The sequence below is a fragment of the Tachyglossus aculeatus genome, chromosome 13 (assembly GCF_015852505.1).
Source record: "Tachyglossus aculeatus isolate mTacAcu1 chromosome 13, mTacAcu1.pri, whole genome shotgun sequence".
Classification (NCBI taxonomy): domain Eukaryota; kingdom Metazoa; phylum Chordata; class Mammalia; order Monotremata; family Tachyglossidae; genus Tachyglossus; species Tachyglossus aculeatus.
Genome location: NC_052078.1, coordinates 19,595,254 through 19,667,342, shown reverse-complemented (window position 1 = coordinate 19,667,342; position 72,089 = coordinate 19,595,254). Strand labels below are relative to the sequence as shown.

At 44.2% G+C, this 72,089-nt stretch overlaps 2 protein-coding genes across 3 annotated transcripts; one reads left to right on the top strand and one right to left on the bottom strand.

Moving 5' to 3' along the window:
- Window positions 1–21,436: 21,436 nt before the first annotated feature.
- On the bottom strand, window positions 21,437–57,606 carry ENKUR (enkurin, TRPC channel interacting protein). Of its 2 annotated transcripts, none has more exons than XM_038755831.1 (5): window positions 57,295–57,606; window positions 55,637–55,782; window positions 51,857–52,080; window positions 49,390–49,536; window positions 21,437–21,715 (listed from the first exon to the last, which is right to left on the bottom strand). In XM_038755831.1, the coding sequence occupies exons 1-5, from the start codon at window positions 57,369–57,371 to the stop codon at window positions 21,680–21,682; spliced, it is 630 nt and encodes a 209-aa protein (XP_038611759.1). In that variant the 5' UTR covers window positions 57,372–57,606; the 3' UTR covers window positions 21,437–21,679. The 2 variants fall into 2 exon arrangements, with proteins under 2 accessions (XP_038611759.1, XP_038611758.1); XM_038755830.1 differs by lacking the exon at window positions 21,437–21,715 and adding an exon at window positions 42,345–42,727.
- A 29-nt stretch (window positions 57,607–57,635) lies between these two features.
- Window positions 57,636–71,219, top strand: THNSL1 (threonine synthase like 1). Its single transcript, XM_038755829.1, has 4 exons — window positions 57,636–57,712; window positions 59,979–60,089; window positions 63,341–63,418; window positions 68,470–71,219. Exon 4 carries the CDS (start codon window positions 68,517–68,519, stop codon window positions 70,749–70,751), a length of 2,235 nt encoding a protein of 744 aa, XP_038611757.1. The 5' UTR covers window positions 57,636–57,712; window positions 59,979–60,089; window positions 63,341–63,418; window positions 68,470–68,516; the 3' UTR covers window positions 70,752–71,219.
- Window positions 71,220–72,089: the final 870 nt, after the last annotated feature.

Below are 72,089 nucleotides of genomic sequence, written 5' to 3'. Positions count from 1 at the left end.
TTTAAATTAGTCTATGCCCTGAGGAGGACTGAGGGAATTTATTTGAGCAAAGGGTACAGTCAACACTAGGCCTAACCTGTAAAGGAAAATTCACCTCACATGGGGCAGTTTTCAGACCACAGGCCACAAAGATGGTGCTCATCACACCATAGGCACTGGGCAGGGATTTCCAAAGAGCCCGGGCTTTGGAGGCAGAGGCCATGGGTTCAAATCCCAGCTCTGCCAATTGTCAGCTGTGTGACTTTGGGCAAGTCACTCAACTTCTCTGTGCCTCAGTTTCCTCACCTGTAAAATGGGGATGAAGACTGTGAGCCCCACGTGGGACAACCTGATTACCTTGTATCTCCCCCAGCGCTTAGAACAGTGCTTGGCACATAGTAAGCGCTTAACAAATACCACCATTATTATTATTATTATTATTAAGCATCTGAAAGAGTATAATACAAGAGTTCGTAGACACATCCCCTGCCCATGCTTGTGGCAGGGTTACACTTAAACCAGCCCAGAAAGATGGTGGGAGGAGGCAGGGTTAGATGGGTGGGCCAGGCCTGAGCCGATTCCAGTTTCCTCGGGGGCCCAGCTCACTTGAGAGGAGGGACAGGAGGTGTTGGGAAGACAGGGAGACCGGAAAGGAGGTTGGGGCCTGGCCCTGGGACCCAAATACACCTTGCCACCGCACTCGCCCAAGACAGAGCCGCTGAGTTGGACTCTGACAAGTCAGGGTTTGATTTACTTTCCTGAACAATCATCAGTTCTTGCCAACCACTGCTACAGACGGAACGGACAACGCAGCAGTAGCAGCAACATGCCCTAATGGATAGAGCGTGGGCTTGGGATTCAGATGGACCTGAGTTCTAATACCAGCTCCGTCGCTTTCATTCACTCAATCGTATTTATTGAGTGCTCACTGTGGGCAGAGCACTGTACTAAGCGCTTGTCTGTACTTGTCTGCTGGGTGCTCTGGGGCAAATCATTTCACTTCTTTGTGTGCCTCAGTTATTATATATTATATTATATTGATAGCATTTATTAAGCGCTTACTATATGCAAAGCACTGTTCTAAGCGCTGGGGAGGTTACAAGGTGATCAGATTGCCCCACGGGGGGCTCACAGTCTTAATCCCCATTTTACAGAGGAGGTAACTGAGGCCCAGAGAAGTGAAGTGACTTGCCCAAAGTCCCACAGCTGACAAGTGGCAGAGCCGGGATTTGAACCCATGACCACTGACTCTAAAGCCCGGGCTCTTTCCACTGAGCCACGCTGCTTCTGTATTATCTTTATAAGTTATCTCATCTTTAAAATGGGGATTAAGACTGGGAACCCCATGTGGGTCATGGACTGGTCCGAACTGGTTATCGTCTATCTACCCCAGAGCTTAGGGGGCCAGTGCCTGGCACAAGGCAAGCGCTTAACAAATGGCATTTTTTAAAAAAATGAAAAAAATACTGTTTTACTTTTTAGCGTCATTGATAAGGAGAAAAAAAGGACTGAAAAAAATAGGCTTAGCATAATGAGATGGAAATCAAGCCTTCAAATCACGACTACTTGTTTTATCTAACACACCTAAATTTGGGCCATGTAGAAACGAATCCCGACTGCCAAGTCACTCTACCATGAAAAGCAGAATAACTGCAATATTTCACTATTTCTCGACACACTCAGCCCCTTCTGAAAGAACTCTGATTCACTGTACCTACCAGTGTAATGGTGGAGATGGATTTCATGTGACAAGAAGCCACGTGGTCCACTAGAAAGAGCACAGGCCTGGGAGTGAGAGGATCTGGGTTCTAATTCCGGCTCTGCCAATTGCTTGCTGTGTGACCTTGGGCAAGTCACTTCACTTCCCTGTGACTCAGTTCTCTTGTTCTCCCTTCTATTTAGACTGTGAGCCCCATGCGGAATAGGGACTGTGTCCAACCTAACTGACTTGTATTTAGCCCAGCACTTAGAAAAGTGTTTGCCACATAGTAAGCCGTCAACAAATACTATTAAAAGATATTCACTTCCTCCCCTGAAGAGAGGGCCAACGACCAGAAACTCAAGGCTCAAAGATGAGCACCACCGGGAAGGTTGGTGGAGTTCCTGAACTGCAGAAAGCTAGGGTCATGTTTGCTCATTTCAAATTACAAATTTGAAATTTGTAATTACAAATTTGAAATTTGAAATTGTATCTCAAAGGACATACAAGTATTTCCTTTGCTTGGAGCAGGGAAAGTTTTGTGGTACACTTAGGGCAGGCCAGTGGGAATGTCAGGGGGCCGGATATGCTACTAGCTCAAGATAAATTGAGCTTTTCCCTATTTTGGTGAAAGAAAGGAAGGCGATTGAAAAAAAATAACAACTCCGGGGAAAATCAGCATTAGGCTCTTGGTAACATACAATAGCTTTTCGAGAACTTTATCACCACAGCAACTTCACGGGCATCTATTTTGCGTGAACTCGTGATGTACTGGCACTCTGCCCCAGGTGTTCTCAGGGAGGCTGCTCCCTATAAATCTGAGAGGAAAGAATGCGGCAACCCCAACCACAGTTGCAGAAATATGAGTCCGTACGGGTGTGGCTTGTTTAATGCATCTTTTTAAATTAGTCTGTGCCCTGAGGAGGATTGAGGGAATTTATTTGAGCAAAGGGTACAGTCAACGCTAGGCCTAACCTGTAAAGGAAAATTCACCTCACATGGGGCAGTTTTCAGACCACAGGCTACAAAGATGCTGCTCATCACACCATAGGCACTGGGCAGGGATTTCCAAAGAGCACGGGCTTTGGAGGCAGAGGCCATGGGTTCAAATCCCAGCTTTGCCAATTGTCGGCTGTGTGACTTTGGGCAAGCCACTCAACTTCTCTGTGCCTCAGTTTCCTCATCTGTAAAATGGGGATTAAGACTGTGAGCCCCCTGTGGGACAAACTGATCACCGTGTAACCTCCCCAGTGCTCAGAACAGTGCTTTGCTTATAGTATGCACTTAATAAACACCATCATTATTATTTACTATTCTTACTTCTGAGAATGTTTTTATTAACTCTCCCCCTTTTAGACTGTGAGCCCACTGTTGGGTAGGGACTGTCTCTATATGTTGCCAACTTGTACTTCCCAAGCGTTTAGTACAGTGCTCTGCACACAGTAAGCGCTCAATAAATACGATTGATTGATTGATTGATTAACTCGATTGTATTATAACTCTGCCAACTGTACTAAGTACACTGTACGAAGCACTTGGGAGAGCTCAATATAACACTACATTCTCTGTCCACAATGAGCTTACAGTCTTCGAGGGGGAGACAGGCATTAATATAAATGCATAAATTACAGATATGTCTACAGATGCTTGAAGGGCTGGGAGAAGGGATGAATAAAGGGAGCAAGTCAGGGCGACGCAGAAGAGAGAGGGAGAAGAGGAAAGGAGGGCTTAGTCAGGGAAGGCCTCTTGGAGGAGATGTACCTTCAATAAGACTTTGAGGGGTGGGGAACAGGGAGACCCTCGTGGCCCGGGGTTCCTATAAAGCTGGAAGTTCCAGGGTCCACGGCAGGGTGGACTGATAGGCAGGTCTGTCTTTCCTCCTCCTGCCTCTCACAGTGGGAGTGAAATTGCTTTCCCAGCCTCTGCAGCACTGAAAAGATTGTGGCCCCACATAACCATTGCCTAGAGTGATGAAGAGCCCTAGAAGTGTCCTCACCAGAGCCCTAGAAATGTCCTCACCAAGGAGGCTTAGTTTACTTACTTTAATGCTGTTTACTTGGATCAATTTCCTCTTTAAAATTTTCTAGTTATCTGAAATTTACTCTTACTGTTCTACTTGTCTTTCTCTAGTTATAGTGAGTCCCTTGTAGGAGAGGGACTGTGCCTTAATTTTTTCACCCTGTATTTACCCCCACGCTTAGTACAGTGCTTGACACAAAGAAAAAAACACCCAATGGACACAGTAATAATATTGTGAACAACCCCGTCTCCACCAATTTGACTCTTATCCCCACATGGTCAGGGGTGGTGAAACTGAAAGAACTGAAAGAATGCCTGCTGGAATTCTGCCACCGGTGATGAAAGTTTCGGCCCAAGGAACCACCTGAGGCAACTTGTGTGGCAGAGAGGCTCACTGGGAATCCTGAAAATAGTTGGCCATCCTGAGCAGTGAAGGCCACAGTGGTTAATGGGGCACTTACCCTGGCAGGTTGCCTTAGGGTCTATAGTGTTATTGTGTAAGAGTAGCACTATGCTACGGTCACTTGGGTGGCAAATGGAGTTTGTACATAAAATGATTGCTTGTGCTTCACAGTGAGTGTGGCACCCCCGACCACCTACTCATTTGTTGTATCAACTGACCCTAAGGGTGCGTAACTGGCAGGGACAAGACAGTGTGAGTAGCACGGTGCAAACCACAAGCACTAAAATTCATTCCTTTGCACAGGATCTTGGTCTTGAAATTGCCTCGGCTGGACCGGAGCTCATCCGTCGTTTGTGACTGGAAACTATGAACAGCCACTAAGGCTGCAATTGCACTCTCTTCTCCCCTCAACAGCAATTATCTTCACAAAAGCCGATCCTGTAACCATGCTGCAGGGTAACGGATTTAGTAAAGGGCCCCATCTAAATAGGGAAACTCTGGGCTGAGTGCCCGAGTCCTGTAGATTCCTGGGGACTGCTAGAAGATAGTGACCCTCTGACCACCCCTGGAATGTCCTGCCCTGGTCCATACAGAGGGGCATTGTCCCTTCTACATCACCATGGGGTGACCAGGCACTCAGAAAGAATTACAGAGCTTTTTTGGCAGGAAAAGAAAAGGAATTTCATTCCTGAAACACATTTGGTTGTCAACATTAGTTGAAATAATCTTTGAAAAAAAAAGAAGTTTTCCATTCTGTAATCATTTTATGAAATTTAACAAAATTAAAGCTCTTAAGACCTACAAGACTTTACTTGGGAAATACCATGATTACTGGGAAGAAACATTCTTTAACTTACCCGATGATGAAATCTACCTTCATGGAGACAAATCTTTCTGAAGGCGTCCTACAAGGTCGGAGCAGAATTTGAAACCACCTTAAAGTACACCGAGAACCATACTGTCATTGGATCCAAAGTCTTTTGTAATAGCCTTAGCCAACCGCTTAGTCCTAAAATAAAAAGTAGTAGAAAAAAATAAAAATTAATAGAAAAAAATTAAATAGGCTCTCGAATATCAGTGTGCTGCACGAAGTACAACTGTCCATTATGATAATAAAAATCATTTTAACTGTCTAATGAATGTTTCAGATTACGATAAACTATAAGGTTTTACATGCTCCATTATTTGGGGGAACCAGGGTAGGCTTATATAAATGCATGCGGGCAGTGTGTTTACATGGTGGGCACTGTGTTGGTCAGAGGGATAAAACATTTCACTGCCATGCACAAGTGTTGTATGCTGCAGTCAGCCTAAGAGTGTATAAATTCAGGCAGGTACACTGCGCTGGGACATGTCCAGGTTGTATTGATTTTTGTTTCTAGATTAATCTCTCAAAGAAGTTTACTGAATAAGCTAAGTTACTACTTTTCTCATTTTACAGTTGAGAAACGAGTTATGCAGAGTCTGACTTGGATAATGGCCTAGTTTTCAGTTCACTCATTCAAACTAGATCACTTGTGGAGGCAGTCCTGGGATTTATGTCACAACTGGTTCCTGAAATGTCCTATGTTAGAACCAATTTTCTCATAAGAACAATATTATAAATGAGCATTGATTCCATAACTGAAGCTGTTCCCCCACTTCCCCACAGGCCCATGTGCAACTCCCACCAATCCCCTTTCCACTCCTCCCTGGAACTAACGACATGAAGGAGGCTCCTGTTATAAAGTCAGAACTGAGGTGTCGTAAAGTTGAAACAGGGTTAACTTTCATTCATTCATTCAATAATATTTATTGAGCACTTACTGTGTGCAGAGCACTATACTAAACGCTTGGGAAGTACAAGTTGGCCACATATAGAGATGGTCCCTACCCAACAATGGGCTCACAGTCTAGAAGGCGGAGACAGACAACAAAGCAAAACATGTGGACAGTTGTCAAGTCATCAGAATAAATAGAATTAAAGCTAGATGCACATCATTAACAAAATAAATAGAATAGTAAATATGTACAAGTAAAATAAATATGGTAATAAATCTGTACAAACATATATACAGGTGATGTGGGGAGGGGAAGGAGGTAGGGCAGGGGGGATGGGGAGGAGGAGAGGATAAAGGGGGCTCAGTCTGGGAAGGCCTCCTGGAGGAGGTGAGCTCTCAGTAGGGCTTTGAAGGGAGGATGTAGATATGCCTACAGATCCCAGCTTGTACTTCCCAAGCGCTTAGTACAGTGCTCTGCACACAGTAAGCGCTCAATAAATATAATTTAATGAATGAATGAATTATATGATCAAAATAGTTATCTTTGAGCTTTTAAATATATCAGAACATATTGATAACTCTGTAGAACAGTCTTCTTGTGACTAACCAAAGACACAAAACAGACAGAAAAAACATAAGTAGTTTAAATCAGAAAAATAAATGGCTATACTCATTTAATTCTTGCTATCTGTTTTCTCTCTAAGTTTCCCAAAACATGGTACAAAGGAAGTAGATGTTTCAAGACTTCTTTTTAGGGGCTAAGGTCTAAAAGGCCTACCTGGGCAAAAAGTGGGACTTTGTTTAAATAAAAATTACAAGAATTTATTTTATAAAAGTAATTTTTATTACTTAATTTCAACAAATTTAACTACCATAACATTTTTAATGTTTTGATTTTTGGAGGATTTGTCATTTAACTGTCACAAGTATGTGGACACACTCTACTACACTATTTTTGTTCATCGATAAAGTAACATACAAGTTTATTTCCCTGCCAAAGGGCTAAAACCCACAATAAAGAGACAGGGTAACTAAGTAAATTAATCAAAATGCTAGAAAGCACACTTACCTGCCCATGCTAGTACTATGAGTTATAAGCACACACTCCAAATCTCCAGAGTAATGTTGTGCAGAGGTGAATAAATTTAAACTATATTCTGGCAATTCATCTGTAATCTACAAATGAAATGAACTTGGTTTGAACTATTTGTAATTGGTTTATTTCCAAACCTCAGCAAGGCTATGACATTTCACACAGACTTTGACAAAAGACGCTATTCTTTAACTTGAAAATATTTCATTCATTCGTTCATTCGCTCAACAGTCTTTTGCTGTCTGTGTGCAGAGCATGGCTCTCCTAGGCATATTACCTAGACATCTTGCAAAGCAGAAAATAAGACACTGTTGTTGTCTTCAATCTGATGAAAATTTGGCTAATAATGTCAGTGTTTATCAATTCATTGATATTACTGGTCTCAAGATAACTCCTGGTGAGATTACTCAAAAAAGGTATCATTTACATGACTAAATTTCTTCAACTTCAATCTTAAAAATATTGATCCAGCTGTTTTAGACACGTTGCTGACTAGTTGTAAAAATTAATTCAGTTATACTTACTGAGTGCTTACTGTGTGCACAGCACTGTACTAAGCGCTTGAAAAGTACAATAAAGTAATAAAGAGAAACAAGCCCTGCCCACAGAGGGCTCACAGTCTGGGTGGGGATGGAGACAGACAGTCAATACAAATAAAATAGGCAAATAAATAAATAGAATTATAGCTATATACATTAGTGCTATGGGGTGGGGAGCGAGGCAAAGAGCAAGTAAAAATGACAAATGAAAATTTTGAACTACGCAAATGAATGCCCAAACTGTAAAGCAAGATGCTGAGAGTTACCATAACCAAAGTCTCAATCCAGACCTTTTTGAATTCCCTGTCTTTGTACAATTTGGTTTTGGGGGTTGGAGAGTTTACTACGTGCAGCAGAGCACTATACTAAGCAATGTACCAAATAAAGTCTGCCACAGATTAAAAATAATAAAGTAGCATACAGAAGTTCAATTCCAAAGGGCGAGGAAGCTGCAGAGGTGTGCTTCTTTGCTTATGCTTGCGATTAAAGCCCTGAGTTAGGAAGGGAAGAGGAGGGAGGGTTAACAGATGGAGGGAGACAGAGGAAGGTGGACGGGAGAAGCGCTAGAGCTAATTTTATTATTCACAGGCTATCTTAAGCCAAGAAAGAATTTTAGATCTCTTCTCCCCAAAAAGCTACATCTAGCAACCCTTCATGTTTTAAGACGGTACGACTGACTTGAGAATTCATCCCTGTGAAAGTCTTGGTCCATGCTAGATGTTTGGAGAGATTAGGACATCTTTTTTAGTGCCTTGCCCAATAAAGAGCTATCTACCTAGAGAGAACTTTAGGGCCAAGGGTGAAGGGAGGGAAGGGGCATCCTATCGATAGCAGGGAGGTGCTTGATTCATGCTGGGTTTACATTGAGCCAATAGCCTGCGTTACAAAAATGGCTGCCAAGCATAGTGCATGCTGATATTGTTGCTATTCTTCTTATAAAACAATCTAAAATACAGCATTTCTCTATGTTTTATTCCATATTGAATATTTGCTGTAATTTGGTAAGGAATAAATCTTTCCCCCCTTTAAAATGTACACCGTTCCATCCAGGATTCTTAAGATGATCAGACTAGGGATGTGTAATGGAAGAAGAGGAAAATAGACCATGAAATTCATTCATTCATTCAATAGTATTTATTGAGCACTTACTGTGTGCAGAGCACTGTACTAAATAAAGTGGCAACATTGGCAACATAAAGAGACGGTCCCTACCCAACGACGGGCTTACAGTCTAGAAGGGGGAGACAGACCACAAAACAAAACAAGTAAACAGGTGTCAATACCATCAGAATATATAGAATTATAGCTATATACATATCATTAATAAAATAAATGGAGTAATAAATATGTACAAATAATAATACTAATGGCACTTATTAAGCACAAAGCACTGTTCTAAGCGCTGGGGAGGTTACAAGGTGATCAGGTTGTCCCACGGGGGGGCTCACAGTTTTAATCCCCATTTGACAGATGAGGTCACTGAGGCACAGAGAAGTGAAGTGATTTGCCCAAAGTCACACAGCTGACAGTTGGCACAGCTGGGATTTGAACTCATGGCCTCTGACTCCAAAGCCCGGGCTCTTTCCACTGAGCCACGCTGCAAGTGCTGTGGGGAGGGGAAAAGAGGGAGGGAGGGAGATGGGGAAGGGAGGAGGAGGAGGAGAGGAAAAAGTGGGGCTCAGTCTGGGAAGGCTTCCTGGAGAAGGTGAGCACTCAGTAGGGCTTTGAAGGGAGGAAGAGAGCTAGTTTGGCCAAAAAGAGAGAGGCCTTTGAGAAGCAGAATGGCCCCAGTGGAAAGAGCACGGGTTTGGGAGTCAGAAGATGTGGGTTCTAATCCTGGCTCTGCCAGTTGCTTGCTGTGTGATCTTGGGCAAGTCACAATTTCTCTGTGCCTCAGTTTCTTCCACTGTATAATGAGGATTCAAGACCTGTTCTCCCTCCCTCTTAGGCTCTAAGCTCCACGTGGGACAGGAACTGTGTCCAGCCTGATGAACTCATATTTGCCCCAGTACTCAGAACAGTGCTTGAGTGCTTAACAAGCACCCTAAAAAATAAAAAAAACAGGACCGGCATCCTGTCCAACTCACCTAATGTTTTGTTTTGTTGTCTGTCTCCCCCTTCTAATAATAATGGCATTTATTAAACGCTTACTATGTGCAAGGCACTGTTCTAAGCGCTGGGGAGGTTACAAGGTGGGTCAGGTTGTCCCACGTGGGGCTCACAGTCTTAATCCCCATTTTACAGATGAGGTAACTGAGGCCCAGAGAAGTTAAGTGACTTGCCCAAAGTCACACAGCTGACAAGTGGTGGAGCCTGGATTTGCACCCATGACCTCTGACTCCAAAGCCCAGGCTCTTTCCACTGAGCCACGCTGCTTCTAGACTGTGAGCCCGTTGTTGCGTAGGGACCGTCTCTATATGTTGCCGACTTGTACTTCCCAAGCGCTTAGTACAGTGCTCTGCACACAGTAAGCGCTCAATAAATACGATTGAATGAATGAACCTCCTGGAAAGATGCCTTGCCCCACCCTGGCCGTTATCCTTTGGGTTTGACCTTACAGCGATCTGTTAAAAGTTTTACTTTCTAGGACGAGGCTCTACCACATCACACGTTCCCAACACGTGACCACGCCTGGTTGGAAAGCCAAACCCTGACATGGAAACCACAGCATTAAATCAAATATTTTCTTTCTCCTCCTCCCTCAGCCCCCTCCCTTGCTCCCAACAACTTCACTTCAGAGGGAGGCTGTTTCCCTTCTCGACACGCCACGTCAAAAACTAAACACCTACTGTAATGGCAGATGGGTACAAAGAAGCAGCGAGGTCTGGTGGACGGAGCACAGAACCGGGAGCCAGGAGACCTGGGTTCTAATCCCAGCTCTGGCAGTTGTGTGACCTGGGGCAAGTCATTTAAATGTTCTGCACCTCAATTTCCTCATCATAAAATGGGGATAAAATACCTGCTCTCCCTCCACCCTGAGACTGTGAGTCCTGCTTAGGACAGGGACTGTGTCTGATCCGATTATCTTCTATCTACCCAAATACCACATTATTATTCTATACAATTGCAGCCCTTTGAACGAGAAAGAGCACGGGCTTTGGAGTCAGAAGTCAGGGGTTTAAATCCTGGCTCCACCAATTGTCAGCTGTGTGACTTTGGGCAAGTCACTTAACTTCTCTGTGCCTCAGTTACCTCATCTGGAAAATGGGGACTAAGACTGTGAGCCCCCTCAGGGCAACCTGATAATAATAATAATAATAATAATAATAGCATTTATTAAGCACTTACTATGCACAAAGCACTGTTCTAAGCGCTGGGGAGTTTACAAGGTGATCGGGTTATCCCACGTGGGGCTCACAGTCTTCATCCACATTTTACAGATGAGGGAACTGAGGCACAGAGAAGTTAAGTGACCTGCCCAAAGTCACACAGCTGACAAGTGGCGGAGGCGGGATTTGAACCAATGACCTCTGACTCCAAAGCCCGGGCTCTTTCCACTGAGCCACGCTGCTTCCCCTAATCTTCCCCTAACCTGATCACCTTCTAACCTCCCCAGCACTTAGAACAGTGCTTTGCACATAGTAAGTGCTTAATAAATGTCATTATTAGTATTAAAGAGCCTTTCTCATGAGTGTTCATGAGGAATAAAGTAGCCTAAAGTTAACAGTTACAAAACCCTTTGTTTAAACTTCATGTTTCTTCCATTCAACAGTTTAGGATTTAAGATTGGAATTTCATGTTTTTCTTTTCAAAATATTTTTTATAAATGCTTAATGTTTTTCTTTCTCTGGCATTACCTTGCTGCGTATCACTAGTTTATCCCATTGCATTTGATACCTTCTCCTTCACTAACATTACTTTCTTACTATGTCCCAAACACTGTGCTAAACTCTAGGGGCAAAACAAAATAATCTGAGACTGAGGAGGACATGGTAAACTCCAAATACAATAAGGTAATGTCTTAAAGGAAAACTATAAGAGGAAATCCATTCCCTTCTAGACTTTGAGCTCGCTGTGGGCAGGGAATGTGTACTCTCCCAAGCCCTTAATATAGTCTTCTGCACACAGTAAGCACTCAATAAATAAGACTGATTGATTGACATGTGAAAAGAGCAGTATTTGAAAACAAGTTAAAACATACAACTGTTTTAGTCAGAACAAAAAAATCCATCAGCCATTCAACATCTCCAGATTTCTCCAAGTCTACATGCTCATTAATATATGCTAAATATTATTCCCCTGAGTTATACTTGGATCTATTTTGAAATGAAGAATTCTTTAATATATAGCTAGTCCTGAGTCTTTTCATTATTATGCTTTTCATAAATAATTACCTCTTTCACTCTTTTAATTTCAGTTGCATGACAGTTACTTCAATAAAAATAATCATTCTGGGGTGGAATAGTCTCCATAGCATAGTATTCTAAAGGCTTTATGGTCTTTGGGCATAGAGCTGCATACCTCCAAGATACGTGCCATATAATGAATAGCTCAAAGAGGAATGCAGTAAATGAATGACAAATGCAATATGTAACATTCTAACAAGACTCAAAAAATTTGTAACCACCTTCCCATTTCTTCCCAATTACCAAACACCCTTCTCTGACATGAAAAAAAAAATCTTTTCAGTATAAGGGGTTAATTGATAGGTACAATTATCAGAAAGAAAATCGTCTCTTCTTGTTGCCCCAATTAGCATTCCGTGCTCATTGCCAAATCAATCAATCAATCGTATTTATTGAGTGCTTACTGTGTGCAGAGCACTGTACTAAGCGCTTGGGAAGTACAAGGTGGCAGCATATAGAGACAGTCCCTACCCAACAAGGGGCTCACAGTCTAGAAAATGAGGAAGCAGCAGTGCAACTGCAATCTATGTCCAGTCAATTCAATTTTAGATTAATATCTCCCCATTCCTTCTCCGGTTATTGAACATTTTAAACTATCCAAAGTTGTAATTCCTCCAACAGATAGTACAGGGCTCCGCACACAGTAAGTTCTCAATAAATACGATTGAATGAGTGAACCGCAGGAATATCTGCTGTTATTTCTGCAGGATGTGGAACTGCCCCGCTAACTGCCCTTCCCCCTGCTCCCCCCGCCACCTCGGCCAACAATTCTGATCAGTTTGTGGTGGACCCCAGGCTCCTATGACCATTAAAAAAATCACTCTAGTCGTTTCTTTTAGACTGTGAGCCCACTGTTGGGTTGGGACTGTCTCTATATGTTGCCAACTTGTATTTCCCAAGCGCTTCGTACAGTGCTCTGCACACAGTAAGCGCTCAATAAATACGATTGATTTGGGGATGTGGCCGGGGGACGGGGGCGATTCCCACTGTTCAACTTTAGCAATGTGGCCTAATGGTTAGAGCACGAACCTGGGAGTCAGAAGGACCTGGGCTGAAGTTCCAGTCCACCATTTGTCCGCCGTGAGACCTTGGTCAAGTCATTTCTCTTCCTCTGGGTCTCAGCTCCTTCATCTGTAAAATGGGGATTAAGACTGGGAGCCCCACGTGGGACAGGGGTTGTGCCCAATCTACCCCAGGACTTAGTACAGTGCCTGACACATAGTAAATGTTTAACAAATACCATAAAAAAAAAGACAAAAACCAAGAGCTGCTTTCTGACCTGAGCAAAAGAACTGGGGATGAGGGGAAGGGAAGGGTTCCTCCAATGCCGGCCTACTCCCCAGCGCTTAGAACAGTGCTTTGCACATAGTAAGCACTTAATAAATGCCATTATTATTATTATTATTATTATGATTATTACTCACTGCACCTTGATCTGGTTTATCTAGCCGCTTACCTCTCACCCAAGTCCTTCCTCTGGCCTGAAATGCCTTCCCTCTTCATAGCTGATGGATTATCACCCTCCCCATCTTCAAAACCTTACTGAAGGCGCATCTCCTCCAAGAAGTCTTCCCTTTTCCTCCACTTCCTTCTGCTTCAGCGTGACTCGCTCAGAGCAGCATGGCTCAGTGGAAAGAGCACGGGCTTGGGAGTCAGAGGGTGTGGGTTCTAATCCCGCCTCCGCCACTTGTCAGCTGGGTGACTTTGGGCAAGCCACTTCATTTCTCTGTGCCTCTCAGTTCCCTCATCTGTAAAATGGGGGTGAAGCCCCCAAGTGGGATGATCTAATTACCTTGTATCAATCCTACCGCTTAGAACAGTGCCTGGCACATAGTAAGTGCTTAACAAATACCGTCATTATTATTATTACTCATCCCCCCTCCCATCCCCACAGCATTTATGTACCTATCTGTAATTTATTTAGAGAAGCAGCATGGCTCAGAGGAAAGAGCACGGGCTTGGGAGTCAGAGGTCATGAGTTCTAATCCCCCTCCGTGACTTGTCGGCTGTGTGACCTTGGGCAAGTCACTTAACTTCTCTGAGCCTCAGTTCCCTCATCTATAAAATGGGGATTAAGACTGTGAGCCCCACCTGATCACCTTGTATCCCCCCGGCGCTTAGAACAGTGCTTTGCACATAGTAAGCGCTTAACAAATGCCTTCATTATTATTATTATTAATATTAATGCCTGTCTCCCCCTCAATGCTGTAAATCTGTTGCGGGCAGGTAATGTGTCTGCTATAGTGGACTTTTCCAAGCGCTTAGTACAGTGCTCTGCACAGAGTAGTGCTCAGTAAATTCGATTGACTGATGTGTCTGCTATAGTGGACTTTCCCAAGCGCTTAGTACAGTGCTCTGCACAGAGTAGTGCTCAGTAAATTCGATTGACTGGTGTGTCGGCTATAGTGGACTTTCCCAAGCGCTTAGTACAGTGCTCTGTGCAGAGTAGTGCTCAGTAAATACAATTGACTGATGTGTCTGCTATAGTGGACTTTCCCGAGCGCTTAGTACAGTGCTCTGCACAGAGTGGTGCTCAGTAAATACGATTGACTGATGTGTCTGCTGTAGTGGACTTTCCCAAGCGCTTAGTACAGTGCTCTGCACAGAGTAGTGTGCAGTAAATACAATTGACTGATGTGTCTGCTATAGTGGATGTGTCGGCTATAGTGGACTTTTCCGAGCGCTTAGTACAGTGCTCTGCACAGAGTAGTGCTCAGTAAATACGATTGACTCATGTGTCTGCTATAGTGGACTTTCCCGAGCGCTTAGTACAGTGCTCTGCACAGAGTAGTGCTCAGTAAATACGATTGACTGATGTGTCTGCTATAGTGGACTTACCCAAGCGCTTAGTACAGTGCTCTGCACAGAGTATTGCTCAGTAAATACGATTGACTGATGTGTTGGCTATAGTGGACTTTCCCGAGCGCTTAGTACAGTGCTCTGCACAGAGTAGTGCTCAGTAAATACGATTGACTGATGTGTCTGCTATACTGGACTTTCCCAAGCGCCTAGTACAGTGCTGTGCACAGAGTAGTGCTCAGTAAATACGATTGACTGATGTGTCTGCTATAGTGGACTTTCCCAAGCGCTTAGTACAGTGCTCTGCACAGAGTGGTGCGCAGTAAATACGATTGACTGATGTGTCTGCTATAGTGGATGTGTCGGCTATGGTGGACTTTCCCGAGCGCTTAGTACAGTGCTCTGCACAGAGTATTGCTCAGTAAATACGATTGACTGATGTGTCGGCTATAGTGGACTTTCCCAAGCGCTTAGTACAGTGCTCTGCACAGAGTGGTGCTCAGTAAATACGATTGACTGATGAGTCTGCTGTAGTGGACTTTCCCAAGCGCTTAGTACAGTGCTCTGCACAGAGTGGTGCTCAGTAAATACGATTGACTGATGTGTCTGCTATAGTGGATGTGTCAGCTATAGTGGACTTTCCCGAGCGCTTAGTACAGTGCTCTGCACAGAGCAGTGCTCAGTAAATACGATTGACTGATGTGTCTGCTATAGTGGACTTTCCCAAGCGCTTAGTACAGTGCTCTGCGCAGAGTAGTGCTCAGTAAATTCGATTGACTGATGTGTCTGCTATAGTGGACTTTCCCGAGCGCTTAGTACGGTGCTCTGCACAGAGTGGTGCTCAGTAAATACGATTGACTGATGTGTCTGCTGTAGTGGACTTTCCCAAGCGCTTAGTACAGTGCTCTGCACAGAGTGGTGCTCAGTAAATACGATTGACTGATGTGTCTGCTATAGTGGATGTGTCAGCTATAGTGGACTTTCCCAAGCGCTTAGTACAGTGCTCTGCGCAGAGTAGTGCTCAGTAAATACGATTGACTGATGTGTCGGCTATAGTGGACTTTCCCGAGCGCTTAGTACAGTGCTCTTTACAGAGTGGTGCTCAGTAAATACGATTGACTGATGTGTCTGCTGTAGTGGACTTTCCCAAGCGCTTAGTACAGTGCTCTGCGCAGAGTAGTGCTCAGTAAATACGATTGACTGATGTGTCTGCTACAGTGGATGTGTCGGCTATAGTGGACTTTCCCGAGCGCTTAGTACAGTGCTCTGCACAGAGTAGTGCTCAGTAAATACGATTGACTGATGTGTCTACTATAGTGGACTTTCCCGAGCACTTAGTACAGTGCTATGCACAAAGTAGTGCTCAGTAAATACGATTGACTGATGTGTCTGCTATAGTGGACTTACCCAAGCGCTTAGTACAGTGCTGTGCACAGAGTAGTGCTCAGTAAATTCGACTGACTGATGTGTCTGCTATAGTGGACTTTCCCAAGCGTTTAGTACAGTGCTCTGCACAGAGTAGTGCTCAGTAAATACGATTGACTGCCTGTCGGCGGAAGAAGGCCCCTGTGTGGTCCCTGAAGGGGGGCTCGGCCCCGTCAATGGGCCCAGGGCCCCTGAGGCGCGGCAGCTGCGGGGAAATGAGGAGAATGTCTGCCTGCGGGCGGGCGGGCGGGCGGGCGGTGAGCAGCAGCCCGCACCCATGGCCGCCGGGCGGGACGGGGCTGGACGCCAGCTGGGATGCGGGAGGAAACGGACAACGCCACCCAGCCCCTCAGCCCAACTCTACAGGCCTCCCCCGCCTCGTGCCCCTCCGCCCCGCCTCGTGCCCCTCCGCCCCGCCTCATGCCCCCCAGCCCCGCCTCACGCCCCTCCGCCCCGCCTCGTGTCCCCCAGCCCCGCCTCATGTCCCCCAGCCCCGCCTCACGCCCCTCTACCCCGCATATCTCTCGGCCCCCATCATGCCCCCCGGTCCCGCCTCACGCCCCTCTGCCCCGCCTCATGCCCCTTTACCCCGCATATCTCTCGGCCCCCCTCACGCCCCCCAGCCCCGCCTCATGCCCCTTTACCCCGCATATCTCTCGGCCCCCCCTCACGCCCCCCAGCCCCGCCTCATGCCCCTTTACCCCGCATATCCCTCGGCCCCCCCTCACGCCTCCCAGCCCCGCCTCACGCCCCTTTACCCCGCATATCTCTCGGCCCCCCTCACGCCTCCCAGCCCCGCCTCATGTCCCTTTACCCCGCATATCTCTCGGCCCCCCTCACGCCCCCCAGCCCCGCCTCATGCCCCTTTACCCCGCATATCTCTCGGCCCCCCTCACGCCCCCCCAGCCCCGCCTCATGCCCCTTTACCCCGCATATCTCTCGGCCCCCCAGCCCCGCCTCACGCCCCTCAGTCCCGCCTCACGCCCCTCAGTCCCGCCTCATGCCCCCCAGCTCCGCCTGACGCCCCTCAGTCCCGCCTCATGCCCCTCAGTCCTCCCTCACGCCCCTCTGGCCCGCCTCACGCCCCTCGGCCCCGCCTCATGCCCCTCTACCCCGTATATCCCTCACCCCACCTCATGTCCCTCAGTCTCGCCTCACGCCCCTCAGTCCCGCCTCATGCCCCTCTGCTCCGCCTCATGCCCATCAGCCCCGCCTCACGCCTCTCTACCCCGCATATCCCTCGGCCCCCCTCATGTCCCTCAGTCTCGCGTCATGCCCCTCTGCCCCGTCTCACGCCCATCAGCCCCGCCTCACGCCCCTCTACCCAGCATATCCCTCGGCCCCCCTCATATCCCTCAGTCCCGCCTCGTGCCCCTCTGCCCCGCCTCACGCCCATCAGCCCCGCCCCATGCCCCTCTATCCCGCCTCATGCCCCTCTATCCCGCCTCATGCCCCTCTATCCCGCCTTATGCCCCTCTACCCCGCATATCCCTCGGCCCCCCTCATGCCCCTCTGCCCCACCTCAATTCCCTCTGCCCCGCCTCATGCCCCTCAGTCCTGCCTCATGCCCCTCTGCCCCGTCTTACGCCCATCAGCCCCGCCTCATGCCCCCCACCCCACATATCCCTCAGCCTCCCTCATGTCCCTCAGTCCTGCCTCATGCCCATCAGCCCCGCCTCATGCCCCTCTACCCCGCATATCCCTTGGCCCCCCCTCATGTCCCTCAGTCCTGCCTTATGTCCCAGCCCCGCCTCATGCCCCTCTATCCCGCCTCATGCCCCTCTACCCCGCATATCCCTTGCCCCCCCCATGTCCCTCAGTCCCGCCTCATGCCCCTCAGCCTCGCCTCATGTCCCTCAACCCTGCCTCCTGCCCCTCTAACCTGCCTCCTGCCCCTCGGCCCCGCCTCATGCCCCTCTACCCCGCATATCCCTCAGCCCCCCTCATGTCCCTCAGTCCCACCTCATGTCCCTCAGTCCCGCCTCATGTCCCTGAGTCCCATCTCATGCCCCTCTGCCCCACCTCACGTCCCCCAGCCCTGCTCACTATGTGCAAAGCACTGTTCTAAGCGCTGGGGGGATACAAGGTGATGAGGTTGTCCCATGTGGGGCTCACAGTCTTCATCCCCATTTTACAGATGAGGGAACTGAGGCACAGAGAAGTGAAGTGACTTGCCCAAAGTCACACAGCTGACAAGTGGCAGAGCCAGGATTTGAACCCATGACCTCTGACTCCAAAGCCCGGGCTCTTTCCCACTGAGCCACGCCCACCTCATGCCCCTCTACCCCTCATATCCCTCGCCCCCCCCCATGTCCCTCAGTCCCCACTCATGCCCCTCAGCCGGCCTCATGCCCCTCAGCCCTGCCTCATGCCCCCCAGTCCCATCTGTCCCTCAACCGCAAGGAAGGAGGCCTTCCCGGACTAGGAGGCCTTCCTAGACTGAGCCCCTTCCTTCCTCTCCCCCTCGTCCCCTTCTCCATCCCCCCAAACTTACCTCCTTCCCTTCCCCACAGCACCTGTATAGCTGTATGTATGTTTGTACATATTTATTACTCTATTTATTTATTTATTTATTTATTTTACTTGTACATATCTATTCTATTTATTTTATTTTGTTAGTATGTTTGGTTTTGTTCTCTGTCTCCCCTTTTTATACTGTGAGCCCACTGTTGGGTAGGGACTGTCTCTATATGTTGCCAACTTGTACTTCCCAAGCGCTTAAGTCCAGTGCTCTGCACACAGTAAGCGCTCAATAAATATGATTGATTGATTGATTGATTGAACCGCTAGCCTCCCTTCATATCCCTCCGCCTTTCCACACTCCCAGTCGCCACTTGCCTCTACTCTCCGTTTTCATCGTAACCCACCGCCCTCCTCATGTCCCCCCTCCGCCTCTCCCCTCTCTCCTTTCGGGCGGCCCCCAGGGGTTTGCGCTGGGCTACCGTTTTTCCTCCCTCTCCACCTTCCCTCGGTGTCCAAGCCTTCCTCATCCTTAGGCCGGGCAGCACGCCTTTATTGCTCATGCTAAATAATAATAATGATAGCATTTATTAAGCGCTTAGTATATGCAAAGCACTGTTCGAATTGCTGGGGAGGTTACAAGGTGACCAGGTTGTCCCACGGGGAGCTCACAGTCTTAATAATAATAATAATGGCATTTATTAAGCGCTTACTATGTGCAGAGTAGTGTTTGAAGCACTGGGGAGGTTACAAGGTGATCAGGTTATCCCACGGGGGGCTCACAGTCTGAATAATAATAATAATGGCATTTATTAAGCGCTTACTATGTGCAGAGTACTGTTCGAAGCGCTGAGGAGGTTACAAGGTGATCAGGTTGTCCCATGGGGGGCTCACAGTCTTAATAATAATAATAATAATGATAATAATGGCATTTATTAAGCACTTACTATGTGCAGAGTACTGTTTGAAGCGCTGGGGAGGTTACAAGGTGATCAGGTTGTCCCACGGGGAGCTCACAGTCTTAATAATAATAATAATGGCATTTATTAAGCGCTTACTATGTGCAGAGTACTGTTCAAAGCGCCGGGGAGGTTACAAGGTGATCAGGTTGTCCCACGGGGGGCTCACAGTCTTAATAATAATAATAATGGCATTTATTAAGCGCTTACTATGTGCAGAGTACTGTTTGGAGCGCCGGGGAGGTTACAAGGTGATCGGGTTGTCCCACAGGGGGCTCACAGTCTTAATAATAATAATAATGGCATTTATTAAGCACTTACTATGTGCAAAGCACTGTTCTAAACGCTGGGGAGGTTACAAGGTGATCAGGTTGTCCCACGGGGGGCTCACAGTCTTCGTCCCCATTTTACAGATGGGCGAACTGAGGCCCAGAGAAGTTAAGTGACTTGCCCAAAGTCACACAGCTGACAAGTGGCAGAGCCGGGATTTGAACCCATGTAATATTTGAACCACGTAGCGTTGTAGTCTCCCAAACGCTTAGTACAGTGCTCTGCTCACAGTTAGTGCTCAGTAAATAGGATTGACTGGCTGACGGTTAAGTGTCCTGTCCAAGGTCCTTCCTGCCTGCCTCTCTGCGGGGCAGACGCGACCCTCCCCAATCACGGTTCTTGGGGGGCAGGGGTCCATACCTGAGTCAGGACCATTGCAGCTTCTCCACCACGTCAAAGTGATCGACGCCAGCGATGTCCTCCAACGAGACCGCCCACCCTGCTGAGCTCAGAGCCTCAAAAAATTCCTGGGCCTTCATCCCCGTTTTACAGATGTGGTCACCGAGGCCCAGAGAAGTTAAGTGACTTGCTCAAAGTCACACAGCTGACAAGTGGCGGAGCAGGGATTTGAACCCATGACCTCCGACTCCAAAGGCCGTGCTCTTTCCACTGAGCCACGTTGCTTCTCTGTTAAATGCATCTTGTCGCCACCTAAAGAAGTCTTCTAGCAAGTGTCAGGGGATGCTCACTCTAAAAGCAATCGCTGTGCCCAACCTGATTATTTTATAACTAGATAAGCAGCACCGTGGCTCAGTGGAAAGAGCACAGGCTTGGAAGTCAGAAGTCGTGGGTTCTAATCCCTGCTCTGCCACTTGTCAGCTGTGTGACTTTGGACTTGTCACTCAACTTCTCTGTGCCTCAATTCCCTCCTCTGTAAAATGGGAATTAAAACTGTGAGCCCCACGTGGGACAACCTGATTACCTTGTATCTACCCCAGCACTTAGAACAGTGCTTGGCACATAGTAAGCACTTAACAAATACCATCATCATTATTATTATTATTATTATTATCATTATTATTATTATTATTACTAACTACCCCAGGGCTCAATACAGTGCCTGGCACATAGGGAGCACTTAACAAATACCATTAAAAAGTTTAAAAATAAGCAAATGCCCCAATAATAATGAAGCGCTTACAATGCACCAAACATTACGCCGTATGCTGGGTTAGGTACAACATAATCAGAGATGAGCGTGGCCCAGTAGATAGAGCACCAGCTTGGGAGTCAGAAGGACCTGGGTTCTAATCCTGCTCTGCCACTTGTCTGCTGTGTGACTTTGGCCAAGTCACTTAAATTATCTGTGTCTCAGTAACCCCATCTGTAAAATGGGGATTAGGCCTATGAGCCAACCCCATGTATGACATGGACTGTGTCCAACCTGATTAACCTGTAACCACCCCAGCACTTAGAACAGTGCTTGGCACATAGTAAGCACTTAAACAAATACCATTAAAAAAGATTATTAAGACATAGTGTTTTAAATATGTAACTCAAAAGTTCTTATTGAATGAAGTTAGATTGCAACAGGAAGCAATGAGAACTTCAACTGAGGCAACCTGGTAAATAGCATTTATCTATTTGACAAGGGTGAGAAGTAGTTTGTGAAAAGAATGGCTTTATTCATTTTATTACCTGCGTATCTCTGTTGGCCGCAAGGGAGAACAGTAAACATTGTGTGGAGAGGTAAATTTTATACAATACTCATTCACAAAGTCATATTAATACAATATAAAAAGAGCTGATGGGAACAGGGCAAAATCCAGAAACACAAATCTCTTTTCAGCTGACGGACTGTTCAACAGTCCACACCCATTTTATTTATTTTTTTTTAATTAATGGTCTTGTTCATTCTTGAAAGCATTTCAGCAGTAGAGGTCTGTTACAGAGAAAACTTCCTTCTGTGGAGATATCAGAATTCAATTCGTATAGAAAACTTGGTAACACCACAATTAAAGCAAGAAAGACATTTTAATTAGTCTATAAAATCTCTATCAAATAGACCCTACAATTTCCGGCCTGAAAACTGTTGAAATCCACTAATGGATTTTCTACACGCTTGGATCTGCACCCTTTAGGCACTCGATACCAGCCCCACAGCATTTATGCACGTATCCACCTGCCTCTCTCTCCATCTATCATATTTATTGAGCGCTTACTGTGTGCAGAGCACTGTACTAAGCGTCTACATCTAGACTGTAAGCTTGTTGTGAGCAGGGAATTTACCTGCCAATTCTCTTATATTGTACTCTTCTAAGTGCTTAATACAGTGCTCTGCACACAGTAAGTGCTCAATAAATACCACTGATTGATGAATCTTAGTAACTCCACATGGTTGGTCACAGAGTCCCCAGTTAGGCTCTGGATGTAGACCAAACCCCTGAAATAATATTTATTCTTATTAATAATAATAACAATAATAATAATGATAACTTTGCATCGTTCAGAGCAAAGCACTTATAGATATTACATAATTATTACATATTACATATACATATTACATATAAAATATTACATAAATGAGAAGCAGCGTGGCTCAGTGGAAAGAGCCCGGGCTTTGGAGTCACAGGTCATGGGTTCAAATCCCAGCTCCGCCAATTGTCAGCTGTGTGACTTTGGGCAAGTCACTTCACTTCTCTGGGCCTCAGCTCCCTCATCTGTAAAATGGGGATGAAGACTGTGAGCCCCCCGTGGGACAACCTGATCACCTTGTAACCTCCCCAGCGCTTAGAACAGTGCTTTGCACATAGTAAGCGCTTAATAAATGCCATCATTATTATTATTATCAATGAAAGCAAAATTAATTACGGTGCTAATTACGGTATTTCTTAGGCACTTACTATGCATCAAGTACATAGTAAGTGCTTAACAAATGCCATTATTATTATTATTATTATTATTATTATTATTATTATTATTATTAAGTACTGTACTAAGCGCTGGGGAAGAAACAAGTTAATCAGGTCAGACATCATTCCTGTACCATATGTTGCCAATTTGTACTTCCCAAGCGCTTAGTACAGTGCAGGGGCACACAGTAAGCGCTCAATAAATACGATTGATGATGATGATATGGGGCTCGCAGTCTCAAATAGGAGGAAGAACAGGTACTGAAAAGTGGTAAGAAATCTTCTCCTAGAGATGTAGGCTCCAGGTCTATTTCAATAGATCTGTCTGAGAGAGAACAAACGACCCAGAATATGCAAAAGTCCTAATTGGTATGCAATTAGTGTAGTATCTCCCCCTTCCTGGCCCCTTCTTGGGATCAAATAGGGGGCTGGTGATAATAATGGCTCTGCTGTGTTGTCCAGCTGGCTCCCAGCTAGATAAGTCAAGTCGGGCGGGCCTTGTTCATAATCAAAACTTGAAAGATGACCGTTTCACCGCCAATTTACGGTCCAGCATGAGCTTTAGAGGAGATCCCTGGACTCGTGCAAACGCCTCAGACACGACCGGGGGACGGACACCGGTTCTGGGCCGGGGCGAAAACTTGATTCCACGGTCCCCTTCTCACTGGATCAGTACTTGGGTGGTTGAGGCGGACAAGAGCAGTGGTGTTGTACGCTCCTCCAGAGCCCAGGCCCTGGCAGCAGTACTGGACTCTCTTGGCCAGCATAAAGCAGCCATTGAAAAGGACACAGCTGCAGGAACTGGGGAGGATGGGGGGGAAGCGGGGGGAGCGAGTACTAAATAAATCCTCAGGGTGGGATGCAGAAGTCATGTGTGACCCCAGCATGATACAATGCATTTATGAATGAAAAGATTAGCACCTAATGGCGTGGCAGCAGTTCATGCAAAATTAATTGGCGCTGCAGGCATTGCTTAAATTCCTTCCGTAAAGGGGTTGGCTGCAGAAAAAGGCCTCCTTAATTGACAGTTGTAGTAGGGAGATCAAGAATTCAATGGCATGGGGAATTGAATTATTCGCTCATCTGAAACTGTGTTCCCTCCAGATTAAGGACGAAACCTTAAGGGTCAAGTCTGAGGGTCTAAAAAAATCAATCGTATTTATTGAGCGCTTACTGTGTGCAGAGCACTGGACTAAGCGCTTGGGAAGTACAAGTTGGCAACATATAGAGACAGTCCCTACCTAACAGTGGCTCATAGTCTAGAAGGGGGAGACAGAGAACAAAACCAAACGTACTAACAAAATAAAATAAATAGAACAGATATGTACAAGTAAAATAAATAGAGTAATAAATATGTACAAACATATATACATATATACAGGTGCTGTGGGGAAGGGAAGGAGGTAAGATGGGGGGGATGGAGAGGGGGATGAGGAGGAGAGGAAGGAAGGGGCTCAGTGTGGGAAGGCCTCCTGGAGGAGGTGAGCTCTCAGTAGGGCCTTGAAGGGAGGAAGAGAGATAGCTAGCTAAAAAAGCACTCCATGTCATGGCAGTCGGGTCGGTTTGGATCCGATCCCAAGGGTTTGGGTCTGGACTGGGAAGCTGCCCCCCAGCCTCACTCATCTCTGGTCTGGAGGAACTCTGGGAGGCTGGTCTGGTTCTAGCCTTGGGATTTTTATCTGGAAGTTTGGGTCTGCTTTATAGGACGACCTCACAGGTTCCCCGGCGTATCTAAACAGCTGTGACTATCCATAGAGAAGCAGCATGGCTTAGTGGAAAGAGCACGGTCTTGGGAGTCAGAGGATGTGGGTTCAAATCCCGCCTCTACCACTTGTCTGCTGGGTGACAAATCACTTACCTTCTCTGTGCCTCAGTTACCTCATCTGCAAAATGGGGATTAAAAGTGTGAGCCCCATGTGGGACAACCTGATTACCTGTATCTACCCCAGTGCTTAGAACAGTGCTTGGCACATAGCGCTTAACAACATAATTATTATTATTATTCTTGAGAGGGAACCAGAGAAAAAAGGGCTTAATTGGGGAAGTCCTCTGGAGGAGATGTGACCTTAATGGGGCTTTAGGTTCTAATTGATGGGATATTGCTTATATTCCTGGATCTTCCTCGGAAGCACAGTGGCGTTCCCCTGTAGCACCTATGCAGTCCTAACCTGCCCAAGGTTTGAGAGAAAAGAAATGAAGAGCTGGATATTTTCAGTGGAGGAGTTTTTTGTTTTTTTTCAAATGACATTTTTCAAGTGGAACATAGTAAGCCCTTAACAAATACCATTAAAAAATGGCATCCGCTGAGCACTAGAACCCCTATCTCCTGACTGTCAGTCCTCTGCCACTAGATCACACTGCCTCCACATAATAATAGTAATAATAATAATGGTATTTATTAAGCACTTACTATGTGCAAAGCACTGTTCTAAGCGCTGGGGGGGGATACAAGGTGATCAGGTCATCCCATGACAGACAACCTTACTAGCACAGTTTCATTTCCTGTGATTTTACTGAATATTTATCAAACATTATTACATTTCTAGTAAAGGAATTTAAACTAAAGGAGGCCTGGAATGCCCTCCCTCTGCCCCTCCGCCAAGCTAGCTCTCTTCCTCCCTTCAAGGCCCTGCTGAGAGCTCACCTCCTCCAGGAGGCCTTCCCAGACTGAGCCCCTTCCTTCCTCTCCCCCTCGTCCCCCCTCCATCCCCCCATCTTACCTCCTTCCCTTCCCCACAGCACCTGTATATATGTATATATGGTTGTACATATTTATTACTCTATTTATTTATTTATTTATTTTACTTGTACATTTCTATCCTATTTATTTTATTTTGTTGGTATGTTTGGTTTTGTTCTCTGTCTCCCCCTTTTAGACTGTGAGCCCACTGTTGGGTAGGGACTGTCTCTATGTGTTGCCAATTTGTACTTCCCAAGCGCTTAGTACAGTGCTCTGCACATAGTAAGCGCTCAATAAATACGATTGATTGATTGATTGATTGATTGAAAGCCTATTCCGTAAAAGTCAAATTTTGGTAGGATTGAGCCCCGGTAAGTGTGTTTAGTACAGAGCATTCTGTGCCATGAGATTGGAAGTCAGGAAGGCACTACATTCGTTCTTTAATGTCAATCAATTAATCAGTGGCATTTCTGAGCACTTACTGCGTGCAGAGCACTGTACTAAGCGCTTGGAACCTCGAACTCTTAGTTCAGTATTCCACAGCACATGACCTCATAATGAATACTTGTTGGTTGACCATTCCAAATTGGGCACTTCATGGTCCTGTATCACCACTTTGACAACTGGTATTTTGATTCTCACCAGTGTGAGAGAGCCGCAGCCCTGCAAACTGGAGGTCCTGGGTTCAGGTCTCGGCTCCGACACCCGTTCCCTGTGTGGCCTTGGGGAAGCCGCTTCACCTCCCCTTGCCTCAGTTTCCCCAGCTGTAATCTGGAGATAAGAATACCCGAACCCTACCTCGCAGGGGTGTTGCGAGGAGTAAATACCTGATGCAAGGCACTTTGGTAATAAAAGCACCACACAGAAACACCTAGACTGTGAGCCCTCTGGGGGACAGGGACAATGTCCAACCTGCTACCCTTTTATCTATTCCCAGCACTTAGAACACTGTTTGACATAGTAAGCGCTTAATAAATAATCAATCAATCAATCAATCAATCGTATTTATTGAGCGCTTACTGTGTGCAGAGCACTGTACTAAGCGCTTGGGAAGTACAAGCTGGCAACATATAAAGACAGTCCCTACCCAACAGGGGGCTCACAGTCTAGAAGGGGGAGATGGACAACAAAACCAAACATACTAACAAAATAAAATAAATAGGATAGATATGTACAAGTAAAATAAATATAGTAATAAATATGTACAAACATATATACATATATACAGGTGCTGTGGGGAAGGGAAGGAGGTAAGATGGGGGGATGACGAGGGGGAGAGAAAGGAAGGGGCTCAGTCTGGGAAGGCAAGGGAATAAATACCATTATTCTTGTTATTATCATTACTATTATTACATTTGTTAGGCACTTACTAACTGTCAAGCACTGTTCTAAGTGCTGAGATGGATATAAATTAGTCAGGTAAGACAGACCCTGTCTCACATGGGACTCACGGTTTAATGAGGAGAACAGGAACTGAATCCCCATTTTAATCAGTCGTATTTATTGAGTGCTTACTGTGTGCAAAGTGCTGCACTACGCACTTGGGAGAGTACAATCTAACATTATAACAGTTGGTAGACATGTTCTCCGCCCATTACAAGCTTTCAAATGAGGAAATTGTGGCACAGAGAATGAAGTGACTTACCCAGGGTCCCACAGCAGGCAACTGGCGGAGTTGGGATTAGAACCCAGGCCCCGGCTCTTTTCACTAGGCCACACTGCTCCTACTCATTCAAAATTCAGCCTTTAAATGATTTTTTAGTTATATTCAGGGACACTTTAGATATGCAATTTGACCCGCTCTCTGCACGTTATTTGAACTTAGCTGTCGGAGACATTGCACAGAAGTTTCGTTGCTAGCTTGGATTTTTTGGTTCTTTCCAAAATACACTGAGCAACTGCAAACTTTTCTAAGTATGTGAATCACAGATAGTTTAAGAAAGTATGTGAAATGCTTGCCAACATAATAAGGGTCTGTTACTCCCTCAGTGGCAGCCCTGTTCTTCACACCAAAGCCTGGGCAGTCTGGATTTTTAATCCAAATGACACCAAGCCCCTTATTATGTATGGTCAACGAACCTCCCTGCTGTTGTTAGATGATCTGTTGTTTCAAGAATGCCTTTCAGGGGCCCCCAGATAATCAGCTTCAGTTGATTATTCAGGATCTGGGTATCCAGTTTGTGAATTCTCCAGTCACCTTGCTTTTCTTCCTCCCTAACCTTTAGCCATTTCGTTACTCCACGAGAGCGGGGACAAGGACAGGAGAGATGGCGAAACTCAATTTTACTACTTGTACTTTTACTACTTCTGGGAAAAGCTTCGGTGGCAAGATAGCTTGAAATGTTGTCCCAAATCCTGTCCATTCTTTGCTCCCCTTCTGCCACATGAGAACTGGGGGAGCATCTGCTACACTACAAATCTGCTTTAATTGTGCTTTCACAGATGCTTAATATAGTTCATAAATACCACTGACTGATTTCTTGTTTGGCCTAATTCTAGGAAAGAAAGGTGGGATGTTTACATCCCTGGTGATGCCCAACCAGGATGTTCATAAAATTGTTACATGATTCTAGCCATCTGAATTGTACAGGGCTTACACCTGGGTAACATCAATATCTCTAGGATGCATCAGTTGGTCAGTCAGTCAATCATATTTATTGAGCACTGTGTGTGTAGAGCACTGTACTAAGTGCTTTGGAGAGTATAATACAACAGACACATTCCCGGCCCATGACGATTGGTGAACACACCAATATACAATCAGTCAATGGTATTTATTGAACACTTGGGAGAGTACAACAGAGTTGTAAAACATGTTCCCTGCCCACAAGGAGATTACACTCTAGAGGGGGAGAAGACATTAATCAATCAATCAATTGTATTTATTGAGCACTTACTATGTGCAGAGCACTGTACTAAAAGAGTTAGCAAAAGAGTTAGCAGACACATTCCCTGACCACAACGAGCTATTTATCTAAATAAATTAATTACATATATGCACATTAGAGCTGTGGGGTGGAGAGTGGGGTGAGTATCAAGTACACGTGTAACGATAGGACATGGAGGCACAGGGAGGAAAATTTCAAAGGTGCATGAAGAAGCAGATTCTGTCTGCTTACATCTTGTTTCGGTCAATCCAGGGAAAAGAGTCATTTGTCTCAAAGACCCTCTACTTTGCAAATTATGAGCAGAGCAGTGTTTATACACCTAGCCCTAGCACTGGCGCATATCTCAACTTTCATTCATTTACACTTAATGATCTTTTCATCTGGCAAACTCCTGCTATCAATTGTTGTTTTGTTGCTTTCCTCCTGCTCTCACTCTCTGTAAATAATGTTTGCCTATCTGACACCCCTTTTATATTGTAAGCTTCTTGGTGGCTGGGAATGCATCTTCCACTTTTATTGTTCTCTCCCAAATGGTGAGTGTAATAACAATAGTTATGGTATTTTTAGGCACTTAATACGTGCCAGGCACTGTAACTAACTGTGGTGGATACAAGCAAATCGGATTGGACACAGTCCCTATCCCATGTGGGGCAGTCTCGATCCCCTTTTTACAGATAAGGTAACCGAGGCACAGAGAAGCAAAGTGACTTGCCCAAGGTCACAGAGCAGACAAGTGGTGGAGGCTGGATTAGAATCCATGTCCTTCTGACACCCAGGACCATGATCTATCCACCGTGCCATGCTGCTTCTCAGTGTGTGAGCCCGTTTCTAGACTTGTGAGCCCGTCGTTGGGTAGGGACCGTCTCTATATGTTGCCGACTTGTACTTCCCAAGCGCTTAGTACAGTGCTCTGCACACAGTAAGCGCTCAATAAATGCGATTGAATGAATGAATGTAAGGTTCTGCTCACCACACCCAATACTGAGCTCTATATACAGAAGGCATTCATCCTCCCTCCCAGCCCCACAGTAACTATGTACATATCTGTAATTTATTTTTATTTATATTAATGTCTGTCTCCCCCTCTAGACTGTAAGCTCATTGTGGGCAGGGAATGTGTCTGTTTATTGTTGCATTGTACTCTCCCAAGCATTTAGTACCGTGCTCCGCATACAGTAAGCGCTCAATAAATACGATTAACTGACTGACTAAATACTAGTGATTAAGTGACTGCATTTTGATGCCTGATTTTAAAAATGTAAATGAATTCCTTAGGCCGGCTCCAATAATCTTTCTAGCCAGGGCTCAGGAGGGGGTTCATTCATTCATTCAGTGGTATTTATTGAGCGCTTACTGTGTGCAGAGCACTGTGCTAAGCGCTTGGGAAGTACAAGTCAGCAACATATAGAGATGGTCCCTCCCCGACAACGGGCTCACAGTCTAGAAGGGGATTTATGGAGATCAAGAGTAATTACTTCCTTTAAGACGGAGACTTGGATGCTTCAGGACAAATTCCCTAATAGAGCAATAAGGTCCGCATCTAAGACTGTTCTACAGGGCCACGTAATAATAATAATAATAATAATAATAATAATAATAATAATAATGATGGCATTTATCAAGCACCCACTCTATGCAAAGCATTGTTCTAAGCGCTGGGGAGGCTACCAGGCGATCAGGTTGTCCCACGGGGGGCTCAGTCTTCATCCCCATTTTTACAGACGAGGTAACTGAGGAACCAGAGAAGCAAAGTGACTTCACCTGGTCTGAACACGCTCCAGCCCTGAAGAGGCTCTGTTAATGTGAATTGGGAATAAAAGCACGCGGGAAACACCCTACCCAGATCGGCCAACTTGCTGTCTTGCCCCACCTTCCTCTGCCCTTTGTCCTGACATCTTTGCACTGGGCCGGCCTTTCCCACTCTGGAAGCACTGTACGAGGTGGAAAATGAAAGGCTCGGAAACCTTTGGCTGCCTTGCAAGCTGAAAGAATTGGTATGAAGAGAGGGAAATCCTCAGGCCAGAGAGAGTCTGGCCTTTGAATGACCTCAGGACAAGATTCTCGGAAAAAAGGATCTACCCTGAATGTGAGCGGCAAAACGCCTAAAAAAATGAAATTAAAGGAGGGGAATGGACAACAACAGAGGAAAAACATGAAAAAGAAAGGCAATTACCTTGAAATCTGAACTGTTAGAAGGATAACAGTCAGAGTGTCTGTCACTTCTCTGCTGTGTGAACTTAGGCAAGTCCATCTCTGTCTCTAGACTGTAACTCCTTTGGGGCAGGGAAGGTGTCTACCAATTCTAAGGAAGCAGCATGGACTATTGGAAAGAGCCTGGGAGTCGAAAGGGCCTGGGTTCTAAACCCAGCTCCACCGCTTGTCCGCTGCATGACCCTGGGCAAGTCACTTCACTTCTACCTCATCTGTAAAATGGGGTTTAAGACTGTGAGCCCCATCGTGGACATGGACTATGTCCAAACTGATTACCTTGAATCTATCCCAGCTGTTAGAAAAGTTCCAGCACGTAGTAAGTGCTTAACGAATGCTATTTTTTTTTAAATAAACCAAAAAAACCCAACAAAAAACCAGGTAGCACTGCCTCTCCCATCCCTCCCTACCTAGTGGGTGGGTTTGGAAGACGACAGGGAGAAGACAGAGTGACAGTTTGAGTTGCTAGGAGCCTCCTGCTGCCTGTGTAGGAATTTAGGCATTGGGAGATGTGGAAATCTAGGGGTTTGCATGCCTGCTGCTGATCACAAGGGGACCAGGAGACAGAGTGTGGATGACTCTGCTCAAGCCATCACAGCTTTTGGAGAAACAACTGAGGGGTATAATAATGATGGCATTTGTTAAGTGCTTACTATGTGCCAAGCACTGTTCTGAGCGCCGGGGGGATACAAGGTCATCAGGGTGTCCCACATGGGGCTCACAGTCTTCATCCCCATTTTCCAGATGAGGGAACGGAGGCACAGGGGAGGGAAAGAGGAGGGGAATGGAGGAGAGGGAAGGGAGGACAGAGGAGGGGAACGGAAGAAGAGGTGAGGAGGTGGGAAGGGAAGGGAAGAGACAGGAGGGGAGGGAAAGGGAAGGAAGGGATGAGGGGAAGGGAGGAAAGGGTATGTCTTACTGATGTTTCACTGCCTCCGTCCTCTGACCCTAAAAAAAGTCCAATGCAGGTAGGAGGCTAATTGGTCATTTGATCATTGTTATACCGTACTCTCCCAAGTGCTTAGTAGGGTGCTCTGCACATAGTAAGTGCTCAATAAATAGCAATGATGATGATTGATGATGATGATCATGAAGGCAAGCAGCAGGGTGCAGTAACCCAGATGTCTGCAGTCCTATTTAGAAATATTCTGTTCACCCCAAATGAGACCGGGGCTAGAAGAGGCGCCCTAAATATCTTTTCCAAACTCCAACCGGGCTCACCAGTGGATGGTGCTTGGTAAATCCTTACCTTTTGTTTCAATAGCAAAGGCAAGATCCATTGCTATCCTCAAGTGTGGACAATTTGGAAGGGTGCCGGTCATCACACAAGCATATTTCCAGCCACACTAACCCATAGGAATAAGACACTTACTGTCAGTAGCATCGTCTTTGGAAAAAACCCAAAAAACAAGCGCGTGGCCTAGTGGATAGACCACGGTCCTAGGAGTAAGAAGGACCTGGGTTCCAATCCCGGCTCTGCCACTTTGCTGTGTGACTTTGAGCAAGTTGCTTCACTTCTCTGTGCCTTAATTAGACTATAAAATAGGGATTAAAAATATGAGCCCCATGTGGGACATGGATCGGGTCAAAACTGATTAGCTTGTATCTACCCCAGTGCTTAGTGCCTGGCACAAAGTAAAGGCTTAATAAATACCATTTACTCCTTCCTCCCCGCCACCACAAAAAAAAGCTCTGTGGAGAGTTAGGACTCAAAAAAAATTACAACTACCAGAGAGGCAGGCCTCAGGCACCTCACCATTGCAGGAAAAAACACTCCGAGGGAGAAACCATCACATCTTTCTCAGCTTTCTGGGAAAGCCTTTTTCCTCTTATCCCGCACACCTGTTGGTGGAGGAGTGAGAAGGTGAGGTGAAAATTTGGGCTTGAAAAAAGGACAGACAAATATGTGTTTGTGTGTGTGCTCAAGTACTTGTTTAGGCCTTTTAAAATTCATGAAGAACCTAGATTTTTTGAGCACTTTCTCTCTCTCTGGGTCCCCAGGCCATCGAAACAGAATTCATCGGGGGCCTGGAAGTAGCACAAAATGGGGGATAAGAACTCCAAGGAATCAAACAGTTTTTCCCAAGTCCTGACCAGGCCCCCATTGCCCTCCGATACGGCACGTTGGAAGATCCCCTTCTAGACTGTGAGCCTGTTGTTGGGTAGGGACCGTCTCTATATGTTGCCGACTTGTATTTCCCAAGTGCTTAGTACAGTACTCTGCACGCAGTAAGCGCTCAATAAATATGACTGAATGAGTGAATCCCTGGACCCATGGTATCTAAACTATCCTGATGAGTCACAGCCACCCGCCGACTGCGCACGATTTATTGGCTTCAGCATTTAGTCAGTCCTCTGAAAAATTCTAGAATTCCTCCATGAAATTTTTGCATTATGCCTCCCATCAAGTTGATTTTCATGAGCAGCAAAACATTTCCTGTATCTCCGCATAGCATCCTTCAGAGGGAATAAACGGGCTGTGTTTTGTTGAGAGCTAACTGCTGTGGGATTGCGCCTACGCTCCTGAGATCACTTATGTACCGCTACACTACTGTACCATGGCGGCCGTGAAGGCTGGCCCCGGGTTTCTCATTTCCTGAAACTCTTCCCCAGCAATCCCCCATCAGCAGATTTTTATTACATTCAGAATCAGGTATTCGAGGGAAAAAATGCCTTCCCAATTGATGCGTGCTCTCTTAAGAAGGGGCTGCATATTTCAGAGATGCTGTAGAGCAAGCGTAAACTGTTGTATTGGCGTTGTCACGGGGAAAAGCTTTTATTATTATTATAATTTTATCAATATAAATAAGTATATTAATAATTATCAACATATTAATATAGTGCATAATTATAATATAATTATATGGTTATAATCATATATAAATAATACAATAATATTACTTTATATATAACGATAGCACATAATTATATAATCATAATTATAGTTATATATGCAATCATATATAATATTAATATATTAATATCAATAATTATATTAATGATTATATATTAATATATAATTATATTACTGCAATATATAATAATAAAAGGAAGGATAACCACAACAGTAAATTTTCACCCAAATGTCCAAGCTACAAATTAAAAGACTTTTCTGATTAAATCAAACAAGTTAGCAGATGCAAAACCATTCCAAGAATAGATGCTCCCAGACCGTTGAAGAGACACTTACAGATCTCGGCATGTTTGCAGTAACTGCAGCACTGCAAACAATACAATTAGGGCTCCAGGGTGCAGGTGGTGGGCTGAGAGCTGAAGAGACCCCCATCCTTCGACTAACCATTATTGGATGGAAGTCCAAATTCTCCACTCACCCACTTACCCCCCCACCAACAGGTGTGCAGGACAAGAGGAAAAAGCTATTATGTATCTAGAAAGCTAGGCTGTAATCTCCCTCAGGGTGCTTTTTCCTGCGAAGGTGAGATGCCTGAGGCCTGCCTCTCCGATAGTCATTAATTTACATATTTTACTGTTCATAAATGGGAATTGTTGAATTTTGACCTGCTTTTCTTGCTGATTGAATTGTATTTTCATTGTCCTGTATGTCCCCCTTTGGATATTCACCCCACCTTCAGTCCCCCAGCCTCCATGTCCACACCCTTATACTCTCCCATTTCCCCTTTCTGTAATTTATTTAAATGTCTGTCTCCCCCTCTAGTCTAAAAGCTCCTTGTGGGAAGGGATTGAGTCTACCGACTTTATTATACTGTATTTTCCCAAGCACTTAGTACAGGGCTCTGCACACAATAAGTGTTCAGTAAATACCATCGATTGATTCACTGAACCATTGGATGGAGAGTCCCTTGTGGGCCAAGGAACATGTCTGAATTGATGTCCACTGAATCCCGCCCTGCTCAGATCTGCACTCTGCACATTGCAAGTGTTTAATAACTATTTATCACAATAAGAGTAAGAGCAATAATGAATGAATATTTGTTTCCATTCAGGTCTCCTACTATTTGTTTCCATTCAGGTCTCCTACCCTATACTTTTATGACGAGGCTCATATACTGGATTATCTTTAGATTGGAATGGGAAGGGGGCCTCATCCCACTTCCTACCCCCCAAGGAGTCCCCAAATCTGATGTCTACCTATCGTGGACTGTTTCCTTCACACCCCCAAGCTCGAATCATGGCAAGTGAAAAGCGACCAAATGTCTCGTTTCCCTACCCTATTTGCCCTCCCTTCTGTGTTGTCTATATACTTGTGTCTGTACCTCTTGAGCACTTTGATTCTTACCCCATTCCCAGCACCCCAGCGCTTATGCCCATATCCTCATGCTCCTGCTATTTCCCCTATCTGTAAATTTCTTTGAATGTCTGTTTCCCCCATAGACTGTAAGCTCCGTGTGGCTAGGAATCGTGTCTTGCCAACTCTATTAATAATAATAATAATAATAATAATAACAACAACAATGCTATTTGTTAAGCACTTATTACGTGCCAAGCACTATTCTAAGTACCAGAGTAGATACAAGCTAATCAGGTTGGACGCACTCCCTGTCCCTCACGGGGCTCAAAGTCTTAATCCCGATTTTACAGATGAGGGAACTGAGGCACAGAGAAGTGAAGTGACTTGTCCAAGGTCACACTGCAGACAAGTGGCGGAGCCAGGTCCTACTGACTCCCTGACTTGTGCTCTATCCACTAGGCCACTATCTCAAGTGCTTGTACAGTGCTTTGCACACTGTGTGCAATAAATATCACTAATTGATTGATTTGGGTCCTGCAGAAACATAGTGCCAAATTTGTGAATGTATTGCACTCTGACATCATCCTCTGGGTGCGCTTGTGATGCCCATCCACTTCACAGATAAAAGTAACATATATACTCTCGGCGCATCTAAAAAAATGGCACATCTGATTTTATCACCTACTTTCACCTCACCAATCTTCACCCTTCCCCCAGCCAACTCTTAATGGACTACTTCTTTGGAAAAAGGTATTTACTAACAGAAACAAGCTGAGAGATTTCGTTCACTCTGGTCTGATTCCTTTGACCACGAGTACTGCTGACATGCTTACCAATGGATGTTGACTTTGTTCATCCCAAAATAAAATTCATAATTCAAATTGAAATACACCATTAAAAGATCAAAAAAATCCCGGAAAATGAGACCCTGCCTCACATTAATCTGCAATCCATTTCCCCATTATGATATGAACGAGCACAACTCCTCCATTCAGAACAAATCAACTTGAACTATGAGGTGGATTTCAGGAAAACCTAATTGTATTTACTGAGTGCTTCCTGCGTGCAAAGCACTGTTCTAAGCCTTCAATATGAACAAAATGCATTAATTACTGGGGACAGTAGAGACACCCCAATAGTGTGGATGTAAATGCCTCATCCAACACTGGTGAATAAAGAAGATGAGAGCACAGTAGGTTGACAAGGAGCGAATGTGGAAGATGTCTAGAGAAACTCTGCGGTCCCAGGCTGTACCTTTAGTTGTAGGGGAATTGCGGGTAGGGGTGGATGGTTCTGATAACTGATCACCGCTACTAGAATAGGGCAATTCAAGAGAGGGTTTTTACAGACAATGAATTTCCCCAGGGAAATGAGAGTCTGAAAAAAAAATTAATTTGCAATCCATTTCCCCATCACTAATGAGAATAAGCAGGACTCCTTCAGCATATGACTCCACTTGATTTATGTAGTGGCTTTTTGGAGCCTATCTGCTGAAAAGGCCATGGCAACATTCAGCTGCAACTTGGGTGTGTATGAGCCTTTCTGCCCACTCCAAATGCCACTTAGTCACGCCAGAATTAGCACGATGCCATCAGTAAATGAGGGAGAAGTATTTTCTTGGGACCCGGCCAACGCTTCACTTACTTTCACCTTCAAGGGAGCCCCTTCCAATTTATAGGCTGGCACTACGGGCTGGCCCTGAGTCTCTGGTGTGCCCTTCAAGGGCCATTTTTTACACACCTAGCTCTGTAATGGATAAACAACAAGAGGGAGCGATAGCATTCTTCTCGTTCCCTTGTCACCTGAATATTAATTTCCTATCCCTTTTCCCTCTGCCTCCAGATCTGAGATTCCGAATGTCGCAAGTCCTTTGACACGCTGGGAATGAGGAGTATTTCTGGGCTAAGCAGGGTTTCTTCCCCACCCCGCCTCTGCTCCCTACCTTTTCCCCTCCCCAGCCTTCTCAACTCCAGCTGGGCAGCTGCTCTCAAAGCCATTTTTTTACTGGCTCAGGGCTCAAGAGTAGGAGACATCAAGCCTGTGACAAAGTTCCACTTTCACTCACATTCTTTCTATTATACCGAATGACTGATCTATAGCTAATGGTTTAGCTGATGAATGCTCCAGCCTATGAATGACAATGGCCCTTTTATAGCTCTGGAGCAGCCAAGAGAAACAAAACTTTTTTTTTCCTGATCCCATTTGAGGAGGAGGCAGGCCCACTGAATACTGGCCTACTGACATTAATGGGCAGCCCCAAATGTTTATGAATAGCTGAGCACCCAAAGATTTATTTCCTTTTGTTTCACCAGTCAATAAAGACAGCAAATGCCAATTGGGAGAAGGACATTTAAGTACTCGATTTGCATATGGAAGTCTGCCTGGTGCACAGTGGGGTAATTTGTGCCCAAATAGTGTATGCGGCTATGTAAAGAGGGTAGGTTTAATTGGGTTTGAAGACTATTTTCGTGTTCACGTATTTTAATTTCGGCTATGGATTATTTAACACTTTTATTTCAGCAGTAGTCATTTTGAAAAATAAAAGTTAATCAATTATTCACTTTGCCACCAAATGAGGTTTTGATGTTAAATTATAGACTCACTTCTGTTGGTGTGGGGAACCTCCCATTATAAAGGAAACATGAATATTTTCTCAAGAAGTGATCATTTGTTCACTCTTTGTAGGTTTATTATAATTCATTCCCTCACCCAGAAAACTACCATGGGGTATAAACATTCCTGAAAGTTCACAAATAGAAATGTATCCAATAGTTACTGAATTCCATCATTTTTCATACAAACAATGCATTATTCGTTTCCTTGGATCTGTTATGATTTCTTCAAGCAAAAGGGAAACCAAATCTTATTTGCCATTCAAAGGTTTTGGAAACGCAGCAGTAATTAATGGATTTGAATATTCACTGGAGTTTTCAGCATCTTTAGAAACAAAGCTGCATTAATTATGCCAATGAAAATGTTGTAGCTCACATAACAGCTAGATCCAATTTTCTGTTTCTGTTGTTTTGTTAAATGGTATTTGTTAAGCATTTACTACGTGCCAGGCACGTTGGGGCAGATACAAGCTAATCAAGTTGGACATAATCCATATCCCACATGGGCTCAGTCTTAATCCCCATTTTACAGACGAAGTAACTGAGGCACAGATAAGTTAAATGACTTCCCCAAGGTCACACAGCAGACAAGAGGCAGAGCAGAGATTAGAACCCAGCTCCTTCCGACTCCCAAGCCTGTGCTCTATCCACTAAGCCATGCTGCGTCCCCTGTTGTGATTCAAGTTCACTATCAACTCAGTTTAATTTGAGTAACTGTAATATAAGTATATTTCTTATGTGAACAAAAATGGCCTTTTGCTGTTATGATGATAAAAAAACCCAATTATCTCAATGAAATACAGGGAATTGGATATAAAAAAATAAATTCAGATAGTCTGGGTAGATTTATGTGCATTACACAAAGTTTTGTGAAAAGATGAACATTCTGAACTGATCAGGTCAAAAATATATAGTTAAAATAATAATATCATTCATAAAGTTTTGTAAGCCAAAACACTATTAACTACATAGTAAAATTGACATTTTAGGGAGTCTAATCTGGCAAGGTTGAAACATTTTCTGATCTGTTATTTGGTATTCATTAACAGGTGGAAGCATTAGGAATCATTAGACCTTTAGAATAATTCCATTTAATCCAGACACTCTTATCTGAGCCACGCTGCTTAAGAGAAGCAGCGTGGCTCAGTGGAAAGAGCCCGGGCTTTGGAGTCAGAGATCATGGGTTCAAATCCTGGCTCCGCCAATTGTCAGCTGTGTGACTTTGGGCAAGTCACTTCACTTCTCTGGGCCTCAGTTCCCTCATCTGTAAAATGGGGATGAAGACTGTGAGCCCGCCGTGGGACAACCTGATCACCTTGTAACCTCCCCAGTGCTTAGAACAGTGCTTTGCACATAGTAAGCGCTTAATAACTGCCATTGTTATTATTATTATTATTATCTTAACAAATATTTTATGGTATTTGTTAGGCACTTACTATGTGCCAGGCACTGTACTAAGCCCTGGGGTAAATCATTTGGAAACACGGACTGTCCACACAGGGCTCACAGTCTTAATCTCCATTAGGCAGATGACAGAACTGAGTCACAGAAAAACTAAGTAACTTGCCCAAGGTCACCCAGCAGACCAGTGGCAGAGGCAGAATTAGAACCCAGGTCGTTCTGATCCCTAGGCCCCTGCTCTATCCACTAGGCCCTGCTGCGTCTCAGCTTTCCGTATCACAGAACTCCATTTCTTATATGTTTTGTTTTCTTTCTGTCTCCCCCTTCTAGACTGTGAGCCCGCTGTTGGGTAGGGACCGTCTCTAGATGTTGCAAACTTGTACTTCCCAAGCGCTTAGTACAGTGCTCTGCACACAGTAAGCGCTCAATAAATACGATTGAATGAATGAATGAATGAATTTCAGAACAAACAAGAGAATCCTGGATACGATGGTTCACACTGTTGAACTCTTTCCCTAGGCTGCCATGTGATTTTATTTCGGTAAAATCACTCTGCTTTGCTTTTATTGTGAGGAAAAAACGCCAGTAAAAATCCTCTGCTCCCTCTCCCTCCTCCCTCCTCCGCTGTTTGGATTCCTCTCCAACACAGGGTAGGAATTCCTCCCTCTCACCTTTCCTCTCCTTCTGTTCCTCCCTCCCTACCCTGATGCCCTCCCTGGCACTTGCTAGGCAGACACAAGCCCCTTTTGCCACTGGGCCCCCCCTGCCCCGAGGAAAGGAGGGTGGCCTCCTTGACTCTTGAGTATCACCTAGGAAATGGGTTTTGAAAAGCAGAGAAGTGTGGCCAAGTCAGAAGAGAGTCCAGGCTTGGAAGTCGGAGGACCTGAGTTCTAATTCCACCTCTGCCACTTGTCTGCTTGTATGAACTTGGTCAAGTCACTTCACTTCTCTGTGCCTCAGTTACCTCATCTGCAAAATGGAAATTACACTGTGCATCCCATGTGGGACATGGACTGTGTCCAACCAGATTATTTTGTATGTACCCCAGTGCGTAGAAGAGTGCTTAGCACCTAGTTAACACTTGGCAAATAACAACAAAAAAAATAATCTTCCCCAGGTGGAAACAGGGATTGAGTTTGCCCAACCTGGAAAAGAAGCAGGAAAGTGAAGACCTGCATCTGGGCAGGGAATGCTGGACCAGTATTTTGAGGAAGGAAAGGGTGCCGTGGGAAAGGAGAAGGAGGCTTGGAAAAAATGACTGGGGAAAACCCCCGCATGAAGGCTTGAGAATGGGAAAGGCCTCCTCCAGGAGGCCTTCCCAGACTGAGCCCCCTCCTTCCTCTCCATTCCCCCCGTCTTACCTCCTTCCCTTCCCCACAGCACCTATATATATGTATATATGTTTGTACGTATTTATTACTCTATTTATTTATTTTACTTGTACATATCTATTTTATTTATTTTATTTTGTTAATATGTTTGGTTTTGTTCTCTGTCTCCCCCTTCTAGACTGTGAGCCCACTGTTGGGTAGGGACAGTGGGTAGGGACTGTTGGGTAGGGACCGTCTCTATATGTTGCCAACTTGTACTTCCCAAGCGCTTAGTACAGTGCTCTGCACACAGTAAGTGCTCAATAAATACAATTGATTGATTGATTGACTGAAAGAACAGAAACCTCTCTACTTCTGGCTGCGGCTAACCCACTCTCCCCTCAGGGGTCTGTTAGGAGTGGAAAGATTCATATCCAAACTTCTGTTGTTGGGGCGGTTTCCAATAACCTGCTGCTGACTTCAAGGTGCCCAGATGGGTGAATTGACAGAACCAGGTAGAGTTTCCAGATCTTAACCCCATTGATACCTATACTGATCATTTTTATCTAACTGCTATTCAGCAGTAGGTTTACTTCCTTTGATTACTCTATTTGTAAAAATTTTCATGCTTCCCCTCCCGAGTTCAAGCTCCTCATGGGAAGAGATTGCCTCACTTGTTTCACATTTCTCAAGTGTTTAGTACAGCTCGTTGCACCTAAAAGATAATAATAATAATGGTATTTGTTAAGTGCTTACTAGGTGCCAAGCACTGTTCTAAGCACTGGGGTAGATTCAAGGTAATCAGGTTGTCCCATGCGGGACTCACAGTCTTAATCCCCGTTTTACAGATGAGGTAACTGAGACACAGAGAATTGACTTGCCCAAAGTCACATGGCTGACAGGTGGCAGAAGCAGGATTAGAACCCATGACCTCTGTCTCCCAAGCCCATGCTCTTTCCACTAAGCCACGCTGCTTCTATAGGATGCTCAAATATGACTGTTACTACTACTACTGCTGCTGCTACTACTCCTGGATTAATAGCAAAGGCAGAACTAGCTTCCAAGTCCCCTCTTACCCCCGCCCTTGACTTTGTGTCTCTTGACCGGCGTTGCTCTCTTCTACACCAGAGAAGCAGCGTGGCTCATTGGGAAAAGCCCGGGCTTTGGAGTCAGAGGTCATGGGTTCAAATCCCGGCTCCGCCAATTGTCAGCTGTGTGACTTTGGGCACGTCACTTAACTTCTCTGGGCCTCAGTTACCTCATCTGTAAAATGGGGATTAAGACTGTGAGCCCCAAGTGGGACAACCTGATCACCTTGTATCCTCCCCAGCGCTTAGAACAGTGCTTTGCACATAGTAAGCGCTTAACAAATGCCATCATTATTATTATTACACCATACTGCTTTCCAATTTATAATGGAACTAAAAGCTGCACGGAATTGTACAACAAACTTCACTTATTTGGGCTGCTAAGCCCTTCCTGGGCTGGCTGCTACTCTGTTCCCTGGATTGGCAATGGAATGAGGGAAGAGTGCTGAACGTTAGAAGCTGGACTGGGAATTGTTGGATAAACCTCTTGTCTAGTGCCTGTAACTTGGGCACCCGGTTCTGCTTCCTTAGCGAGGAGTATTCCCTTCTTACAGTGCCCTGGTCACACTGTGCCCACTGCCTAGGCAGTGCTTCCAGGCATTTGATCTGCCTAAAGAATAAAATGGCATTAACATTGACCCTATTATTCCCCTGCTTGGAATTCCAAACACATTCCACTCCCTGACCTCTGACTCGACTGGCTTCTTCCACCCCACTGCCTCTTGATCTTCCACAGCTGAAAACCTCAATATATTGCAAGGGACCAATTGCTGCTCTTGAAGATGTGTGATATCAACCACTGCTCACTACGCTGATCCCTTGATCCATCCTCCAGTCTGCCCCTCCCTCTTGACCAACGGAGGAATCTCTTGAAAAGACACTCAAAGACCAACAGATGAAATGAAACTCAGAGCGATAGGGGAAATCGCTGTTAATGAATTTGCTGAGTTCTTACTGGTTTTCAAATATTAGAGATGGTAGGTAAGATGCTTGGATGAGGGGAAGTGCCTGGGGTTTTCCCATAGAAAATGTCTAAGATGGCAGGAATCCATCCATCACGATTCCTCTTATATGCTCTTCCTAAATCCACTTCCCACTTACTAAATTTACACACAGTCATTGCAGGGAGGAGGGGGGTGACGGGGAGGGGCAGAACGAGAGCAACGGTTACCAAGAGTAACAACATCACTTCAAACCATTCTTAAAAAGCAAATCAAATGCAAAAGGATACAAAGAAAAAAATCCCAAATCTGAGTTAAATCTGAATAGATCCAGAGAGACTTATTCTGGAAAATATTCTTTTAATGAAAAAGATGGAAACAGAACTTTCCCGTGTGGACGCTAACTTATAAGCATATTTTAATTATTTAAAGGGTACGGCTTTGGACATTTTATAACCCATTTACTATTTTCTGCCTATAAATAGCTCGTTCTCATTTCCTGCCTCATTTTTCCTACTGAGTTAAAAAGAAACATTTTCTACGGATCCGTTATTAACTATTGGCAATGTAGATGACTTTGTGCTTCTCAATGACACCAATGTCATGCTCGAGTTGTTTCATCTCTGCTTCTAGCTTTTGCTTGCGCATCTTCTTTGGTGTAGAATCTATAACTACCGACAAGGCTTGGAACTCCCGATGTACCTCTTCCCAGTTCTGTTTCAACCCCTGCAAAACCGTTATACACAAAGGAAACTGGTGAGAAAACCTTTTCATTTTTTTATTTGTGTGTGTTTTTACAGTGAATGCTTCTATCCTTGGCAACAACAAAAATACTGTACACGGGCCAACTTCTGACCTTGGATGTGTATGCAACTCCCACTGGGAGTATTTATTTGCTTTGTGTTTAATGTTTCTCCTTATAAAAATCATAGTCAGTAAAGCATATATTCAATGTAAGAAGGAATGTAAAACAAGGACTGCTAAACTCCCAACAATACACTGTGTATGTATATGTCTACATACGTGTATAAATACACCATTTATCAAAAGGCAAGCCCTGATTACATGCAAAATAGAAGTATATACAACACATTCAATACTTTGAACTTTTTTCCCTTTAAAATTTTATTCAGAAAAGTCTATACAAAATATGTGATTTTCTTGGCACACTAATTTCCTTTCGCTAATGTTTCTTTTTAATGGTATTTGTTAAGCACTTACTATGTGCCACGTACTGACCAAATCAGGAGGTTTGAGTATAATTCCAGAGTCATGCTGTCATATTGTTGGAAAAATTTTATAAAAACACAGTTTAACATGCAGTTTTATTAATCAGAGTAGGATGCTTCCCTCTTCTGAGGGATTTGGATTCTCCTTTAATGCACGTTATAGATGATTTAAATGATATTAAATGTAATAAATGATGTCAAATGTTCTAGCTGATGTTCTATATTCTTGGAAATCAACAGATTTAAAGCTATGGAGCCCTTAGGAACCATAAATTGTTTCTCTGCACAAATATGATTTTGTACTGCAATACCCCAGAGGCCTCCTTTTCAGAAGTGCCTGACACAGACTTCAGTACTTACCCATGGAATTTAGGGCTTACAATCTCTTACACTAACTAGCTCAATTAGGGCACACAAATTAACAGTGATTTGCACAAATACCCAAAAAGTTAAAAATGACAACCACAATTTTAAATATTTTAAAAGCCTGTCATTGTACGTTCTTAATTGCAATGCAACACAGCAAACTTCCTATCCAATCTTCTAGCTGGAATCAAAGGATCCCACACTTTTATTTACACTTCCTAATGGGTATTTTTTTTAACTGCCTATCTGAAATTTATTTGTGACTAGTGAGTGCAATGAAATCTAGAGACGTTATTTCCACATTCACATAGGATGTACCACTCCAAAACCAAATGACTTTACATTTCAAACAAATCCCTAAAACTGATGCTTACAATGGAAAAACAGTTCATCCATTCATTTACCTTTCTTTTGCTCTTTTCCACCCCCTTCTTTCTAAGTCATTCCACTGCCCTTTCTCTTGCCCCTCCCTTCTTCTTCCAGCTAACATCTCACATCTTTTGGAGTTTGTTTTATTTGTTTGCAGCAGCTGTGGTAGCTGCAAAAGACTGTCTGAGGAGACAATAGGTAAGACACAAAGACAGAGACACAGGACATGCGTGGGGGTGAAAGGGAATCATGAGACAGAAAGGCACAGAAATAGAAAGAGACTTAGAGACAGAAAGAGGCTCAGAGAGAGGAAGAGACAGAAAGAGACTCAGGGAGTGAGAGAGAAATTCATTCGCACCAATGCAGGAAAAGGGGCTGAGAGCACATAGATTTTTTCTTGTTTTTTTCCCTGCAATAAAGATTTGGTGCTGGGATCCACCCCAAATTCTGGCTTTATAATAATAATAATAATGATGACGGTATTTGTTAAGCGCTTACTATGTGCAAAGCACTGTTCTAAGCGCTGGGGAGGTTACAAGGTGATCAGGTTGTCCCACGGGGGGCTCACAGTTTTAATCCCCATTTTACAGAAGAGGTAACTGAGGCACAGAGAAGTTAAGTGACTTGCCCAAAGTCACACAGCTGACAGTTGGTGGAGCCGGGATTTGAACCCATGACCTCTGACTCCAAAGCCCATGCTCTTTATTTGTATGAGAAGGTGGAGGATGAGCTTTTTTCAAGCATTTGATTTCCTAATGTTGAGTTCTGGCCCTTCTACGATCCCCAGAACCAGAGGGGAAGGGGGCGAGGGTGAGAAGAAGCGAAAAGGCCTCAGCTCCCAGAGCACAGTTCTCAGAGACAATTGGTATTTACCTGCTCTCATTGGGATTTGAGATGGGCATTGAATTTTTAGAGCTAAAAATGGAAAAAAAAACCCACCTAACAAAAGTCCTCATTTTGGTTTCGTATCAACATTGTGGAATATTGAACCTGACTGTCCCCTTTATTTTAGGAGAGTAGGAGCCACATGCCTTTCCCACCACAGAGAAAATAAAATCTTCTCTCCATCTGTCTCCTGGGTTCTCCTCAGGAGCCTCTACAGCCGCTGTCTACCACTGGAAACAGCCCGGGCTCGGGAGTCAGAGGTCGTGGGTTCTAATCCCAGCTCCGCCACTTACTGGCTGTGTGACTTTGGGCAAGTCATTTAACTCCTCTGTGTCTCAGCTACCTCATCTGTAAAATGGGGATTAAGTCTGAGAGCCCCACGTGGGACACCCTGATTACCTTGTATCTACCCCAGTTCTTAGAACAGTGCTTGGCATATAGTGCTTAACAAATACCATAATTACCATTATCCACCAGCTCTGCTAAAAAAAGGCTGTGGAGATACTGCTTGAGCAGTCACCAGTTCCACATCTCACTATCTCTTGGCTGTGACAGTCTTTTTTTGTTTTTAAACAGTATTTGTTAAGCGCTTACTATGCGGCAGGCACTGTTCAAAGGTCTGGGGTAGATACAAGCTAATCAGGTTGGACACAGTCCCTGTCCCTCATGGGGCTCATAGTCTTAATCCCCATTTTACAGGTGAGGTCATTGAGGCACAGAGAAGTCCCAAGGTCACACAGCAGACAAGTGGCAGAGCCAGGATTGGAACCCAGGTCCTTCTGACTCCCCAGGCCTGTGCTCTAGCTATTGGGCCACACTGCCTCTCTACATCTATGTCACTGGACCAGGAAGCCCATGGTATTTGTGAATTTCTGGATGGCACTGTCTCCTCACTCAGGCAGGCAAGTTGATGGCACGGCTGTCCAAGGGGATGGATCTGGCTCATTAATACATCAATTTTCATTTTAGTCACTTTCCAATCGGGAGGAATTTTGCCTAGAACTGCAGTCCTTGTAAGGTTAATAAAGGAATGAGCACTTAGAGTGGCCAGAGCATTGTTTGGGCTGGAGAAAGTCTAGAGAAGGGTCAGCAAAATGATCAAGGGGGTGGAGCAGGATTCTGCCCTGAAGACAGGATGATAAGTTTAGGATGCTTCAGTCTGGAAAGAAGTAGTCTGCAAAAATAAAGAAGGTGTGGAGAGGATGAACACAGAATAGAAAAGCAGCATAGCCTAGTGGAAAGAACACAGGACTGACAAGTAGAGGACCTGCATTATAAACCCATCTCTGCCTTTTGCCTGCTGTTGATCTCGGGCAAGTCACAACTTCTCTGTGTCTCAGTTTCCTCACTTGTAAAATGGGGATTTGCTACCCATTCTCCCTCTGCTTAGACTGTGAGCCCCATGCAGGGACAGGAACTGTATCCGACCTCATTAGTTCATACTTACGCAGGGCTTGGTAGTACAGTGCTTGGCACATAGTAAGTACTTTACAGATACCATTAAAAAGCATTGTTCCCCAAATCTCAGGAGAAGCAGTGTGACCGAGTGGCTACAGCACGAGCCCGGAAGTCAGAAGTACCTGGGATCGAATCCCAAATAATTGTATTTATTGAGCACTTCCTGTGTGCAGAGCACTGTACTAAGCCTTTGGAAGAGTACACTATAACAATAAAACAGACACAATCCCTGCCCATAACAAGCTTACAGTCTAGAAGGGGAGACAGATATTAAACAAAAAAAAATGACAAATATATACATAAGTGCTGTGGGGCTCACTTCTGCGGGAGAGTGTTTCCTTTATTGATACACCAAGCCGAAAGCTAACACCCACTGTGGAGGCAGACTCATTCATTCATTCAATCGTATTTATTGAGCGCTTACTGTGCGCAGAGCACTGAACAAGCCCTTGGAAAGTACAATTTGGCAACAGATCGAGACAATCCCTCCCCAGATAGGTAGGGAAGCAGCATGGCCTAGTGAAAAAACAGCGCAGGACTGGGAGAGTCAGGAGATCTGGGTTCTAATCTCAGCTCTGCCACTTACCTGCTGAGTGACCACAGCAAACTTTATTGCTCTGTGCCTCAGTTTTCTCATCTATAAAATGGGAATTAAATATCTGCTCTCTCTCCCCCTTGACTGTGAGTCCTGTGCCGGTCAGGGACTATTTCCGATCTGACTGCATTCTACCTACAGTGCTTGGCACATAGTAAGCATTTCAATATCACAATTATTGTTATCATTATTATTATCTACATGGCAAATAATCCAACAATTCAATACCACTATGGGGTAACTCTAGTAAAGGAGTTTGGAGGAGTCTAATGATGTTGGAAATGTCCACACTGACCCCAGATAGCTCTGTGGTTCCACAGGAATATCTGAGGGTATTTAGGGTTAACCCAGGTGCTTTTATTGTTATCATTATTATTATCTACATGGCAAATAATCCAACAATTCAATACCACTATGGGGTACCTCTAGTAAAGGAGTTCTGAGGAGTCTAATGATGTTGTGGCTTGGGAGCAGATCCTGTGGCTCTTGGGTTGACCCTGGAGTAGACTGGGAATCAGTGTGGCTAACCCTCAAAAAAAATTGCAGGTACCCTGGAAATGTCCACACTGACCCCAGATAGCTCTGCGGTTGCACAGGAATATCTGAGGGTATTTAGGGCCAACCCAGGTGCTTTTATGCCAGCTATTCTGGGAACACTCCACTCAACCTCCCAGAATAGAGCTAAAGTGTCTTAGCGATACCATGTGGGCCCATTCAGTTAGGCATTTCCAGACAACACAGAACCCAAATGGGCTGAATGAATTCATATGCGCAGGTGAAAGAGAATGATAACAGCTTCAGTCGATATGGTGCTTCTATTTTTCCAGATTTACTTATTCTATCCTGTGGAGAGTCTCCATTTTTCAAGAGGAAACTGGGACATGGACAATTAAGGTCTTACAGCAGTCCAGTGGCCACTCAGCAGGCCAGGGGCAGAGCTGGGATGAGAACCCAGGTCTCTTGACTTGTATGCTTATTAATCAATCAATCAATCGTATTTATTGAGCGCTTACTGTGTGCAGAGCACTGTACTAAGCGCTTGGGAAGTACAAGTCGGCAACATATAGAGACAGTCCCTACCCAACAGCGGGCTCACAGTCTAGAAGGGGGAGACAGAGAACAAAACCAAACATACTAACAAAATAAAATAAATAGAATAGATATGTACAAGATAAATAAATAAATAAATATATAAATAGAGTAATAAATATATACATATATATGTATATATACATATATACATTAAGGCAGGGAATGTGTCTGCTAATTCTGTCATACTCTTCCGGTGCTCAGCACGGTGCTCTACATATATCAAGAGCTCAATAAATACAGATTATTTGGTTCCTGACCCATGTGCTTTTCACTGGACCAAACTGCCTACCTTTTTGCCTACTGAACTGAAATTCTAGAGAGTATTACATGCTAGACTATGTCCTTAGTCAAAATGTTTTCCCCTAAAGTGCTAATGGGACACTCGCTCTTATGTATGTGAAAATTTGAAGATTAAAGATGAGGCATTATGAGGTCCTAGAAGTGTGAAATTACAATTACATTAGTGGTCTGTTTGTTCGACCACAGTTACAACTATTCTAGAGCTCCATCTAGTGAAAACTACTGTATGTCCATGGAATACTGCGATACCCAGAATCCCTCACTTTGTTGTGATATCCACGATCCCTCGCTTTGTTATGATACCTAGAATTCCTTGCTCTGCTTTCTGCTCATGCGCCGTATACTTCTAGCAGCACCACGCTTATGTAGGCCTTAGATAAGCCTTTGGCAAGTCTTTTAGACTGTGAGCCCACTGTTGGGTAGGGACTGTCTCTATGTGTTGCCAATTTGTACTTCCCAAGCGCTTAGTACAGTGCTCTGCACATAGTAAGCGCTCAATAAATACGATTGATTGATTGATTGATTGGCAAGTGGTCACCTCTGTCCGGTTCTGTATAAAAGCACCGCCCCACACCTGTTGCGGTGCGGATGCTCCACGGATGTCCCGTGGAAGGGGGCTGTCCTTGCACCAGGACCTCGACCGGCCGCCGCGAGATTAAAGGTGCTATGAACCCCATTGCAAAGGCTCCTCTCTCTTTCTTCGGTCTCGCCGAATCCCGAATGAATCTCCTTGGAGCTAAGCTCCTGCGTGACCTAGTTATAGTACAATACGTTTTGGAAAAACATACGTACTGTATAAAATTCATCTTTCTTATTTAAAAATGACCCATTAGCCTAATGTATTTAGGACAAGATGCACTTCCTGAACCCTGAAGGTTGCACCACATTCCAAATTTAGAAAAAACTTGGCTCCTAATTCAGGGTTTCCTCATGGCTGCTTTTTTTCTTCCTCACAAAAGGGGCCGGTCTGCTACAACAATGCAGGGGATTTTCTTGATTGCAACAACTCAGGAAATGTTAACACATTTAAAACACAGGGCAAGGCAGAAGGGTCCCCAGAGATCTTCATTATGGAAGATCTGGGTCACACATACCTGCAAAACCGTTTCCCTTTCTTCATCAGACAGCCGTTTCATGGCTGCCTTTCTGAGACTCTCCTGGACATAGGCATCGTACTCTTCCTGGGCTTTCCTTACTTCTTCATTTCGCTTAATTATGTATTCAGGAGTGAGACCATAACCCTGAAACATCAAATAAAACAAGAAGTGTTTTAAAAGTAACAGAGCATTAAGATGTATTTCATCTATTTTAAAATAGAGAACTACTTGCCAATGCCAAGTAAGAGAATTTTCCCTGTTGAGTGAGAAACAAAGCACTGGGTGACTGAGCCTGCCAATACCACCTTGGGCAGGGAATAATAATAATAATTGTGGTATTTGTTAAATGCTTATTAAATACCAAGCATTGTACTAAGTGCTGAAAAGGATACAAAATAATTGGGTCCTACATGGGGCTCATATTCTACATAGGTGGGAACACAGGTATTGAATCCCCATTTTGCAGATGAAGGAACCTGGCACAGATAATAATAATAATAATAATAATAATAATAATGATGATGGTATTTGTTAAGTGCTTACTATATGCCAAGCACTGTTCTAAGCGCTGGGGGAGTTACAAGGTAATCAGGTTGTCCCAAGTGGGGCTCACAGTTTTAATCCCCATTTTACAGATGAGGTAACTGAGGGACAGAGGAGTTAAGTGACTTGCCCAAAGTCACACAACTGATAAGTGGTGGAGCTGAAATTAGAACCCATGACCTCTGACTCCCAAGCCTCCTATTATTACTATTATTATTCCTATTACTCCCCCTATTAAGCCAAGCTGCTTCTCATAAGTGACTTGTCCCCAAGGTCACACAGGAGGTAAGAGGTGGAGGTGGGATTAGAACCCAGGTTCTCGCACGCCCAGGCTCTTCTCCACTAGGCCATGGGGCTTCCCCTATATACTATTGCTCTATTTATTTCAGCTTTTTGAGGCTGCTCCTCTCTTGTGCTGTCAGTATCACTTCTTTCCATCCCAGCTCTTGCTTATCAATCAATCAATCGTATTTATTGAGCGCTTACTGTGTGCAGAGCACTGTACTAAGCGCTTGGGAAGTACAAGTTGGCAACGTATAAAGACAGTCCCTACCCAACAGTGGGCTCACAGTCTAATGCTTATCATTAAAACTGCTCAACTAAGCAGGACAGTATTCCCCCAACCATTAATGCATTTTTCCCTTAGGTCTTTCCCTACTTATTTCTCTCCCGAGATTTTCTTTTTAGCCTACCTTCCTCCACATCTTCCCCAAATTACCTCTATCTCCTGGGCTCCCTGCCCTCCTTCCTATCACAGTTATTTTTTATTCCTCCTTTCTATCACCTCTTCTCGCAGACCATTAAAATGCAAACAAAAATGTAGAAAAAATGACCTAGGTATACTAATGAAATATCCCATTCCCTTTGTTCTTCAGAAAAAACTAAACATCGTCTTTGCAGGTGTACCTAAATAAGAGACACTTCTCTGAGGGTAGTGTATTTATTTGAGAGATTCTCCTGTCTCTCTGGCTACTCTGTCTCACTATTTGCTTCTCTTTGGCCTCTCACCCATTTACTGGATATGCTCAAAACGTGCTCTAAATATCCCCTTAACTTGCTTGGGAAGTTCATCTACTTCAATGTATATAATTTGTGTCTTTCCATCTCCACCACCAGATTGTAAATTCCTTGAGGGCAGGAACCAGTCTTCCACTTTCATGGTATTCTGCCAAGCCCTTTTAACAGGACTCAGCACACGGTAAGTGTTCGGTAATCATGAGTGATTGATTGACACTGTGTTTGCTCTCTGTGCTGCTTTGCTTAACTACATGGTGTTCGACCAAGCAGTGCAAAAGAGCAAACATTTTCTCCTCCTGCTCATCACCAGGGACTAGGTCTACCTACTGTGGAGGCCTATTACAGTTGAGGCCTTTTCCAGAATGAATGTGAGGTCAGTTAGTAAAGACTAGACTAGACTTTCTAGACTGTGAGCCCGTTGTGGACAGGGACTGTCTCTACTTGTTGCTGAACTGTACTTCCCAAGCACTTAGTACAGAGATCTGCACACAGTAAGAGCTCAATAAAATACAATCGAATGAATAAAGAAATATAGTTGCAACTCTGCCTTGAGACCTCTACCACAGGTGTTCGGGGGCAAAAGTCCATCACTTTATTCATCATTTCCTATGATCCTTTAAGAGGAAGTTCACTAAAACTGCAAAAGCTATTTATCAAATGAAATGAAGTTACTTTTCAGCCCCGGGAATGGAGGCTCAACATACACAAGTTTCCTGTGAAGATAGAATTTCCACCATACTTTACCTAGATTTGACTCAAATTGCACTAGAAGGTAACCGGGCCAACTAGATAATTTGTCTTGTGAGAGCACATTACTAATGCTAATATGTGCGGTAGTTTTGAATATCAGTTGGAATGTCTGTGAATCCTAAGTGGGTCATTAACATCACCATTATCAGCCTACCTTTTTGTTGATGTATTTTGGAACAAGTCCTGAAGGTTCAAGATTATGTTTGTCTCCAGTACGTCTATCAACATAAATGGGTTTAGGCTTTCTAGCTACTCCCATGATGACATTAGCCGCATTTGTGTTTATAAAATTCTTTCCACTCGCGATTCCTATAACTGGTTGATCTGTCTTCGATGCCACAGGAGACTTTTTTGGCTGGTTAGGTTCACTTTTTTTCCCTGTTAAATTAAGCAAAAAGTTTCATGGTTACTAGTACATTCTCTAATTTTTTTGTTAAGATGATCAAATATTTTAAAGTTGTGTCAAAGTAGAAAGGAATGATTTTACCCTATTTAAGTGTGAATAAATTTAGTTTTGAACGATTGTTTGGAATTAACAGTAAAATCATTATTTCATTTTAGTTTTGATGTTCATACCACACCACTCCATAGAGCTAACCTAACATACCCAATAACATAAGGGAGAATCAAGCTCCAACGAACTGAAAGAACTGTTCTTGGACAGTAGGATGAAGTTTAACATAATACTTTAATATAAATATTAAGGATGAGAAGAACTCTAAAATGCATGTGGAGAATGGGTATTTCTGCCAGTTCATTGTTATACAACAATGATTACCTGAAGATCCACCAAACCCACTCCATTAGACATAATAGTAATAATAATAATAATGATGCATTTGTTAAGCACTTACTATGTGCAAAGCACTGGGGATACAAGGTGATCAGATTGTCCCACGTGGGGCTCACAGTCTTCATCCCCATTTTACAGATGAAGTAACAGAGGCACAGAGAAGTTAAGTGACTTGCCCAAAGTCACACAGCTGACAAGTAGTGGAGCCGGGATTTGAACCCATGACTACGACATGGGTTCACGTCACGGGGAGCCATATTCCTCCAGGCGGAATTTTAAGGCCAAAATATTTTTCATTTAGAAAGCAGGACTAAGCTAGTCCGGGAGCCGCATGATGGAAGTGTTACCTTCTGCCTTTCAGGCTCTATAACATACAGCACAGGTGGCTGTTAGGAAATGGGACAGTGCTGGAGTGGTGGTAGTTATGTTGAATTTGTAGTCAACTACAAATCTTCAGGCTGGGAACTACCAATCGGACAATCCTACTTACTGTGTGCAGGGCACTGTATTAAAAACTTGGGAGAGAACAAAGAAATTAGCAAGCAACACGGAGCTTACATCTTCTAGCCTGGGAGCCCATTGTTGGATAGAGACCGTCTCTATATATTGCCGACTTGTACTTCCCAAGCGCTTACAACAGTGCTCTGCACACAGTAAGCACTCAATAAATACGACTGAATGAATGACTCTAGTATAGAGACATATACTATAATAAACTATAGACAGGAGGAATAGACTATACAGACATTAAGTGCTACAATCAATCAATCGTACAATCACTCAATCAAGCTACAGAGGTGGGGCGGTGGGAGGGAAGGAGGTGGTGAGTACCTAAAAGCATCTTGGCCTAGAGAAGCAACATGGGCCTGGGAATCAGAAGGACCTGGCCAGCTCTGCCACTTATCTGCTATGTAACCTTAGGCAAGTCACTTCACTTCTCTGGGCCTCAGTTATCTCAACTGTAAAATGGGGATTAAGCCTGTGAGGCCCATAAGGGCCATGGGCTGTGCCCAACCTGATTCCCTTGTACCTACTCCACTGCCTAGAACAGTGGCACAGAGTAAGTTCTTAACAAATACCGTTTTTTTTTAAAGCTTAGGTGACACCTACATGCCAAAGTGGCAATTGTGGGGAGGTGAAAAATGGATCTGGGAAGGCCTCCAGGAAGAGATGCAATTTCAGAAGGGCTTTAAATCAATCAATCGTATTTGAGCGCTTACTGTGTGCAGAGCACTGTACTAAGCGCTTGGGAAGTACAAGCTGGCAACATATAGAGACAGTCCCTACCCAACAGTGGGCTCACAGTCTAGAAGGCAGTGGGCTTTAAAGATGAGGTCTGTTGGATGTGTAGGGGGAGGAGAAGGATATGAAAAAGAGGTTATTGTCTAGAGGGATGAGAGTGAGGCACGGTGAGGTGGTTAACTTGAAAGGAAGTGTTGGGGAACAGTAGTATCCCTCACTGGCATGCATCACCAGTGACCCCTGTCTATTGCTGTGCCCAGCTGCTTGCAGGAGCCATCATCTCACCATCAGATCCTAAAGGCAGCTATACGAGGAGGAGGTGAAACCTACTCGGCTGGTGCCAATTTGTACTTCCCAAGCGCTTAGTACAGTGCTCTGCACATAGTAAGCACTCAATAAATACGATTGATGATGATGATGGTGCTCAACATGTATCAATGGTCCCTGCCAGAGAACAAACACCAGGCTAGGGGAAGGCTGAGGGGGCTGGTAAGACTTTTTAAAGAGATTCAGTCATACTTATTGAATACTTACTCTGTGCAAAACACTGTTCTAATAAGCTTGTAATATAGTTGGAGGACGTGTTCCTCGCCCACAATAAATTTACAGCCCGGGGGGAGATTTGAATCCAGGGCTCATGCAGGTGGTTCTGGGAGTCACTGCCTAGGCCAGTCTGAGGAAAAGCTGCTTCGGCCCCTGATGCCACACAGGGTGGAGGGAGGATTTCAGCCTCAAACCCTCAGGGCTGAATTATCTTCTCTGTGCCCAACTGGAAACATCTGCAGAGGCAACCTTTGCCAATCAGAGCTGGCTGAGAGAACAGGAGACCTCTTGGATTGCTTCACCTACACTCTCTGCTATCAAACACCTATAGTTTCCACACCTTGTCCATGTAATTTGCTGCCACCATCCCATGCCTGAATGGAGCTGAACCCCCAAGAAGCCTGGGAAATTTGGGGGAAATTTTATGGCTAACAGGTACTCTAGGAGCTCAGCAGCTGGTTGGGAAAGCCAATTCCTTCTCTAAAGCAATATTAGTGTGTTCTCACAAAGACAGACTACACAGACACCCCTCTTTTTAGAAAAAAAAATATTCACAATTTAAAAAGAAGTATCAAAGATACTTGTCTCCTACTGGTCCTTCACTGCATTTACTCTGGCCTTATCTTTTCTTTCCTGCGGAAGGCCCTTCGTATTGCTTATATGCCCCAAAGCCACAACATTTTTCTTCAATTTTGAGCAGGAAGGCAAGAGAGAGCATCTGTTCTCTTTGCCACCTCATTTTAATCCTTTCTTCTGACTTCCCTTTTGTCCCAGTCCTTCTCTGGAACTGGTCAGACTCCAGTTGATGTCATCATCAGGTGAGCCAACCCCATCAGGAGTGATTGACAGGCCACTGAACTGTGTTTCCCCTTGTGGCCTACATTCTTAAGCCTGTCCCAAGCCACCTGAGACCATCACATATATGAATGAACTTCAAAGAAAAGCACTGAAATCAAGCATAGATAGAAGCCACATTTTAAGCAACACAATCATTAACTCATTTGGGGCACTAGTAGTGTTAGTAACCACGGATTGCTATTATTTTAAAAATAATAATGGCTAGAGAAAAAAAATGATTTCCAAGATAAAAGAACTCACTCTCAATAATCACAATTTCTTGCAGGCAGATATATCTGGCTATCTAACGGAATGTAACACTTGGCATTACTACCTAATCTTTTTGTTAATTAAAAGCAAAAGGACACCAGAATCCCAACGTTCAATGTTGTATGATTCATTTTTCTTACCCCAACTGATCAAAATCTGTGGTTCATGCTTAATAAGCAGTTCCTGAAAATATTATTTAAACACCTGTTTGCATCTTCAATATTTTCAAAGACGACTGACAAAACTTACTGGGTGGCAGTTTTACTTCCTTTGAATGTTTCTGTAGAAACTCCTGTGGAGAGGGAACGTCAACCTTTGCTGGTCCCAGGGTTTTACATGCAGCTTTATTTTTCTGTAACTCATGTCTCACAAATGATCTAAAAGTTGATACATATCTTGAAGAAAAGCAGAAAAAATACTCAGCATGAGAAGAATTTGGAACAATGCAAGTTTTAACAGACTTTAAGGAGATAGAAAGCTACCTGGTGTACTTGGAAAGGGGGGGGACGACAGAAATTTTGCATACCTTTAATCATGATGAAAGCTATTAATTTGTAAAATTATTAATAAATGGGTTCAAATTAGCCTCTTGCTTCACTTAAGTGTCACTTTCTTACTTAATGCTTCAACCTCATCCGCTCACCGAGTCGGGCAAATATCCCTTCTAGACTTTGAGCCCGTTGTGGGCAAGGATTGTCTCTCTTTGTCGTTGAATTGTACTTTCCAAGCGCTCAGTACAGCGCTCTACACACTGTAAGCATTCAATATGATTGAATGAATGAAAGAATCCCACAGACAATTCTGGCTCAGGGGAAAAGAGCACAGGCTTTGAAGTCAGAGGTCATGGGTTCAAATCCCAGCTCTGTCAATTAACTGTGTCTTTGGGCAAGTCACTTCTCTGTGCCTCAGTTACCTCATCTGTAAAATGGGGATTAAGACTGTGAGCCCCCCGTGGGTCACCTGATCACCTTGTAACCTCCCCAGTGCTTAAAACAGTGCTTTGCATATAGTAAGTGCTTAATTAATGCCATTATTATTATTATTAATTCTCACCTTCCCTTGGAGGCAAATTCACTATGGAATCACAGTTTTATTGACCTCGTTTTTCTGAAAGTGACTTAAAAAGTGTATCATTATTATTTAAGCACCTACTCCATGCCAAACATACTACTAAGCGCCAGGGTAGGTTCTAGACTGTGAGCCTGTTGTTGGGTAGGGACCGTCTCTACCAGAGAAGCAGCGTGGCTCAGTGGAAAGAGCCCAGGCTTTGGAGTCAGAGGTCACGGGTTCAAATCCCAGCTCCACCAACTGTCAGCTGTGTGACTTTGGGCGAGTCACTTCACTGGGCCTCAGTTCCCTCATCTGTAAAATGGGGTTGAAGACTGTTGGCCTGGGGCAATCCGATCACCCTGTGTAACCTCCCCTGCGCTTAAAACAGTGCTTTGCACATAGTAAGCGCTTAATAAAATGCCATTATTATTATCTGTTGCCCACTTGTACTTCCCAAGCGCTTAGTCCAGTGCTCTGCACATAGTAAGCGCTCAATAAATACGATCGAATGAATGAGTTGGGTCTAATAATAATACTAATGATGGCATTTATGAAGCGCTTACTATGTGCAAAGCACTGTTCTAAGCGCTGGGGAGGTTACAAGGTGATCAGGTTGTCCCACCGGGGGCTCACAGTCCCCATTTTCCAGATGAGGTAACTGAGGCACAGGGAAGTGAAGTGACTTGCCCAAAGTCACACAGCTGACAATTGGCAGAGCCGGGATTTGAACCCATGACCTCTGACTCCAAAGTCCGTGGAACAAGAGGTGAAGAGGCAGAAAAAGTGACTGATATAAGACAGAGGGTTGAGGATATATTAATTCCCTGTTAGAAGGGGGTCTTTGCTTACCCACGCACCTCGGAGGGTTGCTGACTTTCTTTGGCTCAATGGGTAAGAGGTTATAAATGCTCTCAGGAGGGGCCAGCGAAGCCATTGTCACCACAGGACAGAATCCCCTCCAAATCTCGTCCCAGCCTTTCCCTCTCGAATTTCCCTTCTACCTCCCTTCTTGTTCCCGAGCTGTCCCTGCCCCTTCCCGCCCTCAGCCCCCTCCTCTCTCTTCGTTTCGGCCTGGTTTCCTGTCGAGCTCCCGAGTGCGGCCCTCCGGTTGCCGGGGCAACCGTTGCTAGGGAACGTGGCGAGGGATGCGGGGGGGACCGGAAGGGGAACAGCGGAGGCGGGGATTCCCCTCCTTCCGGGCAATCGGAAAGGTAGATTCGAACGGGGATCCGCAGAACTCGCCGGGGGGGAAAATAATGAAAAAGAAATAAAAAGGTAATAAATGGCGGCGCCTCAACCGGGCAATTGAGGCGAATAAGGATGCGCTAGAGGAAAGGGGCGGCTTCGGGCCCGTGTGCGCAGGCGCAGAGCAGCAGGGGCGGATACGTTAATGGGGCCGAAGGGCGGCGCGCAGGTCTCGGAAGGGGCCTGGGGGTTGCGCAGGCGCAGAGAGGATGGGCGGGGTGGAGGCGGCCCTTCGGGTCCTCAGGCCGAGCGGGAATGAGTGCGCAGGCGCAGAGAGGGTGGGCAAGTGCGCAGGCGCAGAGAGGATGGGCGAGGTAGAGGCGGCTCTTCGGGTCCTCAGGCCGAGCGGGAATGAGGTTGGGCAAGTGCGCAGGCGCAGAGAGGATGGGCAGCCTGAGCCCCCTCCTTCAATCAATTAATCAATCAATCGTATTTATTGAGCGCTTACTGTGTGCAGAGCACTGTATTAAGCGCTTGGGAAGTCCAAGGTGGCAACATATAGAGACAGTCCCTACCCAACAGTGGGCTCACAGTCCCCAGCCCCACAGCACATGTCTATATGTCTTTACAGATTTATTACTCTATTTTACTTGTACATATTTACTATTCTATTTATTTTATTTTGTTAATATGTGTTGTTTTGTTGTCTGTCTCCCCTATTGGGTAGGGACTGTCTCTTTCGGGTCCTCAGGCCGAGTGGGAATGAGGTTGGGCTAGTACCAAGGCGCAAAGAGGATGGGCAGATTGAGCCCCCTCCTTCCTCTCCTTCCCCTCCCCATAGCACATGTATATATGTCTGTGCAGATTTATTACTCTATGTATTTTACTTGTACATATTTACTGTTCTATTTTGTTAATATGTTGTTTTGCTGTCTGTCTCCCCCGTCTAGACTGTGAGCCCGCTATTGGGTAGGGACTGTCTCTATATGTTGCCAACTTGGACTTCCCAAGCGCTTGGTACAGTGCCCTGCACACAGTAAGCGCTCAATAAATACGATCGAATGCATGAAAGGTGGAGGCGGCCTTTCGGGTTCTCAGGTCGAGGGGGAATGAGGTTGGGCTAGTACGCAGGCGCAAAGAGGATGGGCCCTCCTTCCTCTCCTTCCCCTCTCCATAGCACATGTATATATGTCTGTACAGATTTATTACTCTATTTATTTTACTTGTACATATTTACTACTCTATTTTATTTTGTTAATATGTTGTTTTGCTGTCTGTCTCCCCCTTCTAGACTGTGAGCCCGCTATTGGGTAGGGACTGTCTCTATATGTTGCCAACTTGTACTCCCCAAGCACTTAGTACAGTGCCCTGCACACCTTAAGTGCTCAATAAATGCGATTGATTGACCGTCTCTATGTTACCAACTTGTACTCCCCAAGCGCTTAGTACAGTGCTCTGCACACAGTAAGCGCTCAGTAAATACGATTGAATGAAAGGTGGAGGCGGCCTTTCGGGTCCTCAGGCCGAGAGGGGATGAGGTTGGGCTAGTGCGCAGGTGCAAAGAGGATGGGCAGACTGAGCTCCCTCCTTCCTCTCCTTCAATCAATCAATCGTATTTATTGAGCACTTACTGTGTGCAGAGCACTGTATTAAGCGCTTGGGAAGTACAAGTTGGCAACATATAGAGACAGTCCCTACCCAACAGTGGGCTCACAGTCTAGAAGGGGGAGACAGAAAACAAAACAAAATCAATCAATCAATCGTATTTATTGAGCGCTTACTGTGTGCAGAGCACTGTACTAAGCGTTTGGGAAGTACAAGTTGGCGACATATGGAGACAGTCCTTACCCAACAGTGGGCTCACACTCTAAAAACATATCCCCATCCCCCCCGCCCTACCTCCTTCCCCTCCCCAAAGCACATGTATATATGTCTGTACAGATTTATTACTCTATTTATTTTCCTTGTACATATTTACTATTCTGTTTTATTTTGTTAATATGTTGTTTTGCTGTCTGTCTCCCCCTCCTAGACTGTGAACCCGCTATTGGGTAGGGACCGTCTCTATGTTACCAACTTGTACTCCCCAAGTGGTTAGTACAGTGCTCTGCACACACTAAGCGCTCAGTAAATACGATTGAATGAATGAAAGGTGGAGGCGGCCTTTCGGGTCCTCAGGCAGAGCGGGAATGAGGTTGGGCTAGTGCGCAGGCACAAAGAGGATGGGCAGGTAGAGGCGGACTTTCGGGTTCTCAGGCCAAGGGGGAATGAGGGACCCTTCCCGTTTTCTTCCCAGCAAACCCTCTCTACCTCGGATCCGTCCCCTTCCTAAATCCTTTCTCTTTCCCTCCCCCAGGTTGGTGTCCTGAAGCGCTCCTGCTTCCCCTTTCCTCTGCTCCCCCATAGCGCTGAGGAAAAAATGTACCAAGGGTTTTGTGATGGTGAGTTTAACTCTAGGACATGCACAGTTAAGCCTTCTAGCTCTTATTTCCGTACTGTTCATTTCAAATAACTTCCAGGTCTAAGGTTTAGTTTATAGAGGCATCTTAACTCGTTTTGGAAAAGTTGAAGCCAGTTAAAACTCAATTTCTGACATCACTGCTGAGAGACGTTATTTGCAAATGTTAAACGTGCTCCCCTACGCCATTCGAATTGTTTTGGAAATGAAATGATTTTTTTTTTTAAACCAACCTTTCCTGGCCTATATGCAAGAGCATGGGCTTGGGAGTCAGAGGTCATGGGTTCTAATCCTGCCTCCACCACTGTTCTGCTGTGGGACCTTAGGCAAGTCCCTTCTCTAGGCCTCAGGTACTTCATCTGTCAAATGGGGATTGACACGGTGAGCCCCATGTGAGACAACCTGATTACCTTGTAGCTATCCCAGCGCTTAGAACAGTGCTTCGCATGTCGTATAAATACAATAATAATAATAAGTAGTTGTGCCCACATATTTTGTAATGCCTGCCAAGGAAGGGAAGAAAATTCAGATTTTATTCATTCATTCATGTATCCTTCCGAGGGAGGTGTAAAATTATATGGGTGAGCTATGTATGTGCACATATTTGCAAGGCTGTACAAATAATAATAATAATGATGGCATTTATTAAGCGCTTACTATGTGCAAAGCACTGTTCTAAGCACTGGGGAGGTTACAAGGCGATCAGGTTGTCCCACAGTCTTAATCCCCATTTTACAGATGAGGGAACTGAGGCCCAGAGAAGTTAAGTGACTTGCCCAAAGTCACACAGCTGACAGTTGGCGGAGCCGGGTCAGCTCTCGAACAGGTGGCACTGATGGGTTTGGTGTTAGTTTTTCTTCCGTCTGCCCGAGCACAGGGACAGGGCAGCTAGTCTTTATTTTTAGTCGTTTTAGACAAACCCAGGAGACGAATGGTGCCCTGCACAGCAAATTGTGCTCATTGAGTTTTCTCACCCTCCTTTTAAAGCAACCTTGAGTGCCCACATTTCATCCTCCTGTTGAATTGGGTACCTTTATAATTAATATCTTTGTCCTGGCTTTGTGGGCGGGAGGGTTCGTAGAAGCCTTTTGCTTAGAGAAGTGAGAGGAAGAATTAATTTTGTTCATCCTAACAAAGGATTTTAGAACCAAGGCTCCTAGGATCTAATCGTGCTATTTTATGGTTGCTATTGATAAGTTTCAGCTTCATCCTTCAGGAGTGGGGAAAGGTTACCTTTACTTTACTATCCTTTTAAGAACAAAACACCTGTTGTAAATGCCAAGCAGTGTTTCAGGCCCTAGTCAGTAAGATGATGGGAAAAGGTGGTAACTAAAACATTTTTCACATTTATCGAGCATGTGTTTCAGTGATATTCAGGCTTGGATTTGACCTCATATCTATAAGTGACTTAATTTTTAAAGTTACGATCAGGAAAAATTTAAGAATCATCTTGACCATAAGCACCTAGTAGGTAGGCACTGTTCTGAAATTCAAATGCTCTGGTCTCCATTTCTGACTGCAAGTGACTTGAGAGTTATCCCTAGCTGGGGAATTTATCAAAGGAGGTGCTTAGGTAATTTTGGATATATGACATTACCTAGATTGATTGCCATCTCCTCCCCGCCCCCCAGCATTATTTTTAGTGGTATTTATTGAGCACTTACTGTGAGAAGAGGGTTGTACTATGCACTTGGGAGAATGCAACAGTTGGTAGACACGTTCCCTGCCCACAACAAGCTTACAGTCTGGTGCTACTGGACAATAAGTAAATTCAGGGCCTGTAAGAGCCTAATACAGTGCCATGTCCTTCACCCTTAAAGCAGTTTTTGTGCTGTGCCTGACAGGATACTGGCATTTTTAGGTGGTAGAAGTAGAAAAGAAAGGGGTAGCTAATGCTGATGGGTGGCAGGTTCTTGCATCCCTTCCCCTACCTCATTTCACTCTTCCACCTTCCCATTTCCCACTAATTGACTATACAATGAAGGCAAAAGTTCATCCAAGTATGAAAGGGAGTGCATTCTAGAAGTGGTATATTGGAGACTATACACTTGCCTGTTGTTTGACCTTGGACAAGTCACGCGACTTCTCTGTGTCTGTTTCTTCATCCATAAAATATCTGTTCTTCCCGCTTCGACTGTGAGCACCATGTGAGGTAGGGATTGTGTCTGATCATCTTATCCTGTATCTACCTCACTGCTCAGTAGTCTTGGCACATAGTAATAATAATAATAATAATGATAATGGCATTTTTTAAGCACTTACTATGTGCAAAGCACTGTTCTAAGCACTGGGGAGGATACAATGTGATCAAATTGTCCCACGTAGGGCTCACAGTCTTAATCCCCATTTTTACAGATGAGGGAACTGAGGCTCAGAGAAGTTAAGTTACTTGCCCGAGGTCACACAGCAGACTTGTGGTGGAGCCGGGATTCGAACCCACGACCTCGGACTCCAAAGCCCGGGCTCTTTCCACCGAGCCATGCTGCTTCTCAAGCATGTTTTTTATTCTAATGATTCTAGTAAGTTTTTTATTCTAATGATTATATATGGTATTTGTTATGCACTTTGTTATGCGCTTACTATATGCCAGACTGTTCTGAGTGCTGCGATAGATACAAGATAATGAGGTTGGATTCAGTCCCTGCCCCACATGGGGCTCGCAATCTTAATTCCCATTTTACAGATAAGGTAACTGAGCCACAGAGAAGTGAAGCAACTTGCCCAAGGTAACGCAGCAGACAAGTGGTGGAGCAGGATTAGAGCCCAGGTTCTTCTGACTCCTGGGCCCGTGCTGTATCCACTAGACCACACTGCTTCTCTAGTAAGTGCTTAACTCGATTATTTTAGGGGATGATATAGGGTAGGGCTTTTCATCTTCTGCACTCAAAAAATAAGATTAAACATGTTATATATGTGTACACACACAGTATATTGTGGTGTCCCTTGTACTTGAAGACACCACTAATGCTGAAGTTAACCAATGGGTGCTTGTATTGCTGAAAGACCAATGCAGAATCCACAGTCTCCCCCCAAAGACTTTGCACATAAAGACTGTCCTTTGTTTTGTCATATTTACTTGATCACCTGGCACTATTTTCACTTTTGCTTCTTTGCCTTATGAAAGCCACTCCTTACTTGATTGCAACAGACCACACTAGCCTGCCTGTGACAGTTGTCTCCAAGTTTTCCACGGAGATACAATACAGTCTGAGACTTTGCCTTACCGCCTCCCTGAAACCTTTCCTCTTGGCCAATTTCAGCTCCTGTACAGAAGTTCTTCGGATAAGCAACCGTCAATTATTTTCTTCACTTTCTGCGCCTACAGAAGCTGTACTGAGGTGAGCGTAGCTTCTCTGATATTACTTAGTTCCAGGATTTCTTTCTTTGCAATTTTGTCTTGCCAATTGATGGTGATACGGCCTGTCAGCGAACTGTTCCTGTAAGGGAACTGTTCCGAGACCGGTTTGGTTTCTGGAGGGTCCAGGTCCAATAACCACAGAGACGATTGGGTAGCAGTACAGTCAATCAATCAATCAATCGTATTTATTGAGCGCTTACTGTGTGCAGAGCACTGTACTAAGCGCTTGGGAAGTCCAAGTTGGCAGCACATAGAGACGGTCCCTACCCAACAGTGGGCTCACAGTCTAGAAGGGAGAGACAGAGAACAAAACAAAACATATTAACAAAATAAAATAAATAGAATAAATATGTACATATAAAATAAATAAATAGAGTAATAAATACATACAAACATATATACATATATACAGCTAGGAAGACCTTCAACTTGATCTGAAGCCTACATGCTACCTCCATATTCCAGCAGTCTACTAAAGGATGTGCTACCCTTGATTTAAATTTCTGCTTCCTAATCTGTTATTGCATCATTGGCCTAGGTACAGCCTAGATAACAGAATTATATCAGGGCATTTAGCTCATTGTTGCCTAGGAAAATCTTTGGTTGTGTGTAGGGTTTTCCAGGTGCAAACTGAGTCTTTACTTTGTGCTTCTTTAGACTTAATGTAAATTCATAGCACCTGACCAATTTGGCAAAGCAGTTTACAATTGTAGGCATATCTATATCTGTATCCTCCTTTCAAAGCCCTATTGAGAGCTCACCTCCTCCAGGAAGCCTTCCCAGAGTGTGCCCCCTTTTTCCTCTCCTCCTCCCCACAGCACCTGTATAGATGTTTGTACAGATTTATTACTCTATTTATTTTACTTGTACATATTTATTTATTTTATTTGTACATATTTATTCTATTTATTTTATTTTGTTAATATGTTTTGTTTTGTTCTCTGTCTCCCCCTTCTAGACTGTGAGCACACTGTTGGGTAGGGGACCGTCTCTATATGTTGCCAACTTGGACTTCCCAAGCGCTTAGTACAGTGCTGTGCACACAATAAGCAGTCAATAAATATGACAATGAATATTTACTATTCTATTTAGTTTGTTAATGATGTGCATCTAGCTTTATCTCTATTTATTCTGGTGACTTGACACCTGTCCACATGTTTTGTTTTGTTGTCTGTCTCCCCCTTCTAGACTGTGAGCCCATTGTTGGGTAGGGACCGTCTCTATATGTTGCCAACTTGTACTTCCCAAGCGCTTAGTACAGTGCTCTGCACACGGTAAGCGCTCAATAAATACGATTGAATGAATGAATCAATATCTGTTTGGAGTTGTGCTTCTAGGGCACAGTTATCCACATATAACAACTCTGAAGGGACTGTCTCGAGGATTTTGTATGATGCTTATAGGGTTGGGTTGGAAGAATTTACCACAGTGGCAGAATCAAGTGCTAATGCCTGCGCCCAGGTCCCTTATTTCACCCTCGTGTGGTTTTGTAGAATATCCTGCATAGAACCAGGCCTGCAAACATGCCCTTGCTCTGTCCCATTATGCTTTCTAGGCCCAAAAAAAAAAGGTTGTCAACCTGCATAGAGTTCACTATGTTTATCTAACTCGAAGGAAATTTATTTTATACTGAATTATTCCCTCAATTTATGTCAATCTGTTGAATTGAAATCTTCAAGATCACCAAAAGGGGAGCCGAAGTGGGGTGAGTGGTGGCCTGGTGAGGTTCTTCTGCTTTTTGAAAAATTAAATAGGCAGTTAACAGAAACACTGCGTGGAGCTTGTTTGTGTCCCTATTTGAAGTTGCAGAAGGATGTGCCTAGAAGCATATGACAAAAGCGAAATTCTTCCTCTTCAGCCCAGGCGCTTTAGCTCCAAATAAGGTTAGCTATATTTGTATTCCAACTGTAGTAATCTGCTTCCTTTCTCCTATGAAAGAAATTTCTTTTTATACCAAATTTGTTACAGTTTAGCTGAAGAGATGTGGTCCGCTTATAACCACAATCCTTAGAGAAAAGTAAAGAATCAAAAGACAGCTTTAATAGATGGCAGGCCCTGATCAAGACAGATAAACTACTGGGGCCAAACTGGTCAAACTTACTTCCCTTTTACATTTCTCTCTATAAATACAAAGTGAATCCTGGAGTTATAGTTTAACTTCATTAAAAAGAATGCTTTTGGATTGTTCATTTTTCTTTGGGCTTAATCAGAGTGAGCTAAATCCATGCTGTGCTTTTCCAGAAAAACTAGCCTGTAGCTAATGTAATGAAAGAAAAGAAAATGGTTTGTGGGCCTTCAAATTTACAAAATGCTCTTTTGGTCTTTGCCCTTAAAACGGGTAGCATTGATTTTCCGTGACAATGTTGTTCAGAGTTCTTAGAATGCTGTTCTGCGGTGACACTATTGAACTACAGTTTAAAAAACTCGCTCTTATCTACAAAGTTTAATAGTGAACTTTGCTGTGTTTTGCTAGTCCAACTCTGAAACAGTTTTATAAGCTTTATGAAGCCATATAGCCATATAGCTTTTAGACTGTGAGCCCACTATTGGGTAGGGACTGTCTCTATGTGTTGCCAATTTGTACTTCCCAAGCGCTTAGTACAGTGCTCTGCACATAGTAAGCGCTCAATAAATACGATTGATATGCATATGCATGGAGAAGCAGCGTGGCTCAGTGGAAAGAGCCCGGGCTTTGGAGTCAGAGGTCGTGGATTCAAATCCTGGCTCGGTCACTTGTCAGCTGTGCGGCTTTGGGCAAGTCACTTAACTTCTCTGGGCCTCATCTGTAAAATGGGGATGAAGACTGTGAGTCCCTTATGGGACAACCTGATTACCTTGTATCTACCCCAGCGCTTAGAACAGTGCCTTGCACATAGAAAGCGCTTAACAAATACCAACATTATTATTATTATTATTATTATTATATAGCTGAAGGGGGAAGCCCTTCATTCTGCTGAGTTGGCATCGACGAAGCAGCGTGGCTCAGTGGAAAGAGCCCGGGCTTGGGAGTCAGAGGTCGTGGGTTCTAATTCCGGCTCCGCCACTTGTCAGCTGTGTGACTTTGGGCAAGTCACTTCACTTCTCTGTGCCTCAGTTACCTCATCTGTAAAATGGGGATGAAGACTGTGAGCCCCACGGGGGACAACCTGATCACCTTGTATCCTCCCTAGCGCTTAGAACACTGCTTTGCACATAGTAAGCGCTTAACAAATGCCATCATCATCATTGTTATTATTAGGGTGGGGAAGTGGGTGCTCTCCTGGGCCTCCTAAATTTGTGTGGAAAGTCACTCAGAGAATTGGCCCTTTCACAGACTGCTCCTAAAACCCTGTTCAGAGAGTATTCACACTTAATCAGCACTCTCAGAGCTCTCCAACCACACCCCCTTACATTTTAGTTCTATTTTTTTTTCGGGTTCCGGGTTGCAAGGGTAACGTTGAGTTTCAGACTGTGAAATTAACACTTTATCCAGCACTTTGTACAGTGCTTAGTACAGTGCCTGGCACAATAATAAGTGCTTAGTCTAGTGCTTTTCTAGACTGTGAGCCCGCTGTTGGGTAGGGACTGTCTCTATGTGTTGCTGACTTGTACTTCCCAAGCGCTTAGTACAGTGCTCTGCACACAGAGCTCAATAAATGCAATTGATTGATTGCTTAACAAATACCATAATTATTATTAGTATTCCCTTAGAAGCAGATCCTACATGCTCTTATGTATTCAAGTTAGTGGGAACTAAACATGTTGCCATATAAGCAAAAAAAAAAAAATATCTAAGTTGAATTAAAGCTGGTTCACAAACTTTAGATAGTTTTGTTTTTCAGTTTCAAGTATATCTAGTAAATGTAGCCTGGTTAGAATATGTTCAGGAAATCAATCAGTCAGTGATATTTAATGTTTACTCTGTGCAGAGCACTGTATTAAGCACTTGGGAGAGTACAGTATCACAGAGGCGGTAGACCTGTTCCCTTCCCACAGGGAGTTTGCAGTCTACAAATGAAAATTGTATATAAGGTCCAGAGAAACACCAATAGAATGAAATGGTTATAAAATGAGTACATTGGTGTTAATGTCCCAGTGACAAGCGCTTAGTACAGTGCTCTGCACACAGTAAGCGCTCAATAAATATGATTGATTGATTGATTGACAAATTCATGGGGGCTCTACCTTGATGAACCTATTAAACTGCCAGCCCCATCAGGGACAGGATGGTGTCTGACCTGATTAACTGGCATCTTCCCCAGCACCTAGAACAGGGCTTGATACATAGTACGTGCTTCTAGTGATGATGATGATGATAATAATAATAATGACTGGAGTACCTATCCTAGCTTCCATTTTGAAATAAGTTTTTGTCAAGGTTGCCAAGATTAATCTTCTGAAAGGTGGGAAAGGATTCAGTTTGCACTGATGTGAAATTTGCACATGCCCAGATTCTGGTTACATGATTTTGCTGATTGATTTTTTTAAATGAATTTTTACCCTAAAATTAAAGTACCATAATAATGCCTGTGAGAAATCTGATCTTTTGTGTGTAATGGAGGGAAAACGTATGTGGTATCCAAAGGGATACATTTGTGCTTGTGTAAATTGTGGGGAAATGGGGGTATTGTGGGTAGTACTTTACCTTGCATATTCCATTCTTCAAGAAAAATAATCATCAGCAGCAACCTGTATTAGGAAAAATAAAGGCTCTATTTCTACATTAGTATAATTAAAGGTCAAAAACTAGGTGCCTTACCACCCATGGTATCTTCAGAGATAAAGATTCTGTTTCTGGCAATCTCTTTTTAAAAAGTCATGTCTTTTAACTAAAGTGGAAGGGCCTGTCATTAAAAGAATAATCAGATTTTCCAGAACTCCACTGCAGGATCACTGCTTACAAATCCTTTTTCCTTGCATCTTGCAAGACACAGAAACAATTTGTTAGTCCCGCATACACATCCTCATCTTTTGTTTTCCAGTCTCCTTCAAGATTTGAAGAGCATATTCTTATAAATAACTAACCACCCTCTTTTTTGTTTGTTTTGAAAGGGAAATAGCTGTTTTGAGTTCAGCTTGGGCAGAAAAGGGAAAAGAGAATGCTTCACGTTAATCGATGTCAGCATCTGAAACTAATAACCCAGACTTTCATTTCGGCTAAGCATTTTAAAACGGAAAAACATCTCAAGTTGCTTCTTCGAAGAACTTTTTCGGTTGCAGAACTAAGGAAGTCATGGCTCTGGACCCGCTCTCTGGTTGCAGACAAAAACATTATCCTGATGGGACCGCCTGGTGCTGGGAAAACAACAGTGGGCAGAATAGTAGGTCAGAAACTAGGCTGTTGTGTCATAGATGTGGATGATGATGTCCTTGAAAAAACCTGGAATATGAGTGTGTCCAAAAAATTGCAGGATGTTGGTAATGAGCAATTTTTAGAAGAGGAAGGAAAGGCCCTGTTAAAGTTCTCTGCATCTGGAAGCGTGATTTCCCTTTCTGGGTCCAATCCATTGCATGCTGCTAGCATGCAGCACTTGAAGAGAAATGGGATTGTGGTCTACCTGGATGTTCCTGCCAACGATATAATTGATCGCCTGAAACTGATGAAGGTTGATCGAATCGTGGGTCAGAATTTGGGGGCATCCATGAGAGAGATACTTGAGTTTCGGAAAACGTTCTACAAAAAGTGGTATGATACCCGAGTGTTTTGTGAAGCTGGGGCTTCCCCAGAGGCAGTGGCCAGCAAAGTGCTCCTGGCAGTCAAGAGGTATTTAGATTTACATTCAGAAACGTTCATCTCAACGAGGGACATTTGGTCAGAAGGTGGCAAACAGAAAGGGTCCCCGAAATACTTTAGCGATGCTATTGTTGAAGGATTAGCTTCCGATGGGGGGCTCTTTGTTCCCAAGAACGGGCTTCCAAAGTTGAGCTGGGGAGAGTGGGAAAGCTTAGTAGGTGCAACTTATATAGAAAGAGCCCAGGTAATAATGGAAAGGTGCATCCACCCTGCTGACATACCTGCTTTCAAGTTGGGGGAAATGATCGAAACCGCATATGGAGAGAACTTTACCTGCTCGAAAATTGCCCCCATCCGGCACCTTTCAGGCAACCAATTCATCCAGGAGTTGTTTCATGGGCCCACAGGATCATTTAAGGATTTGTCTTTACAGCTGATGCCTCAGTTGTTCGCATACTGTATTCCCCGAAGTTGCAATTATCTGATCCTCGTAGCCACTTCTGGAGACACGGGGAGTGCAGTGTTAGATGGTTTTAGTCGTCTCAATGGCAACGACAAGCAAAGAGTAGCTGTGGTGACTTTGTTTCCAGAGAAAGGAATAAGTAACATCCAGAAAAAACAAATCATTGGCAGCCAGGGAGGAAACAGCAGGGCCCTGGGTGTCAGGTCAGACTTTGATTTTTGCCAGGCAGCTGTAAAAAGAATTTTTAATGATTCTGATTTTACTGGCTTTCTCACTGTGGAATATGGCACGGCCTTAAGTTCAGCTAATTCTATAAATTGGGGCCGGCTGCTTCCCCAGATAATTTATCATGCCTCTGCTTATCTTGATCTTGTTAGTCAAAGATTTATGCCCTTTGGAAGCCCCGTAGATGTCTGTATCCCCACAGGGAACTTTGGCAATATTCTGGCGGCAGTCTATGCCAAGATGATGGGGATCCCGATTCGAAAGTTCATTTGTGCTTCTAATCAAAACCATGTTTTAACTGATTTTATAAGAACTGGGCATTATGACCTAAGGGGGAGAAACCTGTTGCCATCCCTTTCGCCATCAATAGATATTCTAAAGCCTTCAAACCTGGAACGACACTTACACCAGGTAGCTAATAAAGATGGACACCTGATGACGAAGTTATTCGGTCAGCTAGAGAACCAGCAGCACTTTGAAATGGGAAAGGATCTCTTTGAGAAGCTCCAGCAGGACTTCCTCGCTGGCTGGTGCTCTGAGGAGGACTGTCTTGCAGCTATCAACACTACATACCACTCCTCAGGGTATATTTTGGATCCCCACACTGCTGTTGCTAAGGTAGTTGCAGATCGACTGCAAGACAAAACCTGCCCAGTGATCCTAGCATCTACAGCTCATTACTCAAAGTTTGCACCTGCTATCTTGCAGGCTTTAAAGATTGAAGAAATAGACCAGAGCCCATCCAGTCAGCTTCACCTTCTTGGTTCTTACAGAGCTCTACCTCCACCTCATGGGGCCCTATTAGGGAAGATGAAACAGACAGGGAAGCAGATATATCAGGTCTGTGCAGCTGATGTGAATATCATCATGGATCATGTTGAAACCATAATCCAAAACCAGTTCATGAAATGAAAAATTTCCAAGTAGTGTGGTATTTGGTGTTTTTATTGATTCTGCAAATTATTTTAGAAGTTTGGGTTGTATATAAGTTTACACTACTGGCTTCTTTCCCTACTGAGTTTTTTTCCCCCCTCATTTGGGCATCAAACACATTGTGCTGTAATTGGAACTACGTTGGCGATCGGAATTTCCAAGCTTTGCAAGATCTGTTACATCAACTGTACCCGTAGGTACCTCTGTGTATTTTTCTTTGTCTATCCAATTATTCCACTATTTGATCTTGATATATTTGCACTCTTTTCTTGTTGTATCCTTATTCTCCTTCCTGTGCCCTATTTGTAAATCATTTTGTTCTCTCCACCCCATTTCGATTGTAAACTCATGGAAGAAAGGGATTCTATCTTTTGTTCTTGTACTTTCCCAAGCACGTAGCACACTGTTTCACACAGCAGACACTCAATAAATACCATTGTAAATCTTGTGGTGCCCTATTGCTTCTGCATCCCTGAAGATGTGTAACTTGAGGTGGAACAGCATATTTGGAAAATGGGATTTGGTCCAGTGCCTCCTGTGAAGCACAAAATGCACTTGTTGGCTTGGTTTCTCAGGGTTGGCCTTCATCCTGCTCTGAATAATCAAGTGGTTGGTTAGAGCTGATTTTAGGGGGCTATGGTGTGAAGGCCAGTCTTGTCACAGATTCTTATTAGTCATTGTCTGAGTTTACGGTTCAGAAAGCATCTGCTAATCCCCAAGAAGAAAATGAGACCTTTTTTTAATGAATGGGTTTTGAATATTCCTTAAATTCTCCTAAATGTCATCTAGATTCTTTAAAAGCCAATTTTCTGCCTCAGCTGGAAGCGTTGTGGTTGGATTTATGCTTTTCTTTCCAACGGCATGGAGAGTGAAGAATTCTGGGGGCTCAGATTAGAACAATATTAGGTATTAGGTATCTTGCCTATTTTTTAGTGGTATTTATTAAGTGCTTGCTGTGTGCCAGGCACTGTAATAAGCACTGGGTATTATACAGCAAGTCAGTTTGGACACAGTCCCTGTCCCACATGGGGTTCACAGTTGTAATCCCCATTTTACGGATGAGGCAACTCAGGCACAGAGAAGTCAAGTGACTTGCCTGACGTCACACAGCAGGCAAATGGCAGAACCAAGATTAGAATCCAGGTCATTCTTGACTCTCAGCCCCGTGCTCTATCCACTAGGCCAGACTGATTCTAATTCTGAAGAAGCTGATTTTTTTTTACAGTTAAGCAGAATGCTTATTTCTCATGTGAAAATTCGGAATTTACAGTCCCAGAAATTAATAGCTCAATTCCGGTACCTAACCCTTTCAAATAT

Coding starts and splice junctions, on each gene's coding strand:
- ENKUR (XM_038755830.1), bottom strand. CDS start 57,371: ATGGCTTCGCTGGCCCCTCCTGAGAGCATTTATAACCTCTTACCCATT. Junction 49,537..51,856: donor CAAAATACATCAACAAAAAG/GTAGGCTGATAA, acceptor TTGATGTTTCAG/GGTTATGGTCTCACTCCTGA. Junction 42,728..49,389: donor AAAGGGAAACGGTTTTGCAG/GTATGTGTGACC, acceptor ACGGTTTTGCAG/GGGTTGAAACAGAACTGGGA.
- THNSL1 (XM_038755829.1), top strand. CDS start 68,517: ATGCTTCACGTTAATCGATGTCAGCATCTGAAACTAATAACCCAGACT.